The sequence below is a fragment of the Peromyscus leucopus genome, chromosome 7 (assembly GCF_004664715.2).
Source record: "Peromyscus leucopus breed LL Stock chromosome 7, UCI_PerLeu_2.1, whole genome shotgun sequence".
Taxonomy (NCBI): Eukaryota; Metazoa; Chordata; class Mammalia; order Rodentia; family Cricetidae; genus Peromyscus; species Peromyscus leucopus.
The window spans coordinates 68392169-68464257 of NC_051069.1; the positions used below are offsets into that span (position 1 = coordinate 68392169).

The following is a 72089-nucleotide window of genomic DNA, read 5'->3' on the forward strand; positions in this document are numbered from 1 at the left end:
CCAAGTGGTAATTTTTAGAATAAATATATAAATAAGAATATTTTAAAGCTCTAGACCAAGGACTGATAAGAAGGGAGATAAAACATTAAATTTTGCTTTGTAATATACTCAAAACAATGACAACACACTAATCTTCTGTGAATTTTTTAAAGAAAAATATTCAGACTTGTTTTTAAATTATGTTTTGGGGAAAGAACTTCATAAATGAGTACTTTATCAGCATCATTCCTGTCCTCTTCCTTCTCAAGCTCCTTCCTTTTCCTCCCCTCCTTCCCAAATTCGTCTTCTTTAATGATCTCTCTCACACGCATGCACGCACGCACGCACACAAGTGCGCGCGCACAGACAACATACTGAATCTTTTAATATTTTTAGTATTTCTGGTATGTATATGTTTCCAGAGGTGACCACTTCAAATGGGACAGTGACTATGAGAGCTCATCCCTGGAGAAAACTGGTTTTCCTGCTCAGCATCCATTGACTATGTGTAACCCTTCATTTATAGCAGTTGTTCTTAACCTGTGGGTCAAGAACCCTTTGGGGGTAATATCAGATATCCTGCATATCAGATATTTACATTACAATTCATAACAGTAGCAAAATTAATTATGAAGTGGCAACGAAAATAATTACATAGTTGAAGGTCACCACAACATAAGGAACTGTATTAAAGGGTTGATAACCACTGATCTAGAGGAAAGACCTTGTAGAATTTCTCCCACCCATATTGATATGACAACTGGAATTGTGATTACACAGGTCTTGTTCAGATAGCTATATTGTTGAGAATTTATGGGTGCATTATCCCTTATCTAGAAGCAGATATCCTGGTCTTCTGGATCTTCCAATCTCTCTGCCTATTCTTTTGTCATGTTTCCTGAGCACTGAAGATGATCATTTAGGGTTGGGTACCCCATGAACACTTACTGTCTGCATTTTGACTACTTATGGATCTCTGTAGTAGTCTCCAACTATTGGAAAAATGAACTTCTTTGATGAGAGGTGAAAGCTACCCTTATCTGTAGCTATAAGGATAAGTATTTAGAATAGAGTTGTAAATTACATTAGTTTAGGGAAATGACAGTATTAGGTTCTCCTCTAGCATCTAAATGACTGCAAGTAATTGGTTAGGTTTACAGCACAGGCATGAGTTTCTACCTGTTGAGTGTTTTAAGTCTAGTTAGATAGTTGTTGGTTACCTCCAAGATAGAAGTGAAGCGAGAAATCCATGGAGTCTGCTTAAAAGGCAAAGGAATTTATTAGGGGAGAAAAACTCACAGTACAGAACAGAATTGTCATAGGTTCTAGAATGCTGGGGCACAGTCTCACGCTGTTCCAGCTGTCTGAGTCAGTCCTACATCCAAGCCCACAAAGGAGAGAAGAGAGCTGGATTTGTACATCTCAGGTCTTAAGGGGAGCCAAGGGGCCATGCCCCAGGGGAATGTACTTCAAGGTCATAGGCAGGTAGAGCAGTTAGCTGCTACATCTTTATGGCTGTACTTCAGAGTCATAGAACAGATATCCACTACATTTTCCCCTTTTGTCTAAATAAGGAAGTTCTAACAATATAAAACTATATACAATAGGAATGATTATCATGTATTGTCCGAGAGAGGGGAAATGTAATAACTTAAACAAAAATAGAAATACAACCAGCAAGAACAACATTAACAAGAGACACACACTAAAATCCAGAGATGTCCAGAATATAGGTAAATGGCATGTTACAGAGATTACTCCAATAGCTGTCTTATTTAAAAAAAAAATCTAACTTTAGTATCTGAAATATTCTTAGCTAAGATATGGAGGATTATAACTGTAACTATCTAGTATTCAACTCCATCAAAGACCTGAGAAGGAACATAATGTGATACCTGAGAAAACAGGAAATGCAAGCAAGCGATTTCCGAAAAATTGTGAGAACACACAGAGATGGCTGGCAGCCTGGACAGTCACCTAAAGTTTCTCAGCACCATTGGGGCATCCCTTTTGGCTACAGGCCTAGAATATCTAACAGACCATTTTGAGAAGCAGAAATTTTGAAAGACCATCTTACCCTGCCATGGCAAGTTTCAGTAGTTGCTTTTTTTTGGGTCCTACTTGTCTGTAAAGGACAGGATTCATACTCTCAGCAGTCGAGGCAAGGGCAGTTCTATGCCCAGCAGGCCATTTTGTACCAAGAAGAAGACAAACTTCCAAAGAGAGTGTCTTGGAAATCCAATATTCTCTCGGGAGCTGATCGATGCTGTCAGAAGCAATCATGTCTCCTGTCAACAGAATTCTACGTTATCAAAACATTTAAATGTCATATTCTCTAGGTCTATGAAATGTTTGAAGATTACCTATCCATATGACATATGTTTCTGTAAATATGGAAAACCTAACGTAATGATAGAAATGACAAGCACAGGTGACTATTAATCGGTAAGTCTTATCTACCTAAACAACTTAAGGACTAAGGCTTCACATAAACAAGGTAAATAGTCTGTAAATAGATGTACAATGACCTCAAAACTGTGGCAATATACAAAATATCTTAAATGGAGGTAGAAATGCATAGTACAATATGATAACAATATCCTATATATGTATCAATTTATAAAATATCCTAAACAGAGGTAGAACATACATACAGTATGGTGAATATAATAATGTATTTGTATCAAGATACAAAATATTTCAAATAGGAGTAGAGACATGTGTACAATATGACAATTATAGTTTTGAATTTGTATCAATATATAAGTTATCTCAAGTAAGAGTAGAAAAATAGTTTTAATTTGTATCAATATATAAGAATCCATATCAATGCAAATTATCTAGGCTATAGTTTGTTAAATTAGTTTACTAGTAGATACAGTAATCTACCTTAATATACTATACCTATTCATCCTCCTTTTTTCTTTTCTAAAAAATAATCTTGAGTCTAAATTTTATTGTTCCATTCCCAACCCTATAACAACTTATCCATAACCCTGAGAAAATTAAAACTTTTGGGAGAAGGGGTGTCATTTTCTTAAAATTGCTTCCTGCTGTTTAGGGGGGCGGTAGTGACAGTATCTCTGTGGGATCCTATAAAAAAGCCAAGTGGTTAAGTCTCAATAGTACTAGCTGTAGTATTTGTAGCTAGTCTCAAAGTAATGGGTAAAATTATCTGAAATTCTGGCTAGAAGTGTAATATGATGGACCATCTCATCTTGGAACTATCTTGAAGAGTTTGCAGTCCAAAGCTGATCATTGAGTAGTGTTTTTAGCTTCAATGGCATCATTATGGACCAGGTAGAGTCATTGTTGTGGGGCCCCATCTTCCTTCTGGAGACCTCAGAGATTGCTATTGAAAAGACGCATTTTTCCATTGTGGAAAACTTGGACATTATTAATATCAAAATGGAAAGTTTGGATTTAGGGTGATTGGAGGAAGGATTCCCAGAAATCAAGGATAAGCATGGAAAGAAATAGAATCTTGACAACAATGGTCCCTAGATTATTGGTTTTCTTTTGTCCTATATCAGTTGGTTCTTCTGATATGAGACAGACTCTCCTAATTTTTCTTTTAGCAATATGCTTGGGTTTAGAGAAGGAGAGAGAGCCATATTCCAATTCCAAAGCCAGCTTGATTTATAAGTGAGTTGGGACCATAATTATTTTAGAGGTAAAGAGATATTGATGTTAGGCAGTGAGATATTACCCTGTAGAGTATATTGGTACCAATAGGTCCTTGCCTTCTATTGTAGATGTCTAGGTGTCCAAAGCTTTATGATTTTTTGAAGATGGGTACTTCTATTATCCTATAAAGTAAAAAACCAGAACCCTGCCCCAACCTTTATTTGTTGAGTTTTTCTTATAATTTGTAGAATTGTCATATTGGTGGATGAGCTATTACTTCTTCTCATCAAGGGGTTTCTTCTGTTCAAACTGAATTTTTATTAATTTTGTTGGTATCCATAGCTTTTCTTCTCTTGCTGAAACAAAAGCAAAACCACTTCCCCAGAATAGGACGTATCCTGGGTTCCATTCTGAGGTCAACACATCTTTGGAGTCAACTGGTTGGTTTAGCTCAGGAGTTTTTGTCTGTTGTCCGATGTCTCTCTGCAGCTGTTGTTCCATTCTCATCAGCATTGAGAAAATTCAAGGTTAATAAAGCACTATGTAATTTATTTCTAGGGGTCATTGTTACCTCTTTCTGTTTATTTAGCATATCCTTTAAAGTTCGATTAGATCTTTCTATGACTCCTGGGCCTGTGGGATTGTGTGGTATATCTGTAATTTGCTTTATATTGTAATAAACAAAAACCTGTTTCATCTTATTCGAGACATCTGCTGGAGCATTGTCAGTCTTAATTTGTACAGGTATTCCCATGATGGCCATCATCTCTAATAGGTATGCAATTACAGAATCAGCCTCTTCGGATCTCATAGAAGTTGCCCATTGAAATCCTGAATAGGTGCCAATGGTATGGTGTACATATTTTAATCTTCCAAATTCCGTGAAATGAAATATATCCATCTGCCAGATTTTATTTTGTATACCTTTAGGATTACTTTCTGTAGGTGATGGAGTTTGGTTATAGAAGGAATAAGTAGGACATTTTTTTTTTCATGATTTCCTTGGCTTCTAGCCAATGATGGAAAAGTCAAACCTTTGTTATTTACGTGGTGTTTCTTATGAAATTCTGAGGCTTCTAGCACATTACCTATTAATAACTGATCTATCTTATTGTTATCTTGTGCTAGAAGATCTAGCAGAGCTGTATGGGATCTGATGTGTGTTATATATACAGGATGTTCCCTATTTCTGATGATTCCTGTAATTGCATAAGTAGTGGAGTTAATTCAGTTTTAGCAGGAATAAATTCAGCAGTTTCAATATGTAAAACAACTCTCTTTCCATATTGAGAGTCAGTAACCATATTGAGAGGTTCTGTGAAGTCCATAAGTGCCATAAGAATGGCATATAGTTCTGACTTTTGTACAGAATTGTAAGGACTTTGAACCATTTTATTTAAATCTCCTGATTTATATCCTGCCTTTTCTGTTTTATTTGCATCAGTATAGAATATAGGGATTCCAGAGACTGGTTTTTGTCATACAATGTGAGGAAGGACCCATTCAGTTCTTTTTATGAATGTTATTCTCTTGCTTTTGGGATAATAGTTGTTAATCTCTCCCAAAAATTAACTGCAGGCTCTTTGCCAGTATTCATTATATTCCCATATATTCATTAGTTAAAGGTACTAAAACTTTTGCTGGGTCCATTTCTGTCAATTGACAAAGTCTTAATTTTCTTTTTAGGATCAATTCAGAGACCTTTTCCATATATGTCTTTAATTTTTCATTCAGTTTATGTGGTAGAAATGTCTATTTCAATATAATATCTTCCCTCTGCATCAAAATCGCTGTGGGGGAGTGTCTGGAGGGTAATATGACTAGAATGCATTTAAGTTCTGGATTCATATGCTTCACATGTGCATCTCGTATTTTCTTTTCTATTAGAGCCAATTCCTTCTCAGCTTCAGCTGATAATTCTCTTGGACTATTTAAGTCCTTGTCCCCTTTTAGGATATTGGCCAAATTTGCTGTTCTATCTTTATATATTCCAATGATAGTCTGTAAGTTGGAAATGCTTCCTAACAATTTTTGAAAATCATTAAGCATCCGCAATCGATGTCTCCTGAGTTGTACCTTTTGGGGGTCTAATTTTCTGTAGATCTATCTTATATCTTAAGTAATTAATAGAATCTCCTCTTTGTATATTTTTTCAAGAGCACTTTGTAATCCCCAGTGAGGCAAAAGTTTCTTTACTTCTTCAAACATGCTTTCTAAAGTATCTGACTTCAGATCAGCTAAAAAGATATCATCCATATAATGGTAAATTATTGATTGTGGAAATTGTGCACGAATTGAATTATTTCCAATGGTTTCTGCATAAAATATTGGCACAGGGTGGGACTCTTTGTGTCACTATCACGTCACTGGGTATGATTTCTTGCCTAGCTAGTCCTTGCTAATGTTCATAGGCCTTATAGCTGGGTAGGACTATTGATTACCTGCTTCGATGGCAACTTGCATAGTACCTTCTGATATTATGAAAGCAAGTCCTTTAAAAGGGCATTGATGCTGGTTCCAGCTTAATGCTTTAAAGTCCTGTATCTGAAATGTGTGGTATTACCAACAACTGAGTCTTACCTAACCAAGGTGGTTAAAGACTTCTATAACGAAAACCTCTGAAGAAAGAGATTGAAAAGGACCTGCCTGGACTGAATCTACCAGGTTGATCTCAATCCTCAGGGGAGTCTTTGCCCTGGAGGAGATGGGAATGGGGGGTGGGCTGGGGGGAAGGCCGGGAGGGGGGTTGCAGGAGGGGGAGAACAAGGGAATCCATGGCTGATATGTAAAATTAAATTATAAAGCTATGTGGGAACCATTGTCCCTGCCTCAGGGTCATTGTGCCACCATAGCTAGGGTGTGCCATCCACCATTCAATTCTTTGCCTCTGGGGTCAGCCAGGACCCTCTCAGAGCTGAAGCAGAACCCGAGGGCAGGAGCACCAGAAGATGGAGTCGGAGGCATTGAAGCTTTCCCTGCCTATCCTGCATCACCCTCTGACTCAGGTGGCTGCTCCTCCAGCCACTCGAGGTGGCTCCCAAGTGTGAGTTGTTCAGGAGTAGCCACATCCTTGAGTCTATCCAAGGAGTTGATTAAACAGCTCAGCTTCTCTCACTGCCTCTTGGTGTTGTGACTTTTCTGACCATAGCCTCTCTGGTTCTGGTTCTGGTCTCCTGTGTGTCAGATATCCACTCTACCCCCGCCTTCTGAGCCTCAAAGAATCATGTGATCCTGAGAACCTCCCTATCTCAGTCTCCCTATGATAGTGATCTGTTTCACTGGATTGGCCTATGCTAAGCCTCTGTTTAGACCAAAGACATTCTCTATGTTTTGGGTTGTTGTTAATTAATAGTATTCCTGTTAAAAGGCAGGAAAAAAGGGCATTAGACCTCCTATGCTCATGAACTGGTGGAATTAATATTGTGAAAATAACCGTTCTATCCAAAGCAATTTACAACTGATGCAGTGCAAACTAAAATACCCACAGCATTCTTCACAGAAATAGAAAATATTCTAAAACTCACTTAGAACCACAAAAGATCCCAGATATCAAAAACAATGTTGAGCAAAATGGTCAATACTAGAGGAATTGACAGACCTAATTTCAAGCTACATTACAGAACTACGGTAGTAAAAACAGTATGGTACTGGAACAAAACAAAAATGTAGACCAATGGAAACAAAATATAAAAACGAATTATGAGGACACAAATCACAGCCATCTGGTAATTTGACAAAGCTGCCAAAGATACACATTGAAGGTTTTTATATTTAGAATCTTAAATAAGTGGTGCTAGGGACCTTGGATGTTCCCATGTAGAAGAACGAAACCATATCTATTGCCTCACACCAAAGCCAGCTCCAAATGAACCAAAGACTTCAATGTGAAACCATATCTATTGCCTCACACCAGAGTCAGCTCTAAATGAGCCAAAGACCTCAATGTGAAACCTGAAATGCTAAGACTACCAGAAGAAAATCACACCCTGTATGCTACTAGGTACAAGTGCAGGAAAAGACTTGTTAAATAGGACTCCATTTTCTTAGGAATCAAAGCCTATGGTTATCTAATGTGACCTCAAAAAATTAAAAAGCTTCTCTATAGCAAAGGAAATCATCAGTTCAGTGAAGAGGAAACCCACAGAGTGGGGAAGAATCTTTTCAGACACACATCAGATAGAGAATTTATATCCAGAATGTACAAAGAATTAAAAAAACCCAAAAGATTAAGAAAACAAACAACCCAGTTTAAAAATAGGCTATGAATGAGCCAAGGGAGGGAAACAAATAAACTGCAACATCGATGAACTACAGCTGTTACCAGCATGGCAAGATACGCATAAAGGTGCAAGAAGTGGCACACATGTATTGGTGGCAACCAACAGCTATCTAATTGGAGTTAACAGGAGGAAAATCATGCCTGGTACTCGTGTCCTGGTCAGCTTCCCTGAGGTATTGACCTTAGACAGGATCTACTACCACCACTTCACTAGACCAGGATAGTTCTTAATAAATTCTAAATCTTATCCTTATGCCCAAGACAAAGGTAGCTACCAATCTTCATAGAGAAGCTTATCATTAGAGCAAATGGAAACTATCACAGAAAGCCATAGCTGGACACAATGCAGAGATCAATGGATGCTGGGGAGTCCAGCCTTGGCATGTGTGTGTGTGTGTGTGTGTGTGTGTGTGTGTGTGTGTGTGTGTGTGTGTGTATGTTTTCAAGGCTGGCTAATTTGGTATTATGCTAGGTTGTCCAAAAGAGTCCGACTCAGCCTGGGATAGAGTTATAGATTTCTTCATATTCATCTGCCTTGAGCTTAATTCAACTCCTATCTTTAGTTTTATGAAATTGTTTTCATTCAATTTACTTTTCTCTTGATCTCATCACTTGGCTCCTTTTTTCCCCACACCTGTCCCTTTCACCTAATTTATAGTCGACAATTTTGAGTAAGTTATTGTGATGTTTAGCTTTAGATTTAACATTAAACTTTTCTTATTGGTGAGTCCAGTAAATAGATTTGAAATATAACATCAAATGTTACTTGGAGGAAATGAGTCAATTAATGTTATTGAAGCACATGCTAGAAATATGACCCAATGATGGCTTCTTTGGGCTTAATGAGAAAAACAACCAGTCACTTGGATTTAAGTGAAGTAAAAATTTCAGAATGACACCTCCATAAATTCTGGACTAGTTAGCTGAGGAAAACACATGTGTTAAATTTTCTCTGTTTAGATCTTGGCTGACAAGAATGTGGTGGTATTTAGGAAGGATCAAATCGGCTCCATCTTCTGCCATTAATTGGCTTTCACTTTATGTAATTATGAAGACCATGGGCCACTCAGTGAGATTATATGCTGAATGAAAAGCACGGCTGCATCAGCACTCCAAACTTCCTCCTGGGAAAGAGAAGCATGGATAACAGTTTTGAGCATATACTAAACTAATACTTTTTTTGTCCATCCTAACACATCTACAGCACCACTTTTTACGGTATTATTATAACTACTACTCGACATTTCACACAAAGAGATGCCAGACAACTCCCTTCAATCCTAGAAGTAGGAAGTAGAGTTACTTTCCTGTTTCGGCTTCTATAAACCACTTACCTCCCGTTTACTCTATAATCAGCAAGCTCTGTTATCATGCTTGTTTGCGACTAATTATGTGAGTACTGACAGCAGAGGTTCCATCAAAAAACGCAGGTAAGTTTAATTAAAAACAACTGATGAGATTTTAATGAAGATATGAGTGTGTTCTTAGAAGTCATTGCTGTAATGTTCAGAAAGTAAGGCAGTATTTGTAAAGAAGTTGAAAAATAACTGTAAAAATGATACTAAATTGCTGAGGAAAAAGGGTCAATTTGTGTGTTTTATATCCTAGACCTCTTACTTTATGGTTCTGGGGATCGAAGCTAGAGCTGTGCACATGTTAACATTCCGTCACTATATCCCATCCAGCCCTACTGCAGCATTTTATAAACTTACTACAGTGACTTACAAACTGAACAGAGACATATCTCTTGGTGTGGAAAGCTAGACTATCTCATGAATAAGGAGTGTTTGCTGAAACATGAATTTGGGCAAGATGATTTAAGCAAAGTGTAGGATTCTGCAGTGGTTACTGAGACTAGCTCACTTACATAAAAGGTTCCTCTAGCCAAAGCTGATTTCTTCTAAATAATGGGTCAGCCGGGTCTTGGCCAGACTTTTCTGTCCTTGAGTTAATTGATATGATGTAATTGATTTCTTCGCCAGAAGCCAAGATTATTTCCAAGTCAGAACAAAGACTCATGCTCTTTTCCAAAGCAATTTAAATTGTTTTAAGCTTTCTCAGTGTAGGATGGATTGAGAGCTTTGGGTTTCCTAGGTTAGCTTTGTACATCTAAAATATGTCATTTCTGCATCATAGGCTTTTCATTTCTAAAAACAACAACAATCCCCTTCAAACAAACAAGCAAACACAAAACTCAAACAACAAACAAAAACCCACAAAAATTAGTTCACTCTCAAATGAATGCCTGTTTGATCTTTAAAACTAATCAATGAGGAATTGCGGAGGGAGTATTTATGATACATATACAGAAGAGAAAGAGAGAAAGTAGTGGTGGGGTGGAGAGAAAGAAGTAGAGAGATGGAGGGGCATTAGAAGGGGAGTAGCATATATGTTTCAAATCCGGTTTACCTATGAAACTAGGGTTTTTCCCCAACAAAATAAATGGATAATCACTTTACTAAAATGCCAATTTTCCACAAAATAAAAATATTTTACTAATTCCAGCAGCCACCATCAGAATGATGTGGCTTAACATTCATGGAAAATATTATATGCAGGGGCAGACAATATGGGAGTCAGTTTTACAATAAAACACTTGATTAGCCAAAGCCCAACTACCTAGCCATCCCCAGTGTGTGTGTGTGTGTGTGTGTGTGTGTGTGTGTGCCTGTGTGGGTGCATATCTAGGAATGCTTGCAGAGACCAGAAGAGGATTATTGCATGTGCTTTTTAAAATCACTCTTTGCCTTTATTTATTTATTTATTTATTTATTTATTTATTTATTTATTTATTTATTTTTTATTTATTTATTTGAGGCAGGATCTCTCAATGTATCTTAATCAACTTGCTAGTTACACAAAACAGGCAGTCCAGAAAGTTCCCAGGGTCTAGCTGGTTATGTCCTCCTATTCTGTGGTTATAAGCACGTGCCTTGCTTTTATGTGGGTGCTGGGGATTTCAACTCAAGTCCTCTAGCTTTTATAGTAAGTACTGTTTCTAATCCCAAGAGTCATCCCCCAAGGCATCACAAAAAACTCATGGATGATTGTCCTTCTCATTATCATAGTCAGAGTGAACCATAACCAAAGAAGCTACCTAAGACTGTTTTCAACTGCATGAATGCAACCTGCACATTGGACGGTACTCTGTAATAATAATAATAATAATAATAATAATAATAATAATAATAATAATAATAATATAATAAAATATGAAGTCCTTGCAGCATCTGAACCAGAACTCACTTGAGTCTTATTTTCAGGTGTTCAAGAGGCCAATGTAATACGAGGATTATAAGAAATGGAAAAAGTGAAATGTGCCGCAGAGTTTTGGATGGACTTTTAGCATGTGATGGATGAATGGAGATGGGGAGCCAAGGAGCTCTTAAGTGAAAACTGGAACCTCAGCCAGGATCTTGGAAAGCCAATAAGTGAAAACATCAGCACGTTTTGAAAAGATTAAAACAAATCACAGTGTAAAGATAACTGTGGTGATAAGATTTCACTGATAGCCAGTGAGAACATGGGTCAGACATGTTCTGAATGCCCAAATGAAGAGCAAGAAGGGGAATATTTGGAAATGCATTATTGTGCATTTGCTATAACACTGTAATTTTGTCATTAATAGAAACCTCACTGTTTATCTCCTAAGGATCATGATTTCCTTTTCTTATCTACTGTATTGAAGTAAAATCTTTAAAATGTAAATAAGTCCCATGTGATCTCTCTGGCGGTGACCTGCCTTCCAAGTACTCTCTGGTTAGCCATGACCCAGCCATTCTCCATTGTCTTCCTCAGTGCTCACTGTAGATGACCTGTCTTTGCCCAGCTCTCTGCATACTCTTGTGCACAGCAGTTCCTTTATTTTCTGTCGTTGACTATTTATTTCTGTATTATTACTACACACCATTTGAGAGTTATTGCATGGAATTTCCCTTGATTCTTCCAAAACAAATTATCTCTTCTCTTCTATTTCATTGCAAGATGCTGGTTTCTGATTATAGCAGTTTTGAAACGATCCTGGCTTAGTTCCCCCTGACAGATCTGCACAGCTGTCAATTTCTTCAATTGGCTGTATTTTGCTTAAAGCATGAATTGCCTTGTTTATCTCTCCAATCTCAAATTCTTAGCAAGTATGTCTCCCTAATTTTCACTTCATTTGATGTGGGAGATTTTTTGGTTTAGGGGATGACAATTTAAATTAAAAGAACAAGAAGCAATGGTTACTGTTACGACTTTATTTGTCATGGTATAAGCTCAGCATGAGGCAAAGAATAAGCAGACATGATGATGCCAATGTTTCCAAAACCTTGAAAGACAAAATAGGGCATATGTATGCATAATGTTACAGTTATCTTAGCTCTTTATTTGACAACATTTTCTTCAATTAAAAGCTGTAATTAAGAAAAGTTGAACACAACAGATTGACAAGAATGTTAGTCTTATGTCCGTGTCTACTTTGACTGAATTTGGATAAGCTATTGAATTTTTTCAATATTCAGGGTTTGCTGATTTCTAAGTTAGAGCTCAGCTTTGTATCTCTGTGATTTTATTAAATCCTTTATTAATATGCATAGTGATTTAGATTTACATCCATCCTTTTGGCTTATGTATTTATAAATACATTCATGCCTGACAGGTAGCCCAGATTAGAAGAGTTTGATGAATAAAATCAGTTGTGTGAACACCTAGAGACTAACAGGAAGGCCATGCACAACCGTCTTTGAATAAACAAGTGTTATATCCCATCCTCAAGTCAGTGGCTAATGGATACATTGAGAGTACTCAAGATGGCTGAGGGAAAATGCTTCGGAGCTAGCACCATGGGGAACCTAATCATTCTGTCTTAGCATAGACATCTGTAGCAAAATACCACAGAATACTTACATAAACAATAGAGATCTGCATTTCATAATCTGACTTTGGGCTATTTTCAAATGGCATGGAGGAAAGGAGGGATGTGGGAGCATCCCTAAGACTTTATCTGAACCTACTAACTCCTTATCGATCTATCTGCAAATATTACTAACTTGAGGGCTAGAACTTCAATACATGCAATTTGAGGAGAAACAAACGTTCTATCCATCACTTACCATGATTGCATCCAATGGGTAATTAAAATGATCTCAAGGCCAAGAATCTATAATTAAGCTAAATAAAATTACACCACTTAAGATGTTTTCTGGGATAGCAGGAATCCAGAACTAAGCTGTTGCTATGCCCTCTCTAAGGGCTACAATAGAGATGGATGGGGCATTGTGATGTTATAGCTAGCCTCTGATAGTAGTGGGATTCTCTGCTCCAGGACACAGACAGAAAATCAACAGACCAGGAATACAGAGGCTACATACAGTCTTGAGACTCTCTCCACCTTCCCTATGAGAGCTAGAAAGACAAAATCTCAAGTCCTCATATATTCAGAGTCAGCAAGCATGGAAGAAGGAGGTGGGCACAGAGTCCTACCATTAGCTGGAAAGCAATTGGTAATAGCTGCTGAAAGAGGAAGAGTTAATTTTATTTAAGGGTGTGGTCCATAGAGTCTAATATGCCCCCCCCCAAGAATGGCCATACACCCAAGGGCACATAGACAGCACTAATGGGACTCAATGGATTAAAAAAAAAAGGTAAGAATACAAATTAGGTAAGTATGGAATGGGAGAAGGTAGTTCTTGGAGAAGAAGGTAAATGAGGGTATTATCAAAATACAACACATGAAATCATGAAATAAAAAGATTCTTTTAAAATGATTGGCAAAGTAAGAAAAAAATCAAATTATTTTAAACTAAGTTTTAAGTAAATTTAATGGATTTTTCTTTTATATAATTCATCATTTTGGTGGAATTTGGAGATAATTAAAAATAGCATAGAGATAATTTTGAAAAGATTTTATTTTATTTTTATTTAAGTGTGTGTGGGGTGTGTGTGGGTGCATGTGTGTTCACATGCATGTGGATGCCAGAGGAAAGCATTAGATCTTCTGGAGCAGCAGGTACAAGCAGATACTATATGATATGGATATTGGGAACCTAACTTGGGATCTCCGGAAGAAGCTTTCTTAACGATTGATCAATCTCTCAAGCTCCCATAGAGATGGCTTTAAGGATTATTCCAGCTTTGTTTTCCTATACCATCAAATGGAAATATAAGGATTTTCAACTATAACTATTTTGAGAAAGAGTGGAAAGAGAAGTGGGCTTTAGCTGTGAAATTTTGTCTTTAGCAGTGGGCTGATGATGAGCGTAAATTAAATGAGTATTTATATAATAGAGATACCATGCATGTTTCATCTTGATAGCTGACAGTTTCTTTACTCAGCACTACATAGTTACAGGGAAACATGAGTTTTACAAGACTATTTTTAAAAGAAGGAAAATCCTAGATTTATATCCTTGGGATATGAAAGCTTTTACTGTGGAGGACAAAAGTCTGAATGACTGAAAGATTTTATGTGTCCTTCCTGGACACCCAGAAGTTGTTCCATTTTTCTATAGTCTGCATGCAAAATGTTATTTAAAGCCTGTATTTTGCTTTAAATATTATACAGTGGTTTCTGTTATACACAAGCCAAATTTAAACAGAACTCTTTATACTTCTAGGCCTGGAAACTGTTTTAGCAAGCTCTATTTCTGTTTCCTCTTCCTGAAAAAGTTGTCTCTGCAGACAGAGGTTTGGCATCTGTCTACCTTCTTTACATATTATGTATTACTGCGGGATCATTGGAAACCTGAAATGCTTTGTGGATGGAAAACGTGGGATGGATGAGAATCCCTAGATGTATTCACTGATGTGTTTAATATTTTTCTACACATGAAGTTCGAATTTAGAAATGGAGATTTAAAATCAGTTATCATGTGAAGAGTTTGAAATTCTGGGAGATAGCCAAGTATGGGAAAAATCAGCTCTCTCCTATATTCCCACACATCTGGAAGAAAACATTTGATCCACAACTTCAAGATGGTGTGAGAAGCATGAAAAGAAATGGAGGGTCAAAGCATACAACAGACTGTGGCTGGATAAAACACAGAAATGTGGAACATTAGATTTACAAAAGACTCAGAATGTAGCTAGTGCACCAAACACCACACTGGAGAAACCCCTTTTTACTCACCCCCCTTTACTGAGTCTGTAAACAAAATAGGAAGGGGAACCATCTGGAAGCAAAGGCTTGTATCACTGACCTACAGAGCTGCCCCTATGTGGATCTGGGAAACAGTGCTATTCTCCCACGCTGTATCATGGCATCACTGCTTGTTGTGACGGGGCAAAGAATGGGGTTGACATCAAGAGAATCTTTGCAATGAAGCTATTCTGCAGGAAAGAGTAGACAAATCTGGACAACCACTTCTCCATACTCCAAAGCCTTCTCCATGCACTGAGAACATCAGCCAGGGCAATTGAAGAGTCCATAAATTCCCCAGGAAAGCTGATCTAAACTGAAACTCAGCAAGGGAAGCACACTCAAGCTAAGAATGCTGACACAAGGAAGTCTAAGTCCTGGAATAATGAGAATATACAGCTGCACAGCAAATGCAAACTTGGACATAGCTGTAGAAGAGCCATATATATGGAAATCTGTGCAGTGGGACCACTCAGCACCTGCTGAAGACAGGAGATAGTATGTAGGATAGTTACACTGCATGCTGAGGCCAGGGAAACTCCGATGGTATGACTGGCTTCCTCTGACACCTGGGCAGAAGTTCAACCCCACAGGCAACCTCTTTGGAAGCCACTAAGACACTGTATACTGATCAATCTGGTCACATAGGTTTAAGCTACAAGCACAGTTAGGCAGTTTTATACTAATTTCAACTCCCACTTTAAATAACTAATATTCTAGTACACACAATACCATTTTCATTCTTTTTTCCACATCAAGTTATTGGAGTTGAAGAGACAATTTTTTTTTATGTAATTATGACTGTATTTTCACAGCAAGCCTATGAAGCAATTGTGGTTGTTTCTTCAGTAATAGTATATCCTTGGACTGAAGCTAAAGATTGTGCGCAGTGTCTTTAACAGGTACACTGAGGAATTGGTTACTGAACTGTATTAGCAGCACAGAGGCCAGGAATAAGTGAACATCAAAATATTCCAACTGAAAAAATATATGTGATTAAAAAAAATTAAACCAATGCCTAAAAACAAAAGTAAAGTCCTTATAAAATACACGATAAACATAAAAAGGCAAAATTACTCTTATGAAAATAATGATTTCATTGTAGTATATTTCAATGGGAGTAAATTTTATGAAATTCCAAACAAAAATTTCAAAAGAACACTAATAAGAATGTTTAATAAAAATCAAAGATGACAGGAATAAAATCTTGAATGAATTCAAAGATAAATATGAATAAAAGTCTGATTAAGACAAAAATTTAATGCATAATATGAAAGAAGAATTCAATGAGGATATAAAATTATTTTTAAAATATAAAACAAGGGGCTGGAGAGATGGCTCAGAGGTTAAGAGCACTGGCTGCTCCTCCAGAGGTCCTGAGTTCAATTCCCAGCAACCACATGGTGGCTCACAACCATTTGTAATGAGATCTGGTGCCCTCTTCTGGCCTGCAGACATATGTGCAGTCAGAACACTATACATAATAAATAAATCTTAAAAAAAAAACTTCTAAAAAACCAAACAATATTTTTAAAAAAATAAAACAAAAATTTTAGAAATAAAAAAGTTCAATAAATAAAGAAGTTTGTGTGAAGCCTCACCAATGGAACTGATCATTGATCATTGCTTAAAGACAAGGTAGACAGATTTGAAGATGCAGCAGTAATAAAATTAAAAAATCAGAAAATATTAATGAAACCATGTGAGATCTATGGAATACCATTAAAACATGCACACACACACATACACACACACACACACACACACACACACACACACACACACACACACACACTCTAAACTAAAGCAGTTTATGACCACTACTATAGAAGATAAAGGAATTCTACACACAAGTGAGAGAGAAACACTTCATCTCTAGAATAATGCCAACGGTATCATTCATTATGAATGATCTTTTGATGTGTTCTTGAGCTTAGATTACAAATATTTCACTGAGAATTTTTAAGTCTATGTTTATTGGGGAAACTGATTTAACATTTTTGTTGTGCTTTTCTCTACATTGGGTATCAGGATATTATTGTCTTCATAGTAAGATTTTTGTATACCATCAGTTTTGATATATTGTTTTTATTTTATTTAGTTTTAGAGATTTTTAATTTTCTTAATAATTTCTTCAGTGGCTCACTCATCATGCAATACTGTGATTTTCAATGTCCATGTGTTTATGCAAGTTCTTTAATTTCTCTTTCCGTTGATTTCTATTTTTATTCTATTTTAATCAGATAGAGTATAAGAAATTATTTAATTTTTTATATTTGTTGATACTTGTTTTGTGTCCTAATATGTGATCTATTTCAGTCAAAGTCCATAGGCTGCTGAGAAGAGTGTGTATTCTTTAATATTTGTATAAAATGATCTATAACCAACTGGTAGGTCCATTTTATCTACAATTGCACTTAACTCTAGCATTTCTGTTTGCTTTTTGTCTGGTTGCTCTGTCTAATGGTGAGGTAAGAAGAGAATGTTTTAGTCATCCACTATTCCTGTGTTGACATTAATTTGTGCTTTAATATCTAGCATAACATTTGTTTTGTGACATTTGGCCCACCCTGTGGTATTCTGTATATATTCAGAATAATACTATCCTTTTATTAGTTATTCACTTAATCATATGAGTGACCCTTTTCATCCATTCTGACTAGATCTGGTTTGAAGTCTATTTTGTCAGATGTCAGAGTAGCAAGGCTTGCTTCCTGCTTCCTTTAGCTTGGAATTCCTTTTTTCTTCTATCATTTTACTCCTTGATAGTGTTGGCAACTGTTACTTATCTACTTGTTTTTGAGGCAGCTAAAAGAAAAATCTGTATTGTAATCCAACCTACTAGCCTGTGTCTTTTAATAGGGGATTTGAGACCATTAACCTGCAGACAGTGTACATAGGTTCCTGTCATTTTTGTCCCATTAACCTCCAGTGTGCTCCCCACTTCTGTATCCTCTACTGTGTGTTGTGGGACTCCACATGCTTGGGTCCCTTGTCCTCCGTCAGCTCTGGATCCTCCTTTTTTTTTTTTTTTTTTTCTTTTTAGTTTGTTTCACTGTGTAGCCCAGGCTGTCCTGACTAGGACTACAGTCATGAACATCATGTCTGGTCTGCAACTGTACACTTTTTATAATAGCTTCTCACACTTCAAGATTAACAGTCAAAAACTAATTAGAGCATGAAATATTGAGATGTAGCTTAAAGGCACATAATTTGTAGAGTTGATCACTTTTTTGGCAAGTGTAGAAACCATATAATCGGTGAGATATCTTGACATGCTATTGCTATGGAACAATAGTAGGTTTGGCTACATAGTGAGCTTGCTTCTCTCAGTTTAGTGGAGCAATTCAACCACACTTTAAAAAACTCATTAAGTTTGTTAAGGTTAATAGATTACCAAGGATTTTAATTAAAATATTTTTACTTGTGTAGCTTATTTTAAATAATTAAGAGGCAACAACAAAGCTCAGTTGATTCTTATTATTCATGGCCATCCCATAAATCTGTTGAAAATTGAACTGTTGAAAATTTTTCTATGGTGTGTGCATGCATGTATGCACATGTACATGCAAGTACCCGAGGAATCTAGAAGAGGACATCAGATCGCCTGGAGTTGGAGTGACAGGCAGTTGTGTGCTTCTTGGAACAGAGCTTCAGTCCTCTGCAAGAGCAACAGGCCCTCATAACTGAGCTATCTTTGTAACTGCAAGTGTGTTTCTCCTTAAAGACACAATTGATATATATTGTTGACTCACTAACATGAGACACATGGCCATAAGCACTAAACTGGCACCCGAAGCACATTGAGATCACGTGTGTATTTCCATAGTCATAGCACAGTCATCCTTTTTTCATAACACTAGACAGGACTTCAAGCACTGCATTTGGGTGCATGTTAAACAGAAAACTAATCAAGGAGAGCGAAGAGTGGGGACAGTGTGGCACTAAGTAGACTGAGACTGAAGTCTGGCTTTTTGTAGAAGAGGAGTAAAAACTGGAAGGCAAAGCATGGCTTTCCTCAGCCTCAGCTTGAACATCTGGTAGATGGCTTCAAATTTTCCCTACTCTGTCCTGTGGACTTTGCACAAATGAGTACACTAATACTGAGATACTATTTTGGAGTTAAACACGATTTTAGCAAATGGGTGAATTATCAAGTCTTATTTCCCCAAACAATGAAGACTGACTGTGTTAGAGTTAAATGTAGGATCTCGAATACCATTGGAAACTAAAGGAAAATGCCACTAAGATACTTAAAAATGCATATAATTGACACTCATGCCAGACTTGCGTGATTATAATCGATTATTACATAGTAAAATAAGTTTAACAGTAAGGAACCTGGAATGTCTCTGTAATGTCTCCATTCAGCTTATCTGCTTTACAAAGAAAGGGCATGAGGGAAATGTTTTCTAGAGTGCAATGTCAGAGTTGGGAGTTTTGAGCTATTTTAGACTTCTAGATACTTATCATGAATGTCAGTAACAAAGGAGAGAAAACAAAGATTATCTTCCTGTCTAGATAAGAATAAAGTGATTTTTAAGTGAAAAATAAAATGAAAACAAGAAGGATGAATGTTCAGGAAGGAACCATACAAACAATGTACGCCTAAAGCCATCAGTGAGTAACAGGCAAAGGTCACAGCTTCTGGATACAGAAATTAACAAAAAGAGCCTCTGTTTACTAATGACAAGCGAGCTTGGCACTCAGTGCTAAATGTCATAGCCTTTGTTTCCTTTTCTTTCTTGTGCTGGTTTCAATTGGTACAGAATACCATTCTTAGGAAATACCAATGCAGTTGACTAAAAATAGGATTCTGAAAATGTTTAATCATGAATATAAACCTAAAAACATCCGGAACTGTAGCAAACTGAAGTCAGGGTCTTGGAAGGACTTACCTTCCTTAGAATTTTCTACACAATTAAATAATGAAACAAAATGTTGTCTTAAGTTATTTTTTTCATAATAGTAAAACTAGTCTATTTACTTGTAAAAGATGGACCAGAAAATGACTTGTGAAGAAATCAAAGTACTATTGGATTTGGGCTAAACTTCTTAGTTTCATCTAAAAAGTATTTACTGAGTAATTACAAAGATGCCATTGTTATGATCAAATGCTAATGTGCAGAGGTTAAATAACATCCCATCATCACATCTCATAACTGTGAAGAGGTAGAAGCTGGGCAGCAAGATAAGAAGTCTAATTCCAGAGCCCTTGCCCCACACCTTAGGTGTAGGATGAAGTGCTCTTGCCTGAATGGAAGGAAAGGAAGAAAAAAAATAGTTCCGTATTGGTGAGTCATTACTTACAACGCAAAGAGCATAGAAGGTGAAGAAAGAAGGGGAAGTTATGGAGATTTCCCTGACAGCCCACTCCCTACGCATATACACAGTGCTCTCATGTTATCAATACTCCACACCAGAGTTTCCTCCCACTGATGTGTTCCTGGAGCCATCAAAATCACAGAAGCCATAGTTAATTTAGGTGCTGTATATCCTATAATTTCAGATATACATTTAATGATATGTTCATCCACTTATTGTTTCATATTTTTCATTTTCCTAAAGATCTTCTGTGCTCTATTATTTTTTAATTCTTCTACCATTCTATCATTGACTAAAACCTTGTCAAACTCTGGCAAAAATCAGTCATTTTCTTTTTCTGGAATGTTGTATAATTGGAATTACTCAGCATGTTTTCTACCCAATTTGACTTATTAAAACTATTAATTTTAATTTAAGATCTATGTCATTTTAATGCTTCATAGAATAACTTTTTAGTAGTGAATAATACCTTATTATCAAGTTGTGGTATGTAGTGATCCATTCATCTGCTGAAGCACATTAGTTGCTTTCGTGTTTGGTAATTATAAGTAAATCTGCTAAAAGTGTCTATGTGTACAGATTTTTTGTGTATGTATGTGAACATAAGGTTTCAAGTTTTTTGAGTAAACACCAAGAAGTGTAATTTTTGGATCACATAGCATCAGACCTTCTGAAGCTCACTTTCTTAATCTTAAGTCACTGTAAAAAAAGGATCTATCACAAAAAATAGTCTATTGCTATATACAATTCAGTATTTCTTCTCTAATATCCTAGACTTTTTTTTAATGAAACTATCTACTATACCTGCTACAGAGACACAAGTTTATCCATGTCCATTCACAACAGGTGGCAACAGACCAGATGTTCATTGATTGATGGATAGATAATGAAAATGTGCTACATTTACACAAAGGAATTTTATTCCACTAAAAAGAAAACAAAATTATGAAAAATTTCTATTAAATAAATGGAACTTGAATAATTTATTCTAAGTGAACTAACTCAGACCCAGAAAGACAAATGCCACACATCCTTACTTATATGTGGATTTTAGCATAGAGTCTTTAGTTTTGTCTGCTTAACTTGGAGTAGCTATAGAAGCCAGGAAACTAGAAAAGAGTGCCTGGTTCATAGTGAAGAAAGATTGTAAGAGAGGTAAGATAGTAGAACACAGTGGATAAGAAGGAGAAATGTGAATAAGTGGAAGGGAGATATACGTGGGATGGAGATAGATGTAAGGGGTAGGGGACAATGGGAAAGAAGTATGTGTGGGAAGGGAAATAAGTGAATGGGTAGGGTAGGTGGTGGAAGAAAGATAATTAACACTAAGGATATTTGAAAAGGACACATGGAAACCTTTTAACTTTTTATTCTATTATTTTGTAATATATGCATAACACACACACACACACACACACACACACACACACACACACCAGTTAGCTTTATTCTACACAGGAAACAATGTTCTTCCCAGAACACATTGGTTGCCAAATAAAAAGCCCAGGCCAGGTGTGGGATACCTGCACTTACGTTTTTAGTTAAGGATTTCTGAAAACTAATGAGAAAAATGCAAGTTATTGTTATTGCTGCTGTTGCCTATAAGAAATTAGGATGAGACCCTATTGCTGAAGACATCACATACTTTGGTCACATGGTATGGACAAAGCAAGCTAGCACTGACACATGAGCTTTCATCTTGGTAGCTAGCTTTCATAGTATCAGAGAGGGATATGTAGGCTACTGAGAAACAAATTTCATTGATAGTTATACCAAGCTATGAATGCTGTCAGCCAAAATAAAGACTGGTCTTGGAAAGATATGCCCATGGGTGCAATAGTGGTAGGAATGTTACAAGGGCAATCAATCTCTTTATTCTTGGCTTTAAGGCTCTTTCCTTAAGGCAAAAATGCATGTCTGCTACCATAAATCTGACCATGAACTCATGGCTTGAGATGTCATAAGTCTTGGACATGAAGAGACTACCATAATTTTTCTAAATGAACAAAATATCAAATTTCTCTCTAAAGACATGTATTTACCTATAGATTAGTGAAGTTTCCGTCACTCAACAGAGACTTTTCTTTGTGTAGTGAATGACAATTAACATAGAAATTTACAACTGAACAAAGTGCAGAGAATGAGACTGTGGAATGGTCAGCAATAAATGGGATTTTTGTACCACTTACTCTGATGGCTAATTTTATATCAGCTTGACACAGGCTATAGTCATCTAAGAGAAGAGAAAAGAACCCAACTGAGAAAATGCCTCCATAAGATTGGCTATAGCCAAACTTATAGAGCTGTTTCTTAATTAGTGTTGATGGGGGAGGAGTCAGCCCTTTGTAGGCAATACCATACCTGGGTAGGTGACCCTGGGTTCTATAAGAAATCAGGCTGAGCAAGCCACGAGGAGCAAGCTAGTAGGCAGTGCTCATCCATGGCCTCTGCATTAGCTTCTGCCTCCAGGTTCCTGCTTTGTTTGAGTTCCTGCCCTGATTTCCCTAAGTGTTATCTGGAAGTATAAGCTAAAATAAACCATTTACACTCAACTTGCTTTGGTCATGGCATTTCACCACAGCAATAGTAATCCTAACTAGGATATCACCTTCCCACCAGGCACCGAAAGCATCTTGGAAGGAAGAGCAGACAGACTCTAAGAGGCAGGGGTCAGGGAGTAGTACCAGGACTAAACAGTGACTTTGAGACATGATAGGAATGCTATACGCATGACCTTACAGCAGCTGTGGTTCATTTCATAAGACCTGTACAAGGCCAATCCAATCAATATTCTCCATGGAGGTGGGATGGGATTATGGGTGCCCACCTCTGTCTGAGGAGATATTAACCATTTATGGCTACTAGTTAAAGGAGAGTCAGTCTTTTCCTTAAGGATGTGGTCCTTTGCAGATCAACCATGGTCCAGTGGATGGCCCCATACCTATATGTATATAAGAGCAGTACAAATTGGACTCAGTGACATGTGAAAAATAACGAGTGGGGAGTAGAGTTGTTCAAAATGTGTTGTATGCAAGTATGAAATTCTTAAAGAATTGATAAAAATATTATTTAGAAAATAATAGTGTCACATTTGAACCTATTTGAAATCTATACCATTACCATTAGCCTATCTTGATGACCAGGTTTTGTTTGAGGATGAGAAAGCAATTGGAGACTGGTTTGTCTTTTCATAAAAATGGACGTGAGATTGATCCTGTTTACTTTCTGAAGTCCTGCTCTTTCAGATGCTCCAAGAGACAGAAGAGATACATAAGAATTAAAAAGCATATTCTGAAATTGTTTAGAGCAGAAGCTACACTATCATCTTATCTGTCTGCTCTTGATCACGTCTACCAGGGTGGAGTTATCACACTGCTGTTTCAAGAGAGTCAGTGAAATACATGCTCACAGTATTTTTTCAGCAACTCTGCTAGTTAATAGTGAGAGTCTTCTTGTTTGTGAGGCCCCAAGAACTTACTTAGCAGGAGCTAAGAGTCTGTCAAAGACATTTTCGATGTTTAAGGCCCATGTCTCACGGTGTCTCATTGCTATATCAATAATGTTCCAAGATTTCCTTGTAAAAAAAATGGAATGCCATTGTATATTGTACTGCCTTTGTGATTATAAACAATGGAAAAACCTCCATCAGATGAATGAATCTCAAACATATTTGAAAAGCTGCTAAGCAACAAAGATTTTAAAAACTAAATCTTACCAATGCTACACATGCTAGGAAATACTTCATTTTTTATTATAAAAACAAATATTGTGATAGTATTATTTTCACAGTTAAACAGCTTCAAAAATAACTAAAACAACACAAAATAATATAAGAATAATAGAAAACATGTGGGAAATAGGGATGATTTCAATTTTAATCGTCACAAAGTATAAATGCTCTGAGGAGTTTATATGACACAGAAAGTATGGAGTTCAGGATGATTTTATATTTGATATATTAAAACAATTCATAGAGGCAGGTGGATCTCTGTGAGTTCGAGGCCAGCCTGGTCTACAGAGCGAGCTCCAAAGCTACACAGAGAAACAAACAAACAAACAAACAAAAACCCTAACAAACAAAACATTTCATGTCTTTGAGGGATTGTGAATATATGAAACATGGAACTATTATCTTTATTAGCACAGGATGCTATAGACTATTAAGTGATCTGCATAGTCCAGCCATATATGTCTTCAACTAAAACCTCATATTATGATGACATTTTCATAGACACTAAAGACTTGCCTATAAATAAATACAATGCTCACTACAAACAATATATTCCCATGCCTCCATGGATTCTAAAATGTACTTAAATTGCTATGACAATAAACTATCTCCATAAGAGCTGTTTGTAATCAGTTACTAAAAATTATTTCCACAAAATAAATAGCTAATAAGACAGTTTCTAATTCAGTAAAAATAATTCATTTCTGGATTTCACCTTAGTCATAGCACCTACTATGTGAAAGACACTTTTCCAGGGTTACTGGGAGATACAGAGATAGCTAAAACACAACATTGATATGTTTAGGGGTTATTAATTTAGTCTATAACAAAGGAGTAAATCTTGTAACTAGAGCTTGGTGACAGGGTTAAGAAGTAGTTTTCATGCCATCCTTTGGTTCTTTCTGCTTTCTCAGTCTGTTGCTCTTCTTTGCAAAAATCTTTTCAGATATATCTTTCAAGAATTCCTTTATCCACTCAAATACCTTATGAAGAAGTAGCTTTTCTAATGAGGGCTGAGCAATATACTGATCTATGAGTATAGCAGTATGTTATTAGGGGTTGTTTTATTACTATATTCACTTAGCACAATCATTGTAGTTGGTCTTTCCCTAGGGCCCATGATGACCTATCTAGTTCCAGATTCTTGGCCTCATTAACAGTGTCGGGTATGGATTCCATCTCATGGAGTAAGTCTTCAATCCAACAACAACAACAACAACAACAACAACAACAACAACAAGAAGTGGTTGGTTACTTCTTATATTTGTGCCACTATTGCATCAGTGTAGCTTATAGACAAGTTACTTTTATAGCTTTCATGGTTCACAGCTCCATGAATGCTTTTCCCCCTCCAGTCACATGTATGATACCTTCCGGTGCTATGAATGCCATCATTAGGTCTGAAGCTTCTGGTGGAGCTTCAGCTTTATTTCTCTGTGTTTGATGACATAAGTATGTGGTACCTCCAGCATAGACTCTTACTATTGGGTTGTGGAAGTTAACCAATAGCATTGGCAATATCCTGTAATCTCTGGGGAGGTCTATGTAACCTCTTGGGTCAATGATTCAAAAAGATCTAACCCCTTCCTGGTATTGACATTTTGTTTGTGTGGTGGTTTGAAATAGGTATGACCCTCATAGACTCGTATTTAAATGCTTGGCCCATAGGGAATGCCACTATTAGGAGGTTTGTGAATTTGTTGGAATAGGTGTGGCCTTATTGGAGGAAGCATGTCACTGTGGAGGTGGGCTTTGAGGTCTCATATGTGCTCAAGCCACACCCAGTGTGGTAGTCTCTCCCTGCTGCTTTTCAGCTCCTTCTCCAGCACCATGTCTGCCTGCTTTCTTACACTTCTGTGTGTCCCACCATGATGATAATGGACTCTACCTCTGAACCTGTAAGCCAGCCCTAATTAAATGTTTCCCTTTATAAGAGTTGTCATGGTCATGGTGTCTTTTCGCAGCAATAGAAACCCTAACTAAGACAGTTTGATATCATATGATATTTAGTTGAGACAGTCTCCCTCCTTGTATTGTGATTCCATTTAAATTCTGTATTATTAGGAAGCTTCCACAGAAGAGAAAAAACATGAAAGAAGAAATAAACTCAAAAATGGAGTGTAGATACCACTATGAAAATGAAACTTTCAGAAAAAAAATAATCAAAATTATTTTGACCTTGTACTAGGAGGGAGTTTTTAGATATAGCGATTATTGTATTAATGCACTGGAAAAACATAATAGATAAAAAATAAGTTTAAATTTTTAAAACATAAAAATCTCTTTCTCCATTAACTATACTGTAAAAGTGATTGAAATACAAGCCATATTCTGGGATAGAATATTTTAAAAACATATATGTGACAAAGTGTATAATAAAACTCAATAAACAGTAGGAAAATGAACACAGTGATTGTAATATGCCTAAAGACTTGCAAGGGCAGTTTTTTGAAGAGGACATACTAATGATAAATTAGTACATGAAAATAATGATCAACATCGTTATGCACTAAGGAACTGTAAATTGAAAACAATGTATTGTGCTGTTGCTGCCTGCTTTGGTTTGAGTGAGAAATGTCCCCTACAGGCTCATGTAATTGGTGGGTGGTGTTTGTGGAGATTATGGAAGTTTTAGTAGGTCCAGCCTTATTGGTGGAAGGCAAGAATCAGTCTTCAAAGTTGTGTAACTTCATTCATTTCCTGCTTGTGCTCACTGCTTCCTGTGTGAAGATTTGTGATCAGCCAGATTCCTCCTCTAGCTGGGTTCTTTCCCTGCCATTATTGATTCTAGCTCACTGGAAACAATGCTAAAATAAACTTTTCTTCTATAAGTTGATTTGGGTCTTGGTATTTATTGCAGCAGCAATAACTAATAAATAACTAGAAACTTTTCTATTTTTTTTCAAACTATAACTAGAAAAACAATATACTACCCAACCAGAGTAGCTAAAGTTAAAGTAGTAACTATATCAAGTGCTACAGACCAACTGGATATTTCATGCATTGTTGCTCAAAGTGTAAAATAAAACAGCTACTCGGGAAACATTTTTATCAGTTCTTTATAAAGCTAAACATATACATACCATATAATCTGGCAATTATACGCATGTTCACACTGTTAGAGATCTCTGAAAAGATAAAGTCTTACACGTAAGCAGTCTTAGAGATTCTAAACACACACATACAAACACACTATTAAAGTTCATGCATGAATGTAGGGTACAAGTTTAACATAAAATTTGTATGGTACAAATTTTGTAGGGTACAAATTTAACACCAATTTGTTCCTTAATGCTTCCAATGAACAATCTGAAAAGATAGTTAGGAGAACGTTCCACATGTAATAGCTTCTATAAACACAAAGACATATATGCTGAAAACAACAAAATAATTTCTAAAATAAGCTACAGAAAGTTTAAATTAATGGGAAGATATCCACATGCATGGGTATAAAAACATACACTATTAAGATGTCAATACTACTCAGTGTTCTACTAATACAGTACAAGGTCTATAATTCAACAATGATAACCATACAGTCAAACAATCTATTTGCAAAATGGGCAGTACATTTGAACAGATATTTTCCAAAGACAGCCAATAAGTATATGAAAGGAATCCAGCATTATTATAATTTGGAAAGGTAAGTAAAAGCAAAATTAAAATATTCCTTCACATGTACTAGGGTCACAATCATTTAAAAATGAAAGGTAACAAATATTGGTGACATTATGGGAAACTGGAATATGGAGCATTGTCAATGAGCATGTAACATGTTGGGGATCCTATGAAAATACAGCTGTCCCTCAATATTAAAAATAAAAATTAACACATGATCCAGTAGTTTCACACATGAATATATATCCACAGGTACTGAAAGCAGGAACTTAAATATAAGTACATCACTGTTCAAAACAATAGCCTTCATAATAAACCAAAGGTAGGAAAAAATGATTATCAACAGATTACTAGAAAAGCAAAATGTGAAATTTACACAGTAGAATTTTGCTCATCCATAAAAAGTTATGAAACTTTGATATATACTATAATATTGATGAACCTTAAGAACATTTTGTTTAAAGAAATAAGCCAAGGGTAGAAGAGCAACCATTAAATGGTTCTTCTTATATGAGGAGTGTAGAATAGTCAGATTTATGATGATAGGATAGAATCAAGGATGCAGAGGCTGGAGCTCTGGGAAAAGATAAGTCATCGCTTAGTATAGCTACAGGTTTAGTTAAATGATGAATAAGTTAGGGATGGATAGTGTTGATGATCTTAAACCATTGTTAATATCACTAAATTCTACAACAAGGGGGTAAATTAAAATGTTATGTCATGTGAAGTTTTTTGTTTGTTTTGTTTGAGTCATAGAGTCTCACTTTGTAGACCTGGGGGCCTAGAACCTTCTTTGTAGACCAGGCTGGAAGAATTCACAGAGATCGGACTGCTTCTGCCTCCAGAGTACTGGGATTAAGGATGTGTGTCACTGTGCCTGGCTCCTTGTTTTGTGAATTTTAACACAATAAAATACTTTAAAGTAACTTCTTACACAGCTGCAAATTCACTTTTCAAAATAAGTTCTCTTTACTAAATTCGAGGCTCATATAAAGAATAATAGTAGCAGCTTGATGGTACCAGAATTCCTTTCAAAAATACCCTTAATGAAGGAATATACAATTTTTTTCTTTTACTTTTTTCAAGATTATGAAGTGAACTTGAAATTTCAAGCACCAGAGGGTAAATTTTAGACTCTGTGTCTGAATGCTGTAGAATCTTTCCCACTGTTGATGGGCTGTTATAATTACAGCAACTCTGCAGGTATGTGAAGTATGCATCTGCGTGCTCTTTCTATGCATTTTGACACAGCTGTCAAAAGGAATGTTTACAGAAACAATTATTTAAGAAGTGAGAGTAATTTGCCAAACAGAGGAGGATAAAGTTGTAGAACATTTACATTTTCTTCAAAATGCCAAACCTCTGAATAACTCTATTGTTACTTGCTGTGGTAGTTTGAATGAAAATGGTCCCATAGGCTCACAGGGTGTTGCATAATTAGGTGATATGACCTTGCTGGAGTGGGTGTGGCTTTGTTGGAGGAAGTGAGTTATTGGGGCGGGCTTTGAGGTCTCAGAAGCTTAAGCCAGTCTAGTGGCTCACAGATCTCTTCATGCTGTCTGCCGGTCCGGATGTAAAACTCTCAGCTCCTTTTCTAGCACCATGTCTGCTTGCATGCTGCCATGCATTAGCCATACTTCCTGCAATGATGATCATGGACTAAACCTTGAAACTTTAAGTCAGACCCCAATTAAATGTATTGCTTTATAAGAGTTTCTGTGGTCATGGTATCTTTTCACAGCAATAGAAAACCTAACTGAGATACTTGGCAATGATTGCCAAACCTTTTGGGTACAATGAGTGATTGGAATTTGCTTGGGTTCTCTTTGGGATTTAAGGCGAATAGTTTTATAACTTAAAATTTTAAGAACTTTTAAATAATAACTACAATATCAATTTTATGACAGCAATAGTTCTAAACACTAAAGAATTACAGTTGGGGCCTGGTGAGGTGGTGTAGGTGGTAAGGGTACTTGCTTGCCACCAAGCCTGGCAACCAGTGTCCAATCCCTGAAATCTATGTGGTGGAAGAAGAGAACCACAGAAGTTGTCCTCTGACCCTCAAGCAGAGAAGCTCTCTCTCTCTCTCTCTCTCTCTCTCTCTCTCTCTCTCTCTCTCTCTCTCTCTCTCACACACACACACACACACACACACACACACACACACACACACACACACACTTAAATACATGTCAGAAAATACCCCAATAGTTGGGACAGACAAAACATACACTCGTGGAGTTACCTTGTACACAAAGGACACTTCTGTCCACTAACCATGAATTAAAGCTTTACAGCAATATTCCAATTATCATTCCTTTCTTGTTCTTAATAGAGCTTTATGCTCTTTACTGCCAGGTTCCTCCGATCTCTCTGAAAACTCCTCTCTGTTCTCTTGCTCTTGTTTGTTTACCTTAGAGATGAACGTTTCCCCACATTTCCACATGCTTTCAATGAGTGACTGTGATGTCATTCAAACCAGATCTCAGCTCCTATTTTTGTGTCCACGCAACTGTCTATGTTTATAGTTATGTTAACCATGCCAACATCACACCAGAATCCACAGGACTACTTGATTCAAGTTATCTAAAATGTCATGTTTCTAAGAAACCTAGTAATTATCATTATATCCAGAATCATGTATTTCATTAGTTGGCCTAAATGTTCCAGAAATCATAGTTCATGTTATCTATTAGTTTCATTTAATAAAAAGCATCTTAAGGAAAATATCTAAGAGAATGATTATTTTGACCTGTTTATTCTGCCTAGGTACTGGATACTATTTTCACTAAAGGAAAAAAAATAGAATATAAACTAGTGTTATCAATAATTGCTATAGTAATTGAATTTCAGTAAACCATAGCAAACAATAAAACAACATTATTTATATATTCATGTGCCACATATTAAAGACAAAGTACTTACATGACATTGGTTTTATAAGAGTATATAACCTAGAGACGGGATAATGATGGTTGTGCCAGTATACTCTATCATATTTACACAATATCAAAATCACCTGAAGACAAGTTTCTTAGAAATGTTTTTTTTCATTAAGTGATGCATGATTGCATATTTTCAATTTTGAGATAATTCTCTAGATAATGAACATTAGTGCCACAGTTATTCTTTCTGGAAAGCTCTTAAGATATGGACCACTAAAACATAATTTGAATTCATCATGATTATAGCAGTAGTTAAAAGTATTTTCTTCTGAGTCGAAGGCATCATTGGTGTTCTTATATAACCAGTTCTATATTAAATCTTTTCAACCACATCTTAGATAATTCATTGGAATAAATTTATCTGAAAATAGGGAGACAATCTCTAATGAGTTCAAGATATTTCACCAAGAGTCAAAAGCAAGTTATATCAAGGAGTGTCAGCAGGAAAATAAGGTTTCATATGTTACTGATTACCCTTGCTGTGTTAGAACTCATGAAGAAGTTAGAAGGAACTTGTTGAAATGTATGAAATTTTAGTAACACAGTTATTGGTTTATATGGATTTGTTGAAGAGAGTAATAAAAATTAACACAATAAAAATCTTGAGATTCTAAGCTTTGAAAATATATACTTAGAATCATTTTAGTAGACTGAAACAAAGCATACACAACTTTTTTTTACTGAATTTAGATTTCTATCAACCTATCTAAATCTAGTCACAGTTAATAGTAGCTATCCTTTGAAATGTGTAAGATCATTACACATATTAATTTAAGAATATAGCCATGTCTTTAGGAGGGAGGCAGTTGTAGACAAATTTCCAAAACAGAGCCTCATGCTCTGTGCTGGGCACCATCTGTGGAGCTCAGTTCAACACCTAGAAAACCACAAAGCAGTGATGGAGACACCAGTTTCAAGCAGAGATTTTTAAAAGTCATGCAGTGCTAAGTTGGAGAAGTAGAGAGAAAGCATGTGAACAAAGTGAAGACACTCTTCAATCAAGGTAGACTGTGCTCTCCACTGATCTTTGGGAAGCTAGCTACTTTCTTTTCTTTTGGTTTTTCGAGACAGGGTTTCTCTGTGTAGCTTTGGAGCCTGTCCTGGAACTCACTTTGTAGCCCAGGCTGGCTTTGAACTCACAGAAATCTTCCTGCTTTTGTCTCCCAGGTGCTGGGATTAAAGGCGTGCGCCACCAACACCCGGGGCTAGCTACTTTCTAATCCCACAAAGTGGGACACATGATCAAAATTTCTTATGGCCCATATATTTTGTTAACAATCAGCAAATCTGTAAAAACATTTTATATCTATAAATAATTGAGAAATTTCTAGTGAAAATTGCATTAGAATTTTGTGATGTGGGAATTTTCATCAATATTGCAGATTTTTTTTTTTTTTGAGACAGAGTGTCTCTGTATAGCTTTGAGCCTTTCCTGGAACTAACTCTGTAGCCCAGGCTGGCCTTGAACTCACAGAGATCCACCTTCTTCTGCCTCCTGAGTGCTGGGATTAAAGGCGTGTGCCATCTCTGCCCAGCACTAATGTTGCAGATTTTATACAATCCATGTTGTAATTGGATTGTATCTAGATATAGGAACTCCATTAGTCATTGAACAGAGATTGATTTGTGAACTTAGCATTGTAGATAGTAACTACATAATCAGAGAATGCTGAAAAGTCAAGAGGCAGTCAAGTTAGGACAGCAGTGATCTTGGGCCAGAGCAGAGGGGAGAAAGTGTGAAGAAGTGGCCCAGAACCTGGCAGAAGAGGGAAGGGTGAAGAGTTTCTCAACAGATATGATCTGTGAGTCAGGGGAAGCCTCCTATGCCTCTGACCAGAACTCTGAGAAAATAATGATGGCTGCTTAGGGTCTCCCAAGGGAAGTGGTAAAAGGTATAAATTTAATTATGGTATTGTGTCCAAAAAATTGCCTCACAGAGAATGAGAATATACAACACTGGGGGCTACTCATTGGAAACACAGGAAAAAAAATAGAAACATATCCCTTCCTCCATGAAGATTCAAACCCTGATCTTACACCTCCTATCGGAATAATGTACTTAACAGAGAGTCCCCTTTCCAGCACAAGAAAGTAGGGGTTAAAAATACCAGTTCAAATCTGAGACAATAGATTGCTAAGTTGTACTCAAAACAATAAAAACTGTTATTGGCAATTTTTAATTTTTTACTGACTTAATAGAATCTAATCCAGTGAAAAAAGTGATGTTTTTGCTAGTCCTGTACCATGAGTCTAGAATTCTCATCTTCATTTTCACATGTCTATATCTTCTCCATAATTGTGAGCCTCGGGACACTAATAATCTCCTAGCATTAAGCCTTGTCTTTCTTCTGTGAACTACCACAGTATTTTTTTTTAACTTCTTATATAGTAACACTTTCTACTGCCTTTTATGGTTGCTAAAATGTCTTTAGAGCTCTTATAGGAAGGGACATTGATTGATTCTTCTTTTTCTGCATGATGTCTAGAGAACAGAATGTGTTGACTGAATGGCTGAATTTTCTATGCCCAGAAAAAAAAAAAAAAGGAGCTGGGTTCCTGCCACTCAGCCCTCAGCCTCACCACCCTGTGTGAGAAGAAGATTACAGCCTCGTGCTGTCTATTCTTTCCCATTGGATCTGATAACCGGGAAGCAGTTACTCTGTGGGAGAAATTTAACTTACTTCTAATTCACCCTATGAAAACTCTGGTATGAAAAAGCGGAAATTTGTAAGGCTCATTCAATTTTATATTCTTCTTGGTGAAATTACTGTTTTCTTAAGCAAAGTCTAAAAGAATAGGTGAGTGGAAAATATTTACAGCACACGTGGAAAACACAGTCTCATCAAATACCAAGGAGCATTTGCATGTGAAATTTGAAGAGTAGAAAGAGACAGCAATGCTGTTGTCACAATGTCACCGAGCACCAAGGCTTCTACATTATAAGTCATTGAACTCACTTTCTCTCTACCATTCCCCATTCCTTTCAGAAGCATAAAAACACCTCAATTTTTAATGTAGTTGAGTCACCATACAGAAGAACTGATTCTATCAATTCTACAAATGTATATTGAACTTTTTCTGGTTGGCAGAGTAATCTTTGGCAGTGGCAGAGCCCATAGCCACGTAAAGCTGACTCTAATAATGCCCAGAATAAACACCGACACTCACAGAATGTGTGGAAAGTAAAGCTTAGTTTCCCCAAGAGTACAGTAAACCTTCTGATGTGGGAGACAAGTAGATGAATATTCTACTTGACGTGCATTGTTTATCTAGGGGAGGTAGGTAGGGATAGAGGTTTTCAGGCTTCTCATTTGGTAGATTGAGACAGAAATCAAGAATACTTTCTCATATTCAGGATTCTCAGAATAAGTGAAGAGCCAAGATCCCTGAGAGCAATATTTAATGTATATTTATGCCAATGAAGGAACAATTCTGAGGTTGCACTAAGACATATCCTATGTCCAATATTCATTGTACTACAGAGAGGAAGCAGGGAGCTTATTCGAACACTTAGTTTGGCTTGGAATCCCTTTTCATCAGAAAACAAGGATGCTCTATGACACTTACTCTAGGTATTTCCATAAGAGTTTGTCCTTTGAAGAAACCAAAGCTGCAGTCAAAGTTACATGATTCTCACAGAAGATGCTTGAATATTTGATACGTTCAAAGATATTCAAATTTGTCTGGGATAAGCTCCATGAAAGCCCGTGGCTATTTGATGTCTGTTTGTACACTGTTCGTTTTCACTTCACTGTGACAGAACACTTGCCAAAACACCCTAAGGAGAAGAAGTTGCTTATTTCTGACCATAGTTTTCCAGAATTTCGTCCATGGCTTTGGGGGCTTAGGCACTTGGACAGGACATCATGGCCGTTCAAGCACATGGCAGAGAGTCTTTTGTGAAGTGGATGAGCAGCAGAAAGAAGAGGGGCTAGAGGAAAGAGGTGGGGAAAGAGACACCTCTAAGGAATGCCCCTAGGGACCTGTTTACTCCAGACAGCCATAGCTCTTACTGTCTTCCAATAACACAGCCACTTTAGGGGAGCAGGGCTGACTAACTCACAGGCTTCAGCAGATATATGCCACAGACCTGGGCATGATTTAATCCAGTGAGGTTGATAGTCAAAATTAACTGTCACTTGGTCTTTATTCTTTGCTCCTGGTTTTATCTCCTAATTATTTCTGCTGTTTATGAATTTTTTTTTTAATTTAAGCACTTTATAAGATTGCATTTTCTCTCTTTTACTAGAATAAGATTTATTCTTAACTTTAAAGGGATTTTTATTAGAGCTGGAAAGCAGACAACAAATCCCACTCAATTGCCTGCTGCCTCACAGGCACCTTTATCTGGCAGTACTAACTCTCTCTTCTGTTGTTGTTTCACTAACCCCCGTGGCTCCTCCAGCTTTGACTGTTCTCCTGCAAGCCCTGACTCCTGGGTCCATAGCTCTTTCCAGTCTTCAGAGTTTGTCCTGTGTCCTCGCCTCATCTATGGAACCTTTAATTGTTCAACCTGTGGAGCCTTTGGTTTCCTTGTCCCATGATTGCCAATCATCTCCACTGCTGGGTTTTCATGTGAGAGCTGGGTAGGCTCGCTGACTCCAGGTCCATGAATTCTAACACAAGAGCCCGAGTTTGCATTTGATAATTCACATTTATTTGGGAATGTCTCATTCACAAAGATATTTTGTGCTCAGTAAGTGATCAGATTTATTTATTTGTTTGTTTGTTCGTTCGTTCGTTCATTTGTTCATGAAGAACCTTATAGCTTTTGGCAAACAGTTACATTGTTGTTTAACATTTTGACTGTCGATCTTATCTATCTTTAGAGTAAGAAAAGATCACGCTTAAAGCATGAGGATTTTGTTAAGACATTAGATGTGCGCATGAGTTCATGGTGGATCATAGAGGACAGTACGACACTGCAAGTGTCACTCAACAAATCAATGTTTTGTTCTGGATTTAGTTTTTGATTGTGTGTGTGTGTGTGTGTGTGTGTGTGTGTGTGTGTGTGTGTGTGCGCGCGTGCGCGCGCATCCTTGTTGCTGTGGTGTTGTTGTTATGTTGCTGTGGTGGTGGTGGTGGTGGTTTGCTACCTCGTAAACTAGGCTAGCTGATCAGAGAATTTTTTTGCCTCCAGCTCCCATCATTTAGCAAACCTGGGATTAGACACTCACTACCTTGTCCTACTGTATGTTGATTCTGGGGACTCAAATTCAGGTCCCCGAACGTGTCCAGCAAGTGTTTCACCCACTGGCCATCACCCCAAGCCTCCTTTCTCTCTTTATTCTTTAAGCACACATCTTTCCCCTACAAATTAGTTCAATGTTAAACCACATTGTTTCTTCATCAACATGTTTATAAACATGATTAATGGTGGGAGTTCCCTGATGAGATAAAAATAACAATTTTGAATACTTTCTGTATGTGACTTTGGGTTGTTCACTGATAGTTTTAAGATGTAGACTTTAGCAATTTATGATTTCAATTGGGAATGTGGCTCAGTAACTCAAAACAGGAAGTCTGTACATCTCTTTGAAACTAGTAACATACTCAACCCAGTGAGGTGTCTGATTGATGGAGGCCTGCAGACAGAGAGGGGTGTGATGGTCAGCTCCCTCTATTAATACTTCTCTCCCAACCGTGACAAAGTACTTGACACCAGCAACATGGGAAAGGAAGGGTCTTTCTTGGGTCACAGTTTGAAGGTTTCATTCTGTCACTGCTGGTCTCGGCATCAGGAATGTGGTGTGGCTGGGTGCCTGAGCTCATTGCATCCACAGTCAAAAAACAGAAAGAGATGAATACTGGTGTTTGCTGGCTTCCTCCCTTTAAAATTTGGTTCAGGACTTCAGGACATAGAACGGTAATGCTGACAACCAGAGTGTGTCCTCCTACTTCAACTAAATCCTTAGATGCCCCTTAGACTTGCCCAGAGGTTTCTCTCTTAGGTAATGGTGTTTAAATATACTCATTATCATTCATAAAGAGAGGGATGGCATTTATGTCTTTTAAGTAAAATATATTCAAGGAACAAAGGTAAAGGCGATATATAGAAAACAATTCAAAAATATCTGATAATTCTAGAGGCATTAATTTTACCAGATAAAATATAACAAAAATAAATTTAAAAAATTTAATTTATGAGTAATACATGAGCATTAGCACTGAAGAAAAAGTTTTAAGAAAAAAAATGGAAAAGATCAAATATTTAAGCAAACGAGAAGCTTTTTCCTTTTAAAACAGAAGGAAATCTGGCAAGAGTGAAAACGGGGACCATTTGCCATGAGAGGAAAGAAATTCTGAACTTTTTATATTTAGTGACATAGTATTCAATTTTTGTAAATGAGAAGTTGACAGAAATAAAAGAAAAAAGACAAAGACCTCAAAAAAAACATTCAGAGAAGGAAATTTTGTGCAGCTTTTATGAGGGCTTGGAAAAGAGGTTTATAGATCAGAATGTTCCACAAATGAACAAGAACATAGAGAAATGTAGGTGCTTTGTTAAAAATCTTGATTTGTGGATAACAGCTCAGATGTTTAAAAGTCTTAAGTAAAGAATCCTAGCTTTAATATGAGATGAGAAGTTTTTCTTGAAAAGTGGCGTTGATACATACATTAGAATGATATGCATAAATCAGATGAGCTTGGGCACACTGAGATGAATTGTAACTATGGATAAATGTGTTTTACTGCATTGCTTTTCTAGTGAATGGATGCTGTTAAAGGGAAAATATATCTAAAGAGCTGCCAGGATCTAGCTATGAAGTGCTCTGGGTAGGGTGACCTCTGGCTGGGGTGATCTCTGTCTGGAGTTGGCTTTGGCTGGGGTCGGTTTTGGCTGGGGTGACCTCTGGCTTAGGAGGGCTCTGGCTGGGATGACCTCTGACCAGGAAGGACTCTGACCTGGGTGGTCTCTGTTTACAAAGACCTCTGGAGACAATGCAGTGTTCAGTTGCCTGTGCAGCACTCTTCAGGCACCACAACTGGCCTTAAGACTTTGTTTGATGTCTTGTAGCTGGAAGATTTCCTGTGTCCCAACCTACCAGTGGTTGGGAAAAATATTTCCCACTCATGTGCCCCAAGTAAACACACAGAGGCTTATATTAACCATAACTGCATGGCCATGGCTCAAGATTTTAGCTAGCTAGCTAGCTCTATATCTTAAATTAGCCCATAACTATTAATCTATATATCGCCACATGTTCCATGCCTTTACCTGCATCCAATTACATATTGCTCCTTGGGTGCCTTGCTGGTGTCTCTTTTCAGTTCTGTTTTTCCTTCCCAGAAATCTCCTTGTCTGCTTGTTCAACCTATACTTCCTGCCTGGCTACTGGCCAATCAGTGTTTTATTTATCAACCAATCAGAGCAACACATTCACAGCATACAGAACATCCCACAAAAATGTCTTACATTGATCAATTCCTAAAACTTCTTCAATAGGTGCTACCTTGGTCAGGCACTTAGAACTTGGTAAACACAGTCCTCCAGGCTAACATCAAAGCTGATAAGGAATTGCTCTGGTGGGAAGTCAGTTAAAAAACCATTAGTTCATAGAACTAAATGAGGGAAAAATATTTCAGACAGTGCCCTTTGACTTTGGTGCCCAGGAAATTGCTCCTGATATGGCAAAGTGGAAGCAAAAAGTGCTGTTCCTTCTGATGTGATGTGGAAGGAACCTGGCGAGGCTCTGGGCATACAGGTTCAAACATACCTGGCTGCTTGTCGGGGCTTGGAACTTCTGTTATCTTTGAGCCATAGCTACAGCCTCCACAGAACTTGACTATGTCCCCCAGAATCTTCTGCAGAACTTCCCTCCTACTGCCCCATTAAACCAGGAGGTGGGAGTGAGGCCATGTTCTTTTTGACCTCACCTAAATGACAATGGCTTCTTCTTCAATGGCTTCGCAGTGTTCATCACTGGGAACAGTAAGTCAGATATCTATGAGGCCTTATGCTGAACAGGGAGCAGGCTCCAAAGGAATCTCATGAACAGTAGTTAAAAAGGGAAGCCTTGGCCTCAGCTTTGACAAGAGGGAGAAAAAAGAAAGGGTGTCCTGTGGATGGAATTGTTGGAAATCCATCTAGTACTTGATTTTCACCAGGTGGGCTTGAACTCCCAGCCAAGACTGTTGTTCCTGTGGTTAACAGGATTGGAAGCAAAAGGCAAGGTTTGGTTACTGCCAGGAAAGGACTGTATGGAGAGGATCAAGGCTGCTTCCTGCTCTCTGGGGACTGCTCATGCTTCAGTCAGTCTCACCTGAGACACATCAAGGTCTGGAAATATTTTGGAGCATCAGAACCAGTTTCCTACAATTCCTGTAGACAGATGGAGCTGAGGGCTGATTGCCTCCTGCCTGACTGCACTTCAGAAGTGGCTTTGCAGGGGGAGCTGGAAGATGACAGGCACCATGCTCCATGACCAAGCTCTTTGTTACAGAGGAATACTTTGCTCTCTGCAGCCAGGCTTTGTAAATGCATGAACTGTGGCTGCTGGAAGAAGACCCTGCTGTGCAGCCATATATATTGGGACATTCCAGGCCAGCAAGCCCTAGAAGGTCACCATAAAATGATGAGGACGCTGTTTTATGGAAGCCTATTTCAGGAGTAGCAACTACACCAGACACTGTGCTCATGGAATAGGTTGAAGGCAGTGGGGACCTGGCATGTGTATGGATAGCAGTGTTGACTCGAAGATGGGTATGGGAACCTCAGAGAAACTGGAGGAGATGTCTTGATACCGCTCTAAAGAACTCTACTGTTTTATTTTTCCAATGCCAGACAGAGAAGTGATTATTTATTGCCAGTGACTCATTTTGTCTGCGTTTTGCTACTACCCTGGATTCCTTTCCTAAAGTATCAGGTTCTCCCAGCCTTTTCCTGATTATAGACCCAAGGGATGAGCAGAGGAAAGAAGGAAGCAGCCCTTTCTCTTCTGTCCCCCATTCTGTAGCAGCAGTTTCTTTAGACAGCACTCCTAATGCAAACCACGATGACGTGACGACTGGGAAATGATCCCAAGTTGTGAGTTAGGGTCCCCTCCACTTCAGGACCACCTGCCACTCAGGAGCTGAGATTATCTGGAATTTTAAAGATTTGTTCAGTTTTTTGTTTGTTTGTATTGAGAAGCCTGTGGTCTAACAATAATATGCATCCTTTCTATATCTATTCCACCCCTTCTAGGCTTTTGTTTCCTCTTCCGGAATTTTTGCTTCTATTTTTTTTTTTTTTTTTTTTTTTTTTCGAGACAGGGTTTCTCTGTGTAGCTTTGTGCCTTTCCTGGAACTCACTTGGTAGCCCAGGCTGGCCTTGAACTCACAGAGATCCACCTGACTCTGCCTCTCGAGTGCTGGGATTAAAGGTGTGCGCCACCACCGCCTGGCACTTCTATTCTTAAATGCTTTGGTTACTACATTGACAAATAAAATCCACCCCTTCATGTGCTGTCTCCTGCTGTGGGATGGCCTGTATGTCAAATCTGTTGCTCTGATTGGTCAATAAATAAAACACTGATTGGCCAGTGGCCAGGCAGGAGGAAGTATAGGCGGGACAAGGAGGAGAAGAATCTGGGAAGTGGAAGGCTGAGTCAGAGAAACTGCCAGCCGCCACCATGACAAGTCGCATGTGAAGATGCCAGTAAGCCACAAGCCACGTGGCAGGGTATAGATTTGTAGAAATGGATTAATTTAAGCTATAAGAACAGTTAGCAAGAAGCCTGCCACGGTCATACAGTTTGTAAGCAATATAAGTCTCTGTGTTTACTTGGTTGGGTCTGAGCGGCTGTGGGATTGGCGGGTGACAGAGATTTGTCCTAACTGTGGGCAAGGCAGGAAAACTCTAGCTACAGTCTCCACTTCTACTAAAGTTGGTTTTCATTTTACAGTTTAAAGAAGCCTTTACAATTGTAGTTAAGATTTTTATTGTATTTGACTAAACATTTAAATATTTTGTTAACCAAAAACCAGTGATTATAAAAAATAGGCACCTATTTATACAACAAATGTTTTATTTTTAGAATGCATATTCTGTGTCTGGGACTGTATTGATTGCTGCAAGGGACATGGTGTGATTATTCTTCAGAGTTTAAAATGTGATTCTGCTTCCCACTACTGTATTGACTAACAGCTGAGACACAATGTAGTTCATGGTAAATCTGTATCTGCATGATACTGAGAGAGTATTCTTGGCAGAAGTGTGAAGGGAGGAAGAGATTCATAGAGAATATATGAATAACAAGTCACATTAAGCCTTTACAAAAATGTATAATATTTAAAGAGAACCATGAAAATAAACTTCAGACAAGAAAAAGTCAGAATCAGGAAAAAAACCAGGATTTGTCTAGGAGATATTTATATTTTTGCTTATTGTGGTTTGTGGTCAACATGGAACAGAAAGAAAATATAAGTTGAATCTGGATGAAAAACAGCATAGAAACAGAGAACTAAATAACTACATCATAATATACTGTTTAATAATATTATTATGTTTCAATGATGAAAATGAGACCACCTAATACTTTTGAATTGATTACATAATTCTAGCTAAAATAGTTTAATCCCCAAATTCTACTCTGAGAAAATTGAGGAGGAGAAAGGAGTAAGATTCTTGTGGTATTTTGTTTTACTTTAGGGATTTTGTGTGAGGTCATTTAAATATCAATTTAAATAAATTTTGTAGGTAATGTATATTCAACTTGGTTTAAGAGTCTAACTTACACAATGCAGGAGGAAGAGAATCCTGTGGCTGGGCATTCTCCATAACAATTTGCTGACATTGGTTAGGACTTGCAAGATACACAGAACATGATCACCAACTGACTCATAAAGCTATTTGGACCTCAGGTCTAGCAGAAGAACGTGTTTATTTTGTTCACTTTGTAAAAGTAAAAAAAGGCACATTTTATCACGTGTTAGTGAATTTGATCATTCAAATTGTATGCTTTGCCTGGTTTACTTGTTAAAACTTCCCAGAAAGGCAGATGTTGATGTTTCCCATTGATCTTTCTCTAACACCCCAACTGTCTTGGGGCATGTTTACATATCCATTTGAACAGTCTTTATTGAATATTTTCATGTGCTAAATTAATATCTTAATCCCTGCCTGGCCACAGCAAAACATGGGACCTAGCCATTCATAAAGGAGTAATTCTTAAAGGAAAAGACCATAGGATTATAAGAAAATGCCTGTAAAAGAGGCATAATAACTTTTTTTTCAACTTCAACCTTTATTTTCATATTCCCAACCATAGGAAGTAAGCAAAATATCTACTTCAAATATGCATATTAAAATCCAAAATATTTGAATATTTACTATTATGTGCTAAATTATTTTATTAAATTAATTCCTTGAGTGATTTTTGAGCTTAAAAGTGGTCATGTTTGGGTTTCATATTAGGATTATCTTTTTTTTAAAATTAAATTAAATTAAATTAAATTTTATTTTACAATACCATTCAGTTCTACATAACAGTCACAGATTCCCTTGTTCTCCCCCTTCCTGCCCCCCTTCCCTTCCCCCCAGCCCACCCCCCATTCCCACTTCCTCCAGGGCAAAGCCTCCCCTGAGGACTGAGATGGACCTGATAGACTCAGTCCAGGCAGATCCAGTCCCCTCCTACCAGATTGAGCCAAGTGTCCCTGCATAAGCCCCAGGTTTCAAACAGCTAACTCATGCAATGAGCCCAGGACCTGGCACCACTGCCCAGATGCCTCCCAAACAGATCAAGCCAATCAACTGTCTCACCTATTCAGAGGGCCTGATCCAGTTGGGGGCCCCTCAGCCTTTGGTTCATAGTTCATGTGTTTCCATTTGTTTGACTATTTATCCCTGTGCTTTATCCAACCTTTGTTTCAACAATTCTCAGTCATATAAACCCTCCTCTTTCTCGCTAATTAAACTCCCATGGTAAATGAAGACCACATGTAAAAAGGAAGAAACAAAGTGCTTAAGAGGCCCACAGAAATCCACAAAGATACCCCCACAAAAGACTGCTGGCAATGGTCCAGAGACAGCCGGGACTGACCTACTCTGGTGATGGGATGGCCAAACACCCTAATAGTTGTGCCAGAAACCCCATTCAAGGACTGAGGAATCTGGATGCAGACATCCACGGCTAGGCTCCGGGTGGAGCCCATAATAACTTTTATAAGAACTGATTAATTCTTATTAGTTTCTTATGCCATAATTTAGCAAGATTAATAATTAGATAGAAATATTCACTCATTCACATATACATACATCTACAACTCCCCACGTATTTATACTATTTTTTATTGAAGAAGTTATTATTTGCTCACTATTTTATTAATCACTGTACTCAATTTGGATCCCACCTTTTCATGTTTCCCAGGACCTCCTATAACAGGGCCATCAGTTGGCAAACACACCTTTCATTCATAAGCCTTTAGAAAGACACATTCAAACCATAACAATATTTAGAATGAATAATTAATTTAATATCAAAAAGTCAAATAATATAAGTAGAAAATGGGTGTATTATCTACATTAAGATTCATCAAAGAAAGCAATGGTCAACAGGTATATAAAAGTGTGTGATTTCATTAATCAATAGGGAGATAAATTAAAATAAGAAATCACCTTATGAAGTCAGAGTGACTTTCATCAATAATATGAATGTTAATCATTCGTAAGTGTGTGTAGAAAAGAGAATCCTTGCACATACTTGGTTGTAATGCAAAGTGCATATCCATTTTGGAAAATAATATGGAAATTCCCAAAATAAATTAAATATAGAACTAACCTATGTTGCAGTAACCCTATTACTTAGTACCTATCCACAGGAAATTAACGTATCAAAGATTTGTACTTTATTCAATGTTGCAGTATTATTAGCATAGCATATATGCACAATTATCCTAACTGCTCATGGTTGTCTTTGTTAGCATTAATATTGCTGTCATGAAACATCATGACCTATGTATGATGAAACAAATCACAATTAGGGGAAATATTTATTTGTCCTATGCTTCCATATCACTGTTCATTACTGAAGGAAGTTAGGACAGTAAGTTAGGCAGGCAGGAACCAGGAGGCAGGAGCTGATGCAGAGCCCATAGAGGGGTTCTGCTTGCTGGATTGGTCCTCATGTCTTCTTCAGACTGCTTTCTTCTAGAACCCAGGACTACCAGCCCAAGGGGTGGCCCCACCCACTATGGGCTGGCTCATCCCCTTTGATCACTAATTAATAAAATGCCCTACAGGCCTGTATCGCAATCTTATGGAGGCATTTTCTCAATTGAGACTTCTTCTCTGCTGACTCTAGTTTGTGTCAAGTTGATTTAACACTAGCAAGCATAATGGTAAAAATTGTAGATACAATGATTTTAAAAACAAAGGGAATTGTGATGATATTTTATTTGTGCTGAAATGTGGTGATATTTTACTTGTGCGTTAATAAATAAAGCTTGCCTGGAGATCGGGGGAAAGGCCAGCCATTTTAAGTAAACAAAGTCAGGCAGCACATGCCCTTAATCTCTTAGCAGGCAGGGTCTCTGTGTGTTCAAGGCCACACTAGGGAACAGAGCCAAGCATGGTGACACACACCTTTAATTCCAGTATCAACCATAGAGACCTGGAGGTCTATACAGACAGACAGACATTGACAGAGCTGTATAGGAAGAGGAAGTGAGGTAGATGAGCTAGGAGAGCCAATGAGAGGACAGAAAAGCAAAGCATATAAAGCCTGGGTAGACAGGAAGCTGCACATTTTGGCAGCTACCGAGTTGATGAGGTAAGGTTGGCTGGTGGCTTTCCTATTTCCCTGATCTAAGGCTTTCAGCCCTATATTTGGCTCTGTGATTTTTATTTAATAAGACCATTTTAGAAATTCAGCTACAGGGAATCTTGTCATTTATGACAACTTGATTTACCTTCAAGGATATTCTATCAAGTATAATAAATGAGGCACATACACACAAAATATACCACATGATCTCACATGTAAAATCCAAGAAAACTGAGCACATAGAAACAGAGCAAAAGGGTGATTATCAGAGAATGTGTTTGGAGGTTGAGGAGCTAGTGGTTAAAAGGCTTGGTTTCCAGGTGGTGGCACGAGACAGGAGACTAGACTATGAAGACTTCAATTGTTATCATTGTATTAGCTCATTCATGAGTTTGTAGCTGACTGGGCTTATAGGAGGTAGGCCTTGGAGGAAGAAATCAGTGGAGCTGTTTCTTTGAAATCAGTGTCTTGTAACCCAGATCATTATTTCTCTGTTTTCCAGCCACCAAGATATTCTATTTCATTTGCGTCCCAAAGCAATGAAGCCACCCTGCCATGAACCTCAGTCTTTTATACTGGGAGCCAAAATAAATCCTTGTTTCCTTAAGTTGCTTTTCACAGGTGTTTCATCACAGAGAGAAATGCAGAGTAACACAGGGAGACTCTCACCTAAATGTTTCTAAACTTATATTCTCCTTTTGCCTTTACACTGTGTTCATTAAATGAGTAAGATTATGACACTAGACAATGTGAACTTATGTTCACAGTATATATTTGGGGTTAGAAGAACTGTATTCATTGCTATTTTTGCTCAAAGTAGTTTCTATATGCAACTCAAGGACTGACTTCACTCATTTAGAATGTTGAGGTTGAGTATGTTTTAGCCACTTTACCCAATAAGGTAAAGCATGCAGCTGGGGTCATTTAAACTTGAAGAATGATCTCAAATTAGGCTCATGGGACTCTCAAACCACAACTAAGACCTTGCAATCATCAATAGCATATTAAAGATCCAAGATGAAACCTGACCAGGATGTGTTTATCACTGCATAAGAAAAAGATGTAATAGAATTCAAATTATACTGTTCTGTAAGGAACATCAAACTTGCCAAAGACGACATAAACTCTGAAAATGACTATAACTTAGTGGTTCTTCTGGCCAATTAATCAACGGTAAACAACTTTAAGTATTATTCTGTTGCCTTTGGGGAATGAAGGTTAAATGTGAACACAACTGTAAAAATAAGCTCTATAATTTAGAATTTTTTTTGGTGAAAAAGCCTTTTTCAATGAATTCTGTCTTTGCACACTTTGTAGGACACAAAGTTTTGTGGGATACAAAGTTTTGTAGGACACAAAACACTATGTTATATGTGTTTTGCCTTATTTAGCTCAATTTCAGATTTATAATAACTGTTCTGGAAATTAAATATATATATGTATGTATATAATTTCTATATAGTTTTATACTCTCTTCCTTTTTGTATTATTTTACATTTGCCTCTATATATCCTGTAATGTCACTAATACATTGTTAAAAATTGTGACTTTATGTAACTTTGTATTTATTAAATAATATTAGAAAATATGGAACAATTATGTGTTTATGTCTATATTTTATTATTTCTGGGTCTACTGATTTTGTATTATGTATTGCATACTATCTGATATCATTTTCATATTGTGATACAACTTTGCTTCTATCTACTTCTTTTGTAATATTGAAATTAAGTGTATCTTAGCCAGTGTTCTACTACTGTGAAGAGATACCGTGACCATGGCAACTATTTTAAAGGAAAACATTTAATTGGCAGTGGCTTACAGTTCAGAGGTTTAGTTCATTGTCAATATGGTGGGAAGTAGGCAGACATGGTGCTGGAAAGTAGCTGAGAGTTCTACATCCAGATCCAAAGGCAGCAGGAAGACAGAGAGACAGGGTCTAACTTGAGCATTTAAAACCCCTAAGCCCACCCCCAGTGACACACTTCCTCCAATAAGAACACACCTTCTAATCCATGTCAAGTAGTGTCATTTCCTAATGACCAAGCATTCAAATATATGAGTCTGTGGTGGGGCATTCCTATTCAAATCACCAGAATATACGATATGTCAGGATAGCATGGTGTCAATGGGTTAATTATTTATATTCTAAGTTTTTGATGGAAGAAGGGTTTATTTGGGCTTACAGATTGAGTGGTAAATCTCACTGTGTTGGCAAAACCTGCAGCTGGTATTCTTCATTTCACGTTTTGATAGATGAGGAAGCAGAGAGTGACCAGGACATGTAGCAAGGCTATAGAAAATTAATGCTAGACGCAATGACCCTCTTCTTCCAGAGAGACTCCACTTAAATATCCTACAACCATCTCAGACAGCACTAGCAACTGGAGACCAATTATCTAGATACAGTACATTTCATATTCAAACCACAAGATTCTGCTTCTGGCTATAAATCAATGGTTTTGAAGACCAAAAGATAAGAACCAAACCCATTAATAGAATGACTCTGACCTACTTCAGGTATATATACAACAGTCAGTGTGTATACACCTACTTCCAGCCATACCAATCAGAATACATGATGATGTGACATCTAGACACACCCCTGACACTTCTGAAATGTTTAAAATATTTAAAATCTCTTTGCTACCCACTGTTGTTGGGCTTCATCAGGATGGTTATCCACTATGCATAAGACAAGAAGTATAAATAATAAAGAGAAGAAATTCTACTTTAGTGGTAGAATCAAATATTCCCATAATAGACAACAGAAATCATGTAGTGCTATCTCAATTATGATCATTAATTCAATGAATGAATTTTATGTGTACAAAAACAATTGGTTTGACTGTGAAGAGAATGTCAACATGTATTTAGTCAGCTATAATGACACTAGAAAGTTTTGCACTCACTTTTTTTTTATAATGAAAATAATTATCAATTCCTAATCTAGAGTTGTCCATCTGCTACAATCAAATCCATTTATAAGGAAGCAGTATGGTTTTGAAGTTGGTTTTTTTTTTTTTTTACCACTTTTTGATTTGTTCAGTAACATAAATTACCACCATCAGACACCTACACTGGATAAACCAAAATTATTCTTAGCAGGAAGTTTTAGAAAGTATATGTCTTAATTATTGTTTCTCGTTTATGATATTAAAATGTCTCTCATCAATGTCATTTGTATATTCTCATAAGAATTATCTCATTTCTTTTTGTAATTAAAGGTATTTTTGATGGAAATTATTTGAAGGATTGCCTTGTAATGCTAGAAGCTATAATCAAACCATCTTTCAGTTCTATAAACACTAGAATTTTAATTTTGGCAGAGACTGCAAAGTTCTGGGCAGACAGAGGATTTACTAACTGCCTGTGGACACAGAGTTGTTAAAACCTTCCCATGAAACCCAGCATGTTCTGCCTAACAGGGTTACAGTTATTCATTTTTTGAAATTTTGATGGAATCAGCAGCCAACCAGATTAAAATAACACTTAAAATACTGTTACTCCTTGGTTGCTAAGAATGGAGACACACAAACATGTTTTTGAACACGAATCAGATTTTAATGAAAGGGTTTAGACCTAACATTTTGATCACACATCAATTATATGAGTAGCAATTCATCAAAGACGTTCAGAACAAATTTTATGATTTTTAAATTCTTGAGGTAAATTCTGTTTTGCTCAACTTCATCTGACCTTTCATTTAGTAAGTGTAGTGGACTAAACTCTTTTAACTGTATTCTCAGGTGCTAAATGTCCATCAGTTCTTTCATTTGGACTAGAACCTCCCCAACCTTAGAGTTACTCTTTGTCAGAATGTGAAATGCTGTCCTTCTGCTACCTGGCTCATAAACCGAGCAAAGAAATTATTTCCATGTCTCATGGTAGAAGAAAAATGTTAGTGGTACTTGGTTATTATTATTTATGAAAATTCTTAAACAGAAACATGAAAACACTTATAAGTCAATGTTGTATTTTAAGAAGCCTCAAATGACAGTGCTGTTTAATATAAACACTTAAAGGAGAGTAAGGCTCTGGCTCCAATTATTATGTTACTTGTTAACATTTTATGGAAAATTAAGAAGAAAATTGGAGAGTGTTTTTATCCTACTGTCTTAGTTTGCATTCATTGCTGGGATATACAACATTATCTAAAGCAACTTGGAAAGAAAATTACTTATTTCACATTATAGTTATAGTGCACCATGAACATGAAGGGAAGGCAGGGCAGAAATTCAAGGTGGAGCCTTGAGGCAGGAACTGAAGCAGAGACTATGGAAGAAAATGTTTACTGGCTTGCTCTCCATGGCTTGCTCGGTTTGCTTTCTTAAACCCTCCAGGACCTCATACTCAGGGGTGGCCCTCCCACACTAATCCCCAAATCAAGACTGTGCCCTACAGGCCAGTCTTGTGGAGGTATTCTCTCACTTGAGGTTCCCTTTTTACTGATGCCTGTAGCATGTGTCAAGCTGACAAAAAACTGATCAGCACACCTACTGTCTTCAGGAATACCAGGCAGGTGGGCCTAAGAATTGTTTTGGTCTTCAGTCATATATTTACAGAAAATTTGCTGTTTGTTCTAGGATGTTCTCATGCACCCTTTACTCAGTCAGCTTTCCTTGTAGCTAATACATTATAAACGTGCTTTGGCCATAGCTTCTTAGCCATTGCACATGTTTTTAAACTGTTTTCTATGGTTATTTGTATTTTTTAATTTTTAATTTTATACATTTTAAATTAAAATAAAATGACATGACTTCCATTCTTCTGTTTCTTCCCTCCAGCTCCTCCTGAGTCCTTCCATGTCAGCCCCCACTTTGAAATTGATAGCTTTTTTCTCTGATTATTACTGTTACACATATATGTATATGTGTATGTGTGTATATATATATGAACAAATATATAAATACAACCTGTTCAGTGTGTATTTTTGTGTATATGGTTTCAGGAATGACCACCTTGTACTGGATAACCAATTAGGAGGCTCATTCCTGAGAAAAGCTAGGTCTTACTCTCTCTCAGCAGTCATCAGCTGCTGATAGTTCCTTGTCCAGGAGTGTGACTTCATGAGATTCACACCCCCCCCCCCGTCTGTATTAGCATGTCTATCAACCATACCATTGCTTGGATCTTGTTAATGGAGTCATTTCTAGGAGAGACTGTTTCATGGCAGACTTCCTGGGATTCTGGTTCTTACAGTGTTTCTTTCCCCTATTCCTCAATGTTTCATGAACCTAGAGCAGGAACTGGAAAGAAGATGTGTTGTTGGGGCTGGTTCCTTGTGATTCCTTGATCTCTGCATTGTGTTCCATTGTGGTTTTCTGTAATGGTCTCCATTTGCTGTAAAGGGAAGCTTTTTTTTTTTTTTTTTTTTTTTTTTTTTTTTTTTTTTAATGAGGGGTGGTAGCCATACTTATCTCTGAGTATATGAATAAGATTTAGAAGGTAGCTAGGAATTATGCTGGTCTACTGAAGTAGTGGTAGTAGAAGATTCTCTTCTAAGATCAATGACCTGACTAGTCCTGGGAAATTGGGTAGGTTTTGAGTATCAGGCATGGTTCCCGCCGCACTTAGTGGGTCTTAAATCCAGTTACACAGCTGTTGGTAACCACTGACATGCTAGTGCCACCAACTGCACCTTTATGGATATCTTACCATGTTGGTCTTCATTGATGTTGATAGCTGTCATAGTTACCCTAACCGGCCATTCTAAAGGAGGTTTCTCACACCTGGCACTGTGATTTTTGTTATTCTATGGTTCTTGTGGAGAGCACTGAAAGTCCTAGTGGAATAACTTCAAGTGTGTGTGTGTGTGTGTGTGTGTGTGTGTGTGTGTGTGCGCGCGCGCGCGCGCATACATGTGGATGTAACGATCTCATTAAATAAGAACATAGAGCCAAATGCAGAGTTAAAAGCCCAAGAGGTCAGAACAGTAGCTAAGAGCTGAGACTTAAACCCTTTCTTACCCCTTGCTGCCGCTGCTGTCCTCCCCCTCTGAAAACCACCTACTTCCTGTGTGTCTGTCTTTTTATTGACTTCCTGTTCTGCCTTCTCATTGGTTGTAAATCCAACCACATGACCTCCTCGTCACTGCCTGTTTATACAGACCTCCAGGTCTTCTATGGTTGGTATTGAGATTAAAGGCATGTGTCTCCATGCTGGTGGTGTCTTTGAACACACAGAGACCTGCCTGTCATGTGATCAGGATTAAGGGCTACCACTGCCAGACTTCTGCTATGGCTTGCTATTAGCTCTGGCCCCCAGGTAACTTTATTTATTACAAATAAAATCACATTTCAGCACAAATAAAATATCACCATACATATATTTATAGATATTGCATATAATTTTAGGTATACATATTCAGATTTTAGCAGGGTGTTTTTTGTTAGTTTATTTGTTTGTTTTGGTGTTTCAAGACAGGGATTCTCTTTGTAGTCCTGGCTGTTCTGGAACTCACCCTGTAGGCCAGGCTGGCCTTGAACTCACACAGATCTGCTTACCTCTGTCTCTCGAGTACTGGGATTAAAGGCATGCACCACCTCTGCATGGTCACAATATCTTTTCTTAATGTCTTCATTTGTTCCCATATACAAAGACTCAGCCACCGTGTCTCCTTGTACTCTTCTCTGTGACACTTCTCACTCTTTGCTTATTTTGATGACATTGATTTGTAGGCAGACTTTTCTGTCCTGCCAGCTGCTCCCCAAATAACCACACGGAGACTTAATATTAATTACAAGTGCTTGGTCAATAGCTTAGACTCAATTTTAGCTAACTCATAACTTAAATTAACCCATTTTTATTAATTTACATTCTGCCCTGAGGCTGTTTATCTCGTGTACGTACTTCCCATCCTGCTTGCTCTGCATCACATGGAGTCTTCTCATGACTCTTTAGACAAAACAGTTATCAAGTTAGAATTGCAGTTACAATATCCAGTCCACTTGTATTTGGAAAAATTAGAGAAAATACTCTTTTATCTTATATTTGTGAGACTAAAGTTTCATACCTAATTTACCTTTTACCATAACTAAAGAAAACTTTAAGTCTAATTATTTAGTCTTCATCAAAGACCCCAGAAGGATGTAATGTTACCTAATGACAGGGACATCTTGTTACCCAGACAGTTATCCAAAGTTCTTCTGCAATGTTGGGCCATCCAACTTTGGCCCATAGGCCTAGTATTTCTGACAGAAATTTTTGAAAAGCAGGGAATTTTTAAGAACTATCCTACCTTGCCTTGGCAAACTGCCAATGTGCTAGTGCCATGCACTATGATGATCAGGGCCGGTGACTGCCATAGCAACTTAAGATTCATCTCATGTGATCAGAGAACAATACAGATGCTCAGTAAAAAAGTAGAGCCAGATGGAAGAAACCTGTAAATGGGTTACAACATGTTTAAAAATATACATAGGCTTGGGAGAGAAAAGAAAGGATATATACAGTCATAGAATAAAAAGTAGTTTAAAATAATAAAGTTCTTAAAAAAGAAATAAGATATATATCTCAGAGATAGAAAATACATGGGGAGTCTGCATCCTGTATGTTATTATGTTGTTTTTTAATTTTTTTGGCTGCTAATGAGAGTGATAACTACTAAGAGACATTTGATTATGAAAGCTGCTAGATTAAACCAACCAAGCAAAGGACAATCAGAATGCAATCCACAGATCCAGGGAATCTACCTAGCAGGGAGGACCCTAGGATGACTGTAGCTTATAACAAGTTTTGGTTTTGCCCAGTTATTGTACATGCTTTAGTGATAAGAATTTAGAATAAGAATTTGTACCATATTAAGCTGATGAAAGGATATGCTGGCTGTACTTTTAGGAGGGGAGGCTAAAATCTTTTTAGATTATGGATTAGCCTATGGAAAAATGTCTGCCGTAAATCAAACAGTGAAGAGGAAGATAAATAGGAATATCACTTACACAACTTAAGTAAAACATAGCTCTCTGAATAGATGAAGATAGGTTTCTTCTGTATCCCAGAATCTAATCAATATTTATATGTATAATTCAGCTATTATTTGGCTTAAAAGGGCTTATTGGGAAATGTTATCATTTTTACTATTTTCTACAGAGAAAATATTTTCCAGTTTCAAATAACTCTGAACTTTGGAATTATAACATGTTTTTATGTTCAAAAACAGTTTAAGTGGAAAATACTGAAGGACCACTGAACTTGATGTTGTATTTCAATATCTATATCAGTATAAAATAAAAATTATAAATGTTTGTTTAAAAAGGTGAAGTACAAATGTGAATTTAACAAGGAGATGTAGATTTTCAACACTGTTGACAAACTCCTTTGATACAAATAAATATTTATGCTTCTAAAATATAAAATAAACCAACCTATATATTTAAAAAATGTCTGCACTTCAAAATGAAAGCTAAAAAATATGTTACTTTGGGGGAGAGGTTATGCTTTTATTTCCACAGGAAATGAGAAACTGTGGATTCATTCCAGGTTCATATGAATCAGGTTTGATCAGGGAAGACCCTCTGAAAATCCTGGCTACAGACATAAATAAATAAATTTAGAAAGACTACAAGACACATAATGTATATTTTACCTGCTCAAACATAAAAGAAACAAACAAAATACATCTTTGGCTAACTTGTGTACAATGTACAGTCTATATTTGTATTAATGCAGATATGTGTGTTACCTTTAAAAGTTTATGCATTTTCAGAGGAAGGGACCAGACACCAATAAAAACATATGGTCCAGGTGATCCAGCATCCAGAACAGCTTCAAGGCTGCTGACTGAGAAGATCTAGCCTCACAAAATACTCCAGTCAAGACTTGACAATTATTCAGATTTTCTCAAGTATGGTGATATTTTATTTGTACCGAAATGTGATTTTATTTGTATGTTAATAAATAAAGTTACCTGGGGGTCAGAGCTAATATCAAGCCATAGAAGAAGCTGGGTGGTGGTGGCACATGCCTTTAATCCCAGCACTTGGGAGGCAGAGCTAGGCGGATCTCTGTTTGTTCAAGGATACAGCCAGCATGGAGACAAGTGCCTTTAATCTCAATACCAACCACACAAGACCTGGAGGTCTGTATAGATAGGCAGTGATGAGGAGGTCATATGGTTGGGTTTACAACCAATGAGAAGGCAGAACATAAAGTCAATAAAAGGACAGACACACAGGAAGTAGGTCTCTTGCTGAGGGGAAGGACAGTAGCTATAGTAAGGTAAGAAAGGGTTTTTAGCTCTTAGTTATTGCTTTGACCTCTTGGCTTTTAACTCGGCAATTGGCTCTGTGTTTGTTATTTAATAAGACTGTTCATCTACACCCAAGTTTCCCCCAAAGATGCCAGTGCCCTAGACTGTAGGAAGTAGTCTAGAGAAAACAATGCCCATATTCCCAAAAGATGGGTTATGGATGTTTCGTCATTTAAGGGGGGGGGATGGTTATGAGTTGTTATTGGTCATAGTCAGGAAAAAAGCTAAACAAGAATTAAACTCAAAATCTCTTTCTAAAGGGAAAAGGGGGATCTAATATAGGAATGATAGGAAAAAAGGATAGATTATTGAATCTGCTTTAATCCAAAAATCAACTATTAATCTCAAAATATTTTACATTGGTATGGGTTTTGATAGACATTTAAAGTTATTTTTGCTATACTATATGTATGTTTCTTCTCTTGTTTGGGATATTGTGCTTATGTAACTCATTTAAAAATTTAATGTATAATTAAAAATACAGGTTAGTAGTTAGTCATCTATAGTAATCAAACTTGTAGTCATATTAGATATGTTTTCAAGGTTAAACAGATATATTTAGATAGGTAGATGATCTTCAAACACTTCAAAGATCTATAGAATATGGCATTTAATATAACCTAAGGCTTTTCATGACAGTGAGACCCATCTGCTTCTGACAGCACCAATTTACTTCAAAAGAAGATGGTGGGCCTTGAAGAACCTCTGTATGGAGTTTGTTTTCTTTATGGCAAAAGCTAGTCATTTGGACAAAAAAGTGCCCTTGCCTCAATTGCTGGCTGTATATTGTCCAAACTGGACCAGCAGGATGCAAAAAAAAAAAAAAAAAAAAAAAGGAAAAGAAATGACTATCAAACTTTGCCAAGACAAGGTAAGACAGTCCTCAAAAATATCTCTGATTCACAAAAGTGCCTGTCAGATATACTAGGTCTGTAGGCCAAAGTTTGATGCCCCCAAACTTCTTGCAGAAGAACTTTGGGCGACTGTCCAGGCAGCCAGATGTCCCTGTCATTATGTAACATTACACCCTTCTGGGGTCTTTGATAGAGTTAAAGACTAATTAGAATTAAAGATTTCCTTAGTTATGATAAAAGGTAAATTAGGTATACTATCAGCAATCGAGGCAAGGGTAGTTTTTTGGCTGAAAGGCTAGCTCTCCCACCCAATCTCTTACTGCCAGGTTATAGGCCAGTCAGCTCTTTCTTAACCAATGAGAGTAATACATATTTACAGTGTACAAAGATTGTTCCACAGCATCCATTATTTTGAGCAAGTGCCTTTACCCTCAATTTTGGCTTTCTCACAATTAGACTTGGGGTTTGGTCTTGAGGAGAGTGACCACAGAGATGTTATTCTACTTTTATCTCCCCATGATGGAAGGCCAGTAGCATCAGCATGGCTAACCCATCACTGGTGGAGTTAGCCATCATCCTGGCGGATGCTTTTGTCAGTATTTACTACTGCAAAGTTGTGAAACATCAAATTTCTATGCTAAATCTTTACATATTTCATGTATTAGCTAGCTGTCACTCTCTTGTGCTGCCCCATTATTTTCAGAATTTTCCTGTCCTAAGAGATTTCTCAACTTGTGAATTCTTGTTTTACTGACGCATGAGGTTGACACCCTTTCTCACACACCGTGTCTATGAGAAAGGCACTCCAGCTTCAGCCTTCAGTGACATCCTGTTTCCTGTATCAAGGCAGCATTTCATGAAGAGACGCCATACAACACCTTGAGGCAATATTGATGAGAACTGTCAATGCCTTAGGACCCCATCTCAACTTTCTCTAATACACAAAGCAGAATATACCTAACCACAGTGAGAATTCCTCTACAGCATTTATTTTCAACAACATACCCTAAAGTTTACAGATGACTTTTGTTAAAAAGTAATCTAAACAAAGTTAAATCAGAACTAGTGACTATGTTGTTTTTGTGCTTCTGTGTACAATACTTTCTCTTGATAAAGGAATGAGTGACTTTGCATCCAGCTCCCACGGGAGTGTGTAATATATGAGAGTCTTGTCTGTTGTGAATTGAAATGGAAAATATTTGAGATTGCTAGATTTTTGCTCTTTTAACTTTTAGTTTAACTAAAGTTTTAACTTTTAGTTTTTTATGATGCTAACTCAATAGACCTTCACACTTCTACACTATGTTGAAGATTTCATCATCAAGTCATTGTTACCAACTAATGCTTTCTACCTTTTATGCAACCTCACAATCAGAATTAGACATATGCATTTCCATTTCCCATTATCTATGTTGTACATAGATATTCATGATGTATCAGCACACACAATGCTTGTTTCTTTTCTTTTTTACAACATTTAACACATTCTTTTCATCCTGAAATTAAGAGTTTAAAAAAACCTTTACTGAGAATAGTTGTACATATACAGGAAATACCAAGTGTTCTTCCTCATGTGCTCAGAGGTTAATCTCTTATACAACTGCTCAGAAAGGTTTACCAGGAAACTGATATTGTTACATTCCACAGAGCATTTTCAGATTTTTTCAGTTACCTGTGCATATGTATTGGTAGAAATTTCTTAATATTTGGATAATTCTCTCTATTTATTATATCTTTAATAATGAGTAGCACTAAATATTCTGAAAAACTAAACAACCTTACTGTCTTAATAAAATTATTTATATTTGTATATTAATGCATGCATACAGAGATGGTTTTACTCACACAAACATCCACATTGGTAATTTTGGCTATTGGTTGCCATGCTCATTTGAATCCCAGAGCAAAGTCCATTCAGGGGACAAGTAGGGATGGAATGGGGATTGAGCATAGGACACTGTGAAAACAAAGCCTGGGTGGCATGGTGGATGTACATCTATGGGTCACCCTTCACTGGTCAAGGTTTGGGCACATGGCTACTATAACTTCAAAGGGAGTAGGGACACAGCCCAACTGTGTGTCAATGAGGAAAAGGACATAGATGTTGGATTCTGTCACACTTGGTTTCTTGAGTTTAAGAACCAAATTTTATACTTTATCATGTCTTATTGAGAACATTTGTTACTATTTTTAGAATATTTTTTCCATTATCTATTTTTTAATTTCTCCTCTCAATTTAGTTATAAGATGATTTCTTTGCCTTTTAACTAAGATCAAGTACTTAAGTATAGTACTTATTTTGTACCAGCCAACTCAGTAATAAATTCTATGTGTTTGTTTTCATTACTTGATGTTTTTATTTTTGGTAAATGAATGGGAAATTAACATATTTAATAAATTTTAAAAGACTGAAAAATTTTATGCCATATTTCAGCTGCAAAAATTTGATATTATTTTCACTTTTTTACTTTTATCCAACGGGCTAAAAATTAATAATCAAATTTTGCTATGCCTACATGATAAAAAATATAATACAACTGAAATGCTTTGTTAATGATCCATATATTAGCCAGGCACAGTGGCTCATGCCTATAATCCCAGTATTTGGGAGGAGAAAGCTGGAATTTCTGGAGCTCCAGGACAGCCTTGGATAAATAGGGTGTTTGAGACTATTGACCTGTCTCAAAAAGACAAAATAACCAGCATCATCTAGATTTTAGGCTACAAAAATGTTAGTACAGAAACATTTAGAAATTAAATATAATTTTACTTTCTTTCATTGGCATAGTCATTATCAATTACTTCCATATGAAATATTGATAATAGGAAAATTAATTTTTTGTTATATTGTAAGCAACAATTTTACTCAGAAATATTTGAAGATATATTTCTAACTCAGATTCTAAAGTAATATTGAGGAAACAAAACAGATTTCTGATGCTACCTGTAGTTGGAAGCACTTCTGTAGTTGGAAGATTTCTCGAGTCCTACCAGGCTCCCGCAGTTCCATGGCCCACTTATAAAATAATCATTCAGAAGCTTACATTAATTATAACTGCTTGGCCATTAGCTCAGGCTTAATACTGACTAGCTCTTACAATTAAATTAACCCATAATTCTTATCTATGTTTAGTCATGTGGCTTGGTACCTTTTCTCAGTTTTGCCTTGTCATCTTGCTACCTCTGTGTCTGGCCTCTAACTCCTGACTCAACTCCTCTTCCTAGAATTCTCCTTGTCTGCTAGCCCCGCCTATACTTCCTGCCTGGCTACTGGCCAGTCAGTGTTTTATTAAACCACTGTTCAAGGGCATTATCCCACAGCATTTTCCCTTTTCTGTCTAATTAAAAAGAAATGTTTTAACCTTAACATAGTAAAATTACATATAACATAACCGTTACCAAGCAAGAATTACAGTTATAACTATGGTGATATTTTATTTGTGCTGGAATGTGGTGGTATTTTATTTGTATGTTAATAAATAAAGTTTGCCTGGAAATCAGAGGACATAGCCAGCCATAAATAAAAGTCAGGCAGTGGTAACACACAACCTTAATCCGATCCCATGGCAAGCAGAGTCTCTGTGTGTTCAAGGAAACACTAGGGAACAACCAAACATGGTGACACAAGCCTTTAATCTGAGTACCAACCATAGAGACCTGGAGGTCTGTAGAGACAGGAAGTGAGGTAGCTGGGCTAAGAGTCAATGAGAAGGCAGAACAGCAAGGCAATAAAGGCATGGGTTAGACAGGAAGAAGCGCTCTACTGGGAAGCTACAGCATGTGGTGAGCTAAGGTTAGCTGGTGGCTCTCACTATTTCTCTGATCTCTACAGCTTTCACCCCTGCATTTGGCTCTGTGTTTCTTATTTAATAAGACTGTTTAGAAATTTGTCCACATATAATATCTAGTCTATCTGTATTTGGCAAAATCAAAGAAATATTCTATCTGTCCTATAATTGAAAGTCTAAAGTTTTATATCTAATTTATCTTTTATCATAACCAAGGAAAATTATGATTATAACTATTTAGTCTTCAACTACATCAAAGACCCCAGAAGGATATAATATTACCTAAGTAAATGGGAAGAACATTGTAAGCAACTTCCAAAAATTCTGGAAATGATAGAGACAGCTGCCTGCCTGGCAGTTTCTCTGCAACATTGGGGCATCATCTTTAGCCTGTAGGTTTAGTGTCTCTCAGTTGCTTCTCTCTGTGTCCTGTAGAATGTCTGGCAGTTTCCTCTGTGAAGCAGGAACCTAAAGGACCATCTTGCATTGCAAAGTTCAGTGGTCATCTTCCTATGGGTCCTGCATGTCTAGTTTATACAACATTTTGTCAAGCAGTTCAGGCAAAAACAGTTTCTTGCCTAAATGGCTATTTTGTGTCAAGAAGAAAATAAACTCCATATAAAGTGTCTTCGATGCCCATCCTTCTCTTTGAAGTAAAGCAGTGCTGCCTGGAACAGACATGTCTCACTGTCCAGAAAGTCTAAGTTTTTAAAACATTTAAATGCCATATTCTGTAGGTCTTTGAAGTGTTTGAAAATTACCTACCTAATTGAATTATATCTATGTATACCTAGAAAACTTAACTAACATGACTATAAGTTTGACTATCATAGAAGATTAATTATTAATCTTATTTATCCATTACAATTTCAAATGAGCTGCACAAACATAATACCTTAAACAAGAGTAGAAATATACATACAGTATAACAAAACTAACTCTAAATTTGTATCAATAAACTAAAACCTATAGTAATTTAAAACAAGTTGCTCTTTAAAAGTAGACTCAATAATCTACCCTTTCTTCCTATCATACCTATACACTCCAGTCTCCTAATTCCACCAAATTGTATGACTGTTTGCTTGAGTGAGTTCCCCTAGTCCAATATCTGTCTTTTGTCATACAATTTCTGATGAACGTATTGTAACTTGCCTCTGTATAAATCTGTAAAAGAGATTTCAGAAGCCCTAATGATTGTAGCATGCTACGGGAAAGGTCTGAGTGACTTTAATCACAGTGAGGCTCCTTTCCAAACTGCAATTCTCCCATGAAAATATTTTATAATAGATGAAATAAGAACTTAATTTGAAAATCATTGTTCCATGGAAGTTATTACAAAAAAAATCTACACAAACATCATCTCTATTCGTCAGTAAATTTTAATTATTGTCATTATTTAGACCATAAATTTTGGCTTGATTTGAGCTGTTATGAAGAAAGGAAAGCATAAATCCAAGTAACTAGAACACAAATGGAGGGGTATGTGGCACTGTTTTTGGCAGATTCTAATTGAAAGTTTACACCAGTGTGTTTCTGTGGAACCACTGTCTTCCTGAGAAACGAATAAAGAAAACTCTGAGTCTGGCTGCTCATGATTTCCTACATATACACATAATTAAGGGAGACACTCAGTGACTTATGTGTGGGTGAGTTAATACCTGGGGCACGCATGATGTAAAAGACAAATTCCCGCAGCACATCAGGCTTTCCTTCTCTGTTCCAGACATTCACATTCCTGTCTTCCTCCCTTTCATCCTTGTCTGGCATGGTAAATATAGATGTGAATATGGAAATCATCCATGGAGTGTTCAGGAACAAGCATTTCAAGCTGTTTTCCAGAACAAAATCTTCCCATGTGATTTTTCTATACTCTAATACTGTTTTCAAGTTTTTAAAAAACATTTTGTTAATATTCTCCTTCATAGTTTCCATTTTCATGTCAGAAGTTTGCCTGCAAGGATGCTTTAAAGAAAACTTAGGCAGTTCCCAGTCATCTGATATGAATTTGCCATGAGTTAATTTTTGATTAGTAGTTGGCAATGGGTAGCTAGTACGCTTTGAAACTGTCATCTGATCAACCATTTCATGCTATGGAATATATGAGTCTTCAGGTATAAGAATGCATACTCTGCTATTAGAGTTAATGATGGAGTTGCAGAATGAAAAATTTGCAATTTATATTCAAAGTTGACATTTTAAAAACTCTGTCAATTAACAGAAGTTAGTATGCCTTCCTTTTGTGCTTTCTTTCTGCCCTGCCTGGAGTTCTGTTTCCCATGTTCATGACATGTTCAGTAGTTCCAGATTGCTCATCATTTAAGCCTGAGGACACAGTAACTAAGAAGAATAATCTCCTTTTAAAATAGCACATAGAACGAAGCCAAATAGTAATGGTTTGAGGATTTTTTTTTTCATTTATAAATATCCCAGGCCATGACTACTCTTTAGTAGGACAAGACATGGTTCATTGGCTGTGTGTACATTTGGACTCTTACCACATGGGAAGAACTAAAAATGATGTTATACCTATCCTGAAATCTACAGGATAAATTTGTTACTTTCCCTCTAATAAAGGGGCGATATAAAGATAAAACTTCAGTTACTTATAAAAAGATTCAGGATGCATCTATTCAGGTTCTTATTTTGTGAATGAATGATAGGGGTAACGTGTGATAATGATGGTCCTTAATACAAAGATTCAGATCTCAGAGGAAACTCTACGTGAGCTACATTTTTGATAGAATTATAGAATAAGTTTGGAAAAAGACTTGAGATACTACAAGGAAAGGACACAGTCCCACAAAGACAGTGGTGGCACGAAACAGCCCTTCTGTTTCAGAACTTCCTTTTCACACTGTGAGTAGAGATATAGTCATAAATGGAAACTCCTATGATACTTCCTTGCATGGCCAGATACTATTGTGACCTGCATTTCATACTGGCTTATTTATTAAGACACTCTTTTCACTTTCAAAAAGGATTTCAGTAGGGTTGATGAATGACATCATCTTAGAAAGAGGAATTTTTGAATCTGTGAGGTGCTGTTCCTCTGACCCCACCCCCAGCACTGGCAAGGCTGCCTCACTGTTCTTACAAATGCTGAAATTAGCTTTCTAGTTTTAGGTAGTGAGACAGTAATAGGCCAGATCAGAGCGGGCTTTATATATCATCCTAAGGAAATTGTACATTTAAGTCTAAATTAGGGATACAACAAAGAGCTTAAGGAGGAAAATTTCATGCTGATATTTTTCTTTTAGGAATAGTATTGTGTTAGGGTTTCAATTGAAGTGAAGAAACACCTTGACCACGGAAACTTTTATAAAGGAAAACCGTTGCAGGATATTTGATCACACTGTGAATTGTGAAATAGTGTTAATTAAAATCAACCTCGGGTCAAGAAGCAGAGATAGCAACTAGCTGACAGGAAGCACCCATAGAGAATAAGAGGGAGTCAGGAAAATGGATAGAGAAATGCATTAGGGAATAGTAAGGAGGGATTTTGAGTTTGGCGGGCTTTTTGATTTGGGACAGCAGAAGAGAAGCTCTTTTTGTCTGGGATGCACGCTGAGGAGGAAGGTCAGCTGGTTGCTCCTTGAGCTACCAGGCTATGAGCTAGCAGGCTTTCATCCCAGCATCTGACTTCCAAGGCTTTACTGGGAAAATCATAAGACTAAGATTCAGTTTAAAAACATTTGGTGCCCAACATAGGGCCTGAGAAAGCTGAAAAAAGCTCTGGACATGGAGCTGGACATGGCTTCCTAGCAACCGCTGTCTCTGAGGCAGTCCCAGTGCACTTGAGTGGAGCATGTGAACAGCAAGTGTGGTACTCAGCAGGAGACTAGGTGGAAAGAAATGCCTGCTTAAGTGCAGTCCCAGCAACTTCCCAGAGCTGGGGCAGGTTGGCATGGCTCCTGGCTGGTGCCCATGGGGTGCTCTCACCAAAGGGCAAGCAGGGCCTGCAGCCCAGAACCAATGTGGTATGGCCCAACCCAAAGGTGTCAGAGCCAGCTGCCAGCACCATGTGCTAAGCAGAGCTACAGAAGGACCCTAAGATGCACAGAAGGGCAAAAAGAATATTTTCCCAAAGCCATGGAGTGCAGAAAGCCAGGTACAGACAGAGATAACCACTGAACCGGTACAGTATGCTTGAAAATGTGCACAGGCGCTTAAGAAAATAAAATGGGTATAAACAGTCATAGAAAGAGTAGTTTAAAAATAGTAAAGTGAAGTCTTTAAAGAGAGTAAAGTAATATAAAAAGAATGAGCATTGTAAGGATGGGAAATACCATAACACTGGGTGCTGTGGGATGGTCTGTATGTCAAATGACTCTGATTGGTCAATAAATAAAACGCTGATTGGCCAGTGGCTAGGCAGGAAGTATAGGCAGGACTAACAGAGAGGAGAAAAGAAAGAATAGGAAGGCAGAAAGAGTCACTGCCAGCTGCCACCATAACAAGCAGCATGTGAAGACGCTGGTAAGCCATGTGGCAAGGTATAGATTTATGGAAATGGATTAATTTAAGATATAACAACAGTTAGCAAGAAGCCTGCCACGGCCATACAGTTTGTATGCAATATAAGTCTCTGTGTTTACTTGGTTGGGTCTGAGCAGCTGTGGGACTGGCGGGTAACAGAGATTTGTCCTGACTGTGGGCAAGGCAGGAAAACTCTAGCTACAACCGGGCATTTGGACCCTATATAGAACTTTATTAATTTAATTTTATAATGCTAATGAACAAAAACCAACAGCTACAGAGAGACACTAGATAGCATAGAAAAATAAAAACTGCTGAATCAAATCAGCCTGTATATTTTAGAGATGTATTGACCTCAGAATGGAAACTGGGCTGTGTTGCATTAGGGGAGAGGTTATGCCTTTGTTTCCACAGGAAACAAAACCTTATGGATTCATTCAAAATTAATACATTTCAGATTTGACCAGGAGAGACATCCTGAAAATCTTGACTATAGGCATGAAGGAACAAACCTAGAAAAACTACAGAACAGGTAACATATATGATGATTCTTCTACATGAGAATAGCTCTGAGACTGGGTAAAACAGGATAAATCTTGTTGGCTACAGAGTCCTTATGACAGTTTGGTTATGCAGCCCAACATTCTCAAAACAGAAAATCATCTTACCTGATTTGTGCACACCACACATGTATTAATGGAGATATGCATGTTACTTTTAAAGTTGGTGTGTTTTCAGAACAAAAGGACCAGATACCAATGAAGACAAGTAGCCCAAATGATCCAGCCTCACAGAACACCGCTATTGCTGTTTCTTCAAAAATCTACATCCAAAACAAATTTGAAGCAGCTAGCTAAGATGGTCCAGCCTCACAGACTACTCCAGCCAATACTTCAGTTAATTCCTGTACTTTCCCATCACACAAAGACTGGACAACAAATGATACAGGTATTTCTCCCAGGATGTGACTATTAGCTCAATTTTCTCCGGATCCCCTAAAGATGCCATCACCCCTAGACAGCAGAGAGCAATTTTAAGAATATTATGCCTACATTCCTGAGAGGTGGGGTGGGTAGTTTTAGGTCATTTGTTGTGTTATGGATGTTTGTCATCATTTAAGAGAGTTGGTTACAAGTTGTCATTGGTCATGGTCAGAGAGGAAACTGCTGTGGGATGGTCTGTATGTCAAATTACTCTGATTGGTCAATAAATAAAACACTGATTGGCCAGTGACCAGGCAGGAAGTAGGTGGGACAAGGAGAGAGGAGAATTCTGGGAAGTGGAAGGCTGAGGCAGGGAGACACTGCCAGCTGCCGCCATGATCAGCAGCATGTGAAGACACCGGTAAGCCACCAGCCATGTGGCAAGGTATAGATTTATAAAAATGGGTTAATTTAAGCTATAAGAACAGTTAGCAAGAAGCCTGCCACGGCCATACAGTTTGTAAGCAATATAAGTCTCTGTGTTTACTTGGTTGGGTCTGAGTGGCTGTGGGACTGGCGGGTGACAAAGATTTGTCCTGACTGTGGGCAAGGCAGGAAAACTCTAGCTACAGGAAACTAAACAAGGAGGTTAGATTCAGGGATTTCTTTACTTTTCTTTTTTCTATCCTTCTTTCTCATATATCTAGGTTTGGGGAAAGGAGAGATAAGGGATGAAGAGAAAAAATAGGGGATATAGGAATGATAGGATAAAGAGGTAGATTGTTGAATCTACTTTTACACTACAAAACAACTACTAGTCTTAAATATTTTGCATTAGTATGAATTTTTGTATATTGATACAAATTTAATATTATTTTTGTTACAACATAATATATATATATATATATATATATATATATATATATTCCTGTTAAAGTATTGTACTTATGCAATGAATTAAAAATGTAATGAAGTTCTAATCCTTGAAAGCTATTATTATAAACTGCTTAGGATAAGTAAGAAATGCAGGTTAGTAGTTAGTCACCTATAACAATCAATGTTGTAGTCATGTTAGGTACATTTTCATGGTTAAACAAAGATACATTTTAGATAGATAGATGGTCTTCAAACACTTCAGAAATGTACAGAACATGTAGTTAAAATGTTTTAATAACCTAAAGATTTTCATGATAGTGAAATATGTCTGCTCCTGGCAGCACTAAACTACTTCAAAGAAAATGATGGGCATCAAAGAACCTCCATACAGAGTTTGCTTCCAATGTGTCAAATCTAGCCATTGGGCAAGAAACTGCCCTTGCTTTGACTGCTGACAGTATGCTCTCCAAACTGGACAAGCAGGACACAAGGAACTCGACTGTCAAACTTTAACGAGACAACGTAGTTCAGTCCTTCAAAATTCTTGTTTCACAGAAAGGTCTATCTGATATTCTGTGCTTGTAGGCTGAAGATGGATTCTCCAAATGTTGCATTGAAACCTCAGAAAACTGTCCAGGTAGCCAGATGTCTTTCTCATTTCTGTAGTTTTGGAAGTTGCTTGCTTTGCACTTCCTGTTTACCAAGGTAATAGTTGTCCTTCTTGAGTCTCTGATGGGATTGAAGACTAAATAGTTATAGTTTTACAGTTTTCCTTGTTACCAAATTCAGAAAAGAAACTCACAAAAGAGATGTAAATTTTATAAAGGTTGAGAGATACAAAAGCTTAAATTGTTTATCTAAGAAAATGTTTTAAGGTCTAAAATGTTATTTTTAGGTTGGTAATACAAATTATGATAGAAAGTGATTCAGATACAAAACTTTGGATTCACCAAGATAAGATAGATAATAGAGTATTTTCTCCAAGCATGTGCCAAATAAATATGGACAGGGCATTGTGAGTATAATTCTTACCTGATAATTGTTCTTATAGTATATAGTTTTACTGGGTTATAGTAAAAACCTTTCCTTTTTATTTAGACAAAGAGGGGGAAAAGTTGTGGGGCATTTGATTATTGTGAACCCTTAGATTGTGTTAATTAAATAAAATCAATCTTGGCTCAAGATGTGGAACCAACAACTAGTTGATAGGAAGTAGCCATAGAGAGTTAAAGGGAGTCAGGAAACAGAGAAACACACAGGAAGTAGTGAGGAGGGACTTTGAGTTTGGTTTGGGACGACAGAGGAGAAGCTCCCTTTTTTTTTTTTTTTTTTTTTTTTTCCTGGGATATCAGTTGAGGAGGAAGGTCAGCTGGTTGCTCCTTGGTCTCTCTGAGCTAGCAGGTTTTTCACCCCAGCATCTGACTCCTGAGTCTTTATTGATGAAATTGTAAGATTTAGATTTAGTTTAAAAACAACAGAAAACATTTAATTGGTGGCATACAGTTTCAGTCCATTATTGTCACAGTGAAAAACATGGTGGTTTGCAGACAGACATGGTTCTGGAGAAGGAGCTGAGAGTTCCACATGTTGATCCACAGGAAACAGAAAGTGAACCGTGACAGCTGGAGCATAGGAGATCTCAAAGTTTACCCCCACAATGACACACTTCCTCCAACAAGGCCATACCTATTCCAACAAAGTCACAACTTCTTCCAAACCACTACAAATATAGTAGCAATGTGAAAAGTGACTTAGAAGCGTATAGGTATGGAGCAGGGCCAGCTGACACCCAGGACTAATGACCAATGGGAGAGTGTGGACTCTTTGCATCTCAATCCCGCAGCCCCTGTTTTAGTTGATTTCACCTGCCTGACTGGCTGAGAAGGGGCTGGCAGAACAGTGGCTGAGCTTAACACAGCCTACATGAAGATCCACAGAGTGATGAGAAAATAAAATGGTGTAAGCTGTTTGTTTGTAAGCTGTTCAGCTTTGAGTGGTATATATATGTGTGTATGCATGTATGTATGTATGTATATATATATGTATATGTTATATCAATAGTTAATTAGAACATTTTTATGAGAGTCTCTAGTAGGTCACACACACACACACACACACACACACACACACACACACACACACACACACACACCAAAACAAAGGCCAAAGACTATAAATATGAAGAAAGCAAAAATAAACTTAATCAATAGAATGCTGCTGTTATTCATGATTCATGTGAAGGTAAGCACTTTTATCACTCATGAAAAATTATACTTTTACAGTTATCAGTTTCATGCTTAAGGGTAAGACATTATAGGCCTTCTTATTAAAGTCAGGAGTAAGAATGGCTGCCAAATATTACTATTTAATATTTTTTTCTGTTAAGTTAAAGACAATAAAATAATGTATGAACTAGAAACATGAGTTCAGTGCATTTGTTACCACAATTTCTAAATATAATTAACTGCTTAGTATTCTAAAAATATCTTAAGAAATATCTTGATTCCAAACTGAGAAAATAGTCAAATGTAATATATATTGTGAACAATGTTTTCTAAGCAAGAATCAATTAGAAAATTTCAAGAAAATAATCTGTATAATGAGATTAAACAAGAAGGAAACGAATAAAAGAAACTTATGTATGAGTAATTTACCAAAATTTACCAAAGATTAGTATGAAGAAAGCTATAAAACTCTTTGAAATATTGCACAGGTGATGGCTGCCGCTGATTTACACAAAAGACCGATGATGTGTTGGATAATTTTAATTGTGAACTTGGCACAACCTAGAATCACCTGGGAATAGGGTCTCAATGAGAGATTGTCTAGATTATATTTGCCTATTGCCACATCTGTGGAGGACTGTCTTGATTGCCTTAATTGGTATGGGGACACCTAGTATGAAGGTGGGCAGCTCCTCTTCCTGATTTTGGAGCCTGTAACTGTGCACAATCAGAGCAAGCAAGTAGAATGCTAAGCATTCTTTCATGTTCTACCTGCTCTTTCCTGGGTACGTGACTAGCTGCCTGAAGTTCTTGCTATAGTAATTTCTTCACAATGATGGACTGTAACTGGGAACTGTGAACTGAAATGCTTTCTCCATAAGTTGAATTTGTCAAGGTGTTTTCTTACAGAAATTAGAACAATTGCAAATATGTTCCTTCTCAAAGTTTAGTTTGCAATCATTTTTGTGATTCATAAGGTATAAGATACACAAAAATGTGTGAATGTAGACAAAAGTCCTAAGAAAGGAAATAAGCAGACCTGTCTTCTCAGATTCTCTAAGATGAAGGAAAGCTAGATGCAATTATGAGTGCTTATGAAAGTACTGATAAACTCACTGGAATAGAAAGCCAACAAACAGATCTTAGCATAAAGTTTCATAACAGATATAAAGTCACAATTCATGAGCAAAGTATTTTGTTTAAAAAATGTCTTTACATATTTATCAAAATAAACTTCCCTTAAATCAAATATTAAAGAATTAAAAAATTAAATCTATGTTATTTATTTTGTTTGGCATAAAGAATAATTTTTTGAGTAAATGGAGTGGGAAGAAATAGTAATGTTCCAATGCAGAGAAAAATTTACAATTCTCTACAAAACATGTTGAAAAAGTAACAGTGTTACACTTACATTTTTAAATGTTTTATGCATGAAATTATAAAGAAATTATTATATATAACCTCAGAGAAAATTTGGAAAACCTGCATGGATTGAAAATTGTGAAATACAGAGACCAAATAAGGAAAACACTTTTAACAGATTCTCTGCCTATTAATATATAAAAAGTTCAGTGAAACACTGAAAGATCAATTATACATAGAGAAAAATGCTATATAGAGAAAAAGTGATACAACATAAATCAATAATGTTCAAAAGCATAATTTATAGTGTTGAATAAATATGAAAAATAAAAATAATAAATAAACATAAAAAATAAAAATAAAAAATTCAATCTTGCCAAAATTATGTGAATAAAATTGTTGGAGATACTATTTATCACTTACCAATTGTTAAACTACATACAAATCATTGTACCTGATATGGGAGTTCCTTTGAAATGGGGACTGAATGAATTTGGGATGAAAGCAAAAAATAATTTAAAATCATCATACCATACACTTGCTCAGTCTTGAGGCCATTTAGCCAACTATTTCTGTGTATTCTGAGTGGGGTTAAACTCCTATCCCAATCAGGAGGTCATCTTTTACGATGCATCATTCCCTTTTGCACAAAAATTCTCTTCTGCTCATATTAATATCTTTATAAAATTTCAAGCTGCTTTCCATAAGTTTTTTTCTCAGTTTATATTTTGATCAGGCATTTGAGTATATATTCTTATACCCCAAACAACATTTATTAATAATTTTTATATTTTACCAATGTGCTGGGTGAAAAATATTGTTAGGTTAATTTTCACTTTTGGCTATGAATAGAACTAGCTATTTTTCTTTTGTGGACTGATTTATCATCTTCTTATATAGTCGTACTCAATGTTTGAACCATTTGGTGTAAGAGTATTTGAAAAAAGAGATTTAAATGATCTCTTTTCATCACATGTCTATACAAATTATTTTCATAATAGAAACTGGTCTTGCTTAGAACACACTGTTCTGAATGGAAAGCTCAAGAATGAAAGAACATACTATGTTGTGTTTTGGCCAAGAACAAATCACTAGACTTAAAAGAGCAAGCCTTAGAACAGAAGGGAGTGTGAGGACTGAAGTGGTGGTGTCATGGTTGCATTTACTTCTGTATGCTTGCCCCGGGTGGCTCATTTATTGCCTCATTTTTCCTTTGGTCCCTGCCAACAGGGGACCACACAAGATCTTGAATGCATCTCTTTCTGTAGGATCTTGAGCAAAGCCTAAATTGCTGGGTGGAAGGTTAGTTTGAAGCATGAATAATTTCTCTTCCATTGCTTTCTCTCTACTTAAGTTACCATGTGGAATGCCATTCTGGGTAGCGTGGAAATGGTTCTATACTTGTATTATAAAGAGACCTAGATTTTTATGATGGAGAGAAAAAGTAAGAAATGAATTCAGGGATTGGCATACTTATGTCATCCAAGTAGTTTGGATTTGAGGTTTCCTGAATCATTATCATGCAAAGGATTGGTAATGGAGTATTTTGAGGGCTGTTGACTAAGGGAAATGATTTAAGTTGTCTTGAGTAGGTTACAACCCACCTGCTTTTGTATCTTGAATGTAGAGGACAAAGTTGGTATCATGGTGTGCTGACAGCTACATTACTGACACTCATGGGAAACATCTTATAGAAACTTTCAGAACCATATTTTAGATGTGAAAAATAACTGGAATACTTACTCAAGGAGAATCAACGGTGAGATTAGACCACATTTTTCAATAGTTGTCTAATTCCTGAATGCTGCTGCCTGATGTTCTAGAAGGCCTTGAAGCCATATTGGTAACAATAAAAATAGCCTTATCTTGCAGATAGGTCAGTACTTGCAGATGGTTAAGAAATGTGCTTGTCCTTTGTGTACTCTAGAAGCTGTTTCTCATCTTGTCTACATAAAAGTAGAATTTGTTGCCTAGATCATGTCTGAAACAGAGGTTAGACTCAAGTGAGAGACTGAACATTTAAATGAGAAGGAACACCAAATCAAAACTACAAGATACTATTAACAAGTGGCAAACATGGTACTATGAGATACAGACTTATAAATATTCTTTATGAAGTAACTGCTTCAGATGTCACAAATGACAGGTTGAGTCTCAGTCACTTATAGGACAAACTATCATGAAATATCTGCACATGGTTGTGCTTTTAATTTGAAATTTTAATTTTTAAGATGCTAGAATATGTTATCTTTATACCTTCATATAAGAAATGTTTTGGCCTTTTTTGCACATATTTTGTATCATTTTCTTTGAAAATATGAACTTATCTCTGTTATAGAAAAACATAAAAACAAGAATTTTCACAAATAGCCTGATATTCTAATGTTTTTAAGAGAGATTAGTACTACTTGAATTAAAAGAAAAATGGTAAAAAAAATTGTTCAGTGATCATCCACCTCAAGAAGGTGCCACATAGGAGTTAGAAGGTGGTGGCTCTTAATTTTACTTAGAGTTATAACAAATAATAATTTATAGGAACAGATCTTTCTCTTCTCCATAAGATTTATGTAATTGTCTTCTGGGCTGTGGGAGAAACCCAGTTCAACAACAATGTGGCACATGTGTTTGTGATCCATGTTTGTGCCAAGAGTTTTGACAAATTATGTGTATATTCTAATAACTGGCAACTTGGAAGCCCAGCTGTGGGATTCAAACCACAGCTTTTCCTTGTGAGCTTCTCTCTCTCTCTCTCTCTCTCTCTCTCTCTCTCTCTCTCTCTCTCTCTCTGGTTTTTCGAGACAGGGTTTCTCTGTGTAGCTTTGCACCTTTCCTGGATCTCGCTCTGTAGACCAGGCTGGCCTTGAACTCACAAAGATCCACCTGCCTCTGCCTCCCGAGTGCTGAGATTAAAGGCATGTGCCACCACTGCCCGGCATGAGCTTCTCTTATAACCAGCAAATGAGTAACAATACTCAGGACAACAGACAAGGTAAGAATATTAGTTTCTTTACATGTGGAGATTAGATAATAACACTTGGCACAGAAAACTGCACAATGTTAGTCACTGGAGATTTTAGTATTATTTTAACTTCTAAAACTGTGGATATTACAATTTATTGTAATGAACTCACAAATAAAAGATTGCACAGCTAGATTAAGGTAGCCACCAAAACAGAGTTCTGATGATGCCAAAAGAGTAGCTGATTTTCAATTTCTAAGAGGATAAATTAGCATTAAATAGTCATATATTTTAGTACTTTTTTTTGATGTTGCAATAGTTTATTTCACAATTTAAAAATGCAAGAGGTTGACACAGGAAGTAAGAAGTATAGCCATGGAAAGATTATGAATGGAGAGGATGGCAGACCTCCCACTGAAGACTCCCTTAATCTGAAACTACAGCTGATGTCCTCAGCTTTCCTAGCTGGTTTCTGCTGGGCAATTGTGAGCACCTGGTAAGATGTTGGTGTGTTGTCTGTTGGCTGCTTCTCTGTCTGTGAATCACTACTGATTCTTTTACTTTGATTGCTATATATTTAATAAAATCACTCATTCAACATCCAGTACTACAGACCAACTTCCCTTGGAAGCCAAACCAAGAATGACTTGGAAGACAGAGCAAGCTTCCAATGGTAGTTCCAAGGATTGGCTCAAGAGTCCAAGATTTGAATCATATCTCTGCTGCAGTTAATCTCTGGTCTTGGGTGGGTAGCCATATCCATCACTCTGTAGCCCAGTCTCTTCATTCAGAAAATAGAAATTCTTCATAGGCCTATTCAGAGGGCCTGATCCAGTTGGGGGCCCCTCAGCCTTTGGTTCATAGTTCATGTGTTTCCATTTGTTTGGCTATTTGTCCCTGTGCTTTATCCAACCTTGGTTTCAACAATTCTCGCTCATATAAACCCTCCTCTTTCTCGCTAATTAGACTCCCGGCACTCCACCCGGGGCTTGAGGATCGCCCAGTGAT

General features: G+C 37.0%; 1 long non-coding RNA gene across 1 annotated transcript; it reads left to right on the forward strand.

Annotated features, from left to right (window-relative positions):
- Positions 1-1313: 1313 nt before the first annotated feature.
- LOC119088352 lies at positions 1314-11593 on the forward strand. The gene is made up of 2 exons (XR_005092009.1): positions 1314-1464; positions 11149-11593. It is a non-coding gene; the product is annotated as an uncharacterized LOC119088352 (long non-coding RNA).
- Positions 11594-72089: the final 60496 nt, after the last annotated feature.